General features: G+C 47.4%; 2 protein-coding genes and 1 long non-coding RNA gene across 3 annotated transcripts; all 3 read right to left on the bottom strand.

Moving 5' to 3' along the window:
• Positions 1-17,832: 17,832 nt before the first annotated feature.
• LOC135395705 (protein NYNRIN-like) lies at positions 17,833-18,966 on the bottom strand. The gene has a single exon (XM_064626800.1). It carries the CDS (start codon positions 18,964-18,966, stop codon positions 17,833-17,835), a length of 1,134 nt encoding a protein of 377 aa, XP_064482870.1.
• Positions 18,967-42,307: 23,341 nt separating this feature from the next.
• LOC135395507 (sulfotransferase 1B1-like) lies at positions 42,308-43,947 on the bottom strand. The gene is made up of 2 exons (XM_064626679.1): positions 43,085-43,947; positions 42,308-42,950 (listed from the first exon to the last, which is right to left on the bottom strand). Exons 1-2 carry the CDS (start codon positions 43,862-43,864, stop codon positions 42,333-42,335), a joined length of 1,398 nt encoding a protein of 465 aa, XP_064482749.1. The 5' UTR covers positions 43,865-43,947; the 3' UTR covers positions 42,308-42,332.
• Positions 43,948-59,777: 15,830 nt separating this feature from the next.
• Positions 59,778-60,799, bottom strand: LOC135395506 (uncharacterized). The gene is made up of 2 exons (XR_010423130.1): positions 60,461-60,799; positions 59,778-60,407 (listed from the first exon to the last, which is right to left on the bottom strand). It is a non-coding gene; the product is annotated as an uncharacterized LOC135395506 (long non-coding RNA).
• Between the last annotated feature and the right edge of the window lie 11,290 nt (positions 60,800-72,089).

The raw sequence follows: 72,089 nt of genomic DNA, 5'->3' as shown, positions 1-72,089 counted from the left end.
GACACAAATCAATGAAAGAACGTTCTTCACTGCCAGAGGCTGAGGTGGATCTCCAATTAATTGAGGGGTAGTTGAAATCACCAAGAAGAATAACCTTTGAATTTGGGAATTTGTGAAATATATGATGTAGTGATTTGTGTAATTCTGGGATGAATGCATCACAGCGATAGAAGGTAAAGCCAGGACACTCTGGTAACAGCTCACTGTCTCTTATATCTATCGATAACCAAGTTTCAGTAAGTGCAACAGGGTCACATTCACAGGATTGCAACAAACTACACAAATCCTTACGCTTTGGAATCAAACTGCGGACGTTACAAAAAAAACAACAGATAAAGCATGTGCGGTAGTACAGTGGTGAGAAACAGAACAGATCAGCTATGGTGTACGTTCAACAACCTGTTTTAAACATTGTTTTAAAGCAACCTGTTTTAATGCATTAAAAGTGAAGATTTAGTACACATGGACGACACAGTTGCTCTGCACCTCCGTTCTCATCAAACAAGTAGCTCAAGGTAAAAGTCGGACGCACAAAATTGCCGTAAAGGTTGCGGCAAAATCGGAAGTAGTTGGCGCCTTCAGTAACCTAACTACTGTAGTTAACTACTTAAAATAGTAGTTTAACTAGTAGTTGCCACTACATTTCTGCAAGTAGTTGATAACTACTTTTTAACTACAATCAGGTAGTTTAACTAGTAGTTTAACTACATGTAGTTAACTACTGGCCATCACTGCTGGAATGCTTAGTGAGTTGGAGCGGTTGGAGAGTGAAGAACAAGCGCGGGCCCAGTCGGATTTCGAGAGCTGTGTTCGTTTCGCTTCAAGTTCGAACTTAGTTACAGTGCGTCAGCAACGCAGTGGACTTTGTATTCACAGTGCACCCATGTATCAGATCGTTGAATCAGTGCTTTGTGTCAAATAAATATTTCTTTTAGCCAAAAGAAGCTTCAGTTATTTTGAATACCTGGTAACGACCGGTAGGCGTGAAATCCGGTAGAGGTCGATGGTAGCCAGAACCGGTCGAAAGGTCAGCCAAAGGTAAGGCTCCTGATTGGCCGACTGGCATTGTATAATTTCTACAACGCTGCACTCTCATTGGTCGTGTGCCCATGTGTTGTGTGAATTATCTCAAACTGTGGACTCTATGGGGAGCTGTTGGAGCCTGCCGGAGCTTCGAAAACACGTTCCTGCAAGTGCGTTTCTCAACTTGCGCATACGTAGTCACCGCTCGATAAACAACACAGTCGGATTGTCTCTGACTTTGGCACGGTCAACAAACTTGCTTTGTGCTTCCTGGCAGCTTTGCGGCTTGGCTGTGGGTCCTCCAGTGTCAATGTTGCCCTGGTCCATATACGACACGAAACGAAATTTGGGTGTCTGGAAGGCCACGTCAGAAACGGCTTGAAAAGTAACTTTCCTTTAAATCCAAGCTACAACAAAAAGTAATTAAGTTACAGTTGCAGTTACTCTTTTTAGAAAGTACTTAGGTACAGCAGTTAATTACTCCAAAAGTAATTAATTACAGTGACTTAATTACTCGTAATTAGTTACTTTACAGCTCTGTCACCTTTTTTTGTTCATGCTCTACATACGGAAACTAGAGGAAGCACTCGAGAAGGCAGGGTGTGGGCTTCGACTTCTCTGTGAAGAAGGATGGGCTAGAACACAAGCAACTAATTCCAGGCCTGATATACGCGGACGATATAGTGATCACAGTGGGAAGTAAGATGGAGTTACAGATGCTATTGGATATGTGCGGCACAATAGGCGAATCCCTAAAGCTGGACTTCAGCAGTGAGAAGTCAGGTTATATGATATTTCGTGGTGCCCAGGAAGGACCTTTGACCACACAGGAGAAAACAATTCACTATGTCACCAAGTACAAATATTTAGGAGTCTGGGTAAATACGGGCAGTAACTATTTAAAAGAACAGGAAGACATTTGGATGAAAATGCAAAGCGAAATTCGGCAATAATTAAAAACACCGGTCTACGGGCAAATTTGCAAAGCGCCTGGTACCAGGGTTGACATTTGGAAATCCATGCTTTGCCCAAATCTGGGAATACAGTCCTTCATGGAAACACGCCAGAGGGGAGTTGGGAGATGGGCACTAGGTGCACATGGAAATACACAGAACGAGGGGGTCATGGGAGATATGGGATGGTCCTCCTTTGAGGGCCGGAAGGCAAAAAGTAAGATCAGGTACGAGGCGCGTCTCAGGAAATTAGACGAAAATATGTGGGCCAGGAAGGTATCATACATTTACCTAAACAACGTAGACACGAAATGGCGGAAAAGAACTAGGCGCGTTCCCTCTATTTTATTTTGCTGAGTATAGACAACGCGGCAAGATTAGGAAGCGATTTTCCAACAACAAATAACTCTTGACTATGACAAGGGGTGATTCATCACGGGTGATTTTCCAAGGTCCTGCTACCTTCTACATATTCCTGGCAGATATGTTGGCAAAATGGTAGCCGCGTTTTTTTTATCAAAGGAAGTTCAGCAGAATAGTGAGAAAAAGGGTGCATTACCTTCTGTATTGGTACCAATGAAATAGAGCGCATATGCTCACTGGGTGGTGCTCTTATATCGTATATGGTATTTTCCTGTTGTTGGACAGATATTATTGCACTTTCTATGACGATGAACCGTATGTTCAGCAGAAGCGGAGTTGTAAGGGCAATGAAACAATGAATAAGTGGGTGTACAGCTTTTATTGTCTCCATAAACATCGACACAGAAAAGATTCAGGGGACAACTGTAAAACCCGTGTCTGACCAACAGTAGAAAAATACTAGCATGCCGCCAGCTAGGAGCGGGAAAGACCGCTCGTCTACCCAACGTTACCCCCCCCCCCCCCCCCCCGCGAACGATATCACGAGCGAGGTAGTGCAGCGAATTATATCGATTTCATGTTGCTCATTGAATGGAATGTAGATTTAATTGTCCATTAACACAAGAAAAAAAAAAAAAAAAGAGAAAACACCTTCGTCTCCCAATTTCAACAAATCGGGAGGGCGAATGATAACACTCGGTCGGCTGTGATGTGCTTCATCGGCTATCTGCAACTACGATTTTTAACCCGAATTCACCCGACCTCCACACGGCTATCATCACCGCATGCGATTCCGTTTGCGCCTCTGGCCATGGCGTGCGGCTACAGTGGGTTCCCAGCCACATAGGCCTCAGTGGGAACGTCCGAGCAGACGCCGCCGCGAGGCGTGCCCATCAAGACGTCGGCCCCCCAGCTAGTATACCGCTCACATCGTCCGCCTGCCTTATAAAGATCCGCCAGTGGTGTGCCTCCGAAATGCGCCACTCTGCCGAAGACGCTGTACGCGCCAATGCGTATATCCAGTCCATTGACCCGGCAATGCAATTCACCCCACCCCAGCAGCTCGTCCGCGCAGAAGAAGCGCTGCTCCATCGGCTCCGACTCAACAACAACAACTTTATTTTTGACCTTGGAGAGTGGGGAGTTAATCCGACTCAACGTCGCATAAACACCGCAATACTTGTGCAGGGTCGGGAAGCGTCGCTCAGCTAGCTGCGCTACCTGTGGCGTAGTAGCAGACGTAGAGCACCTCCTACTAACCTGCTCGGAGTACTCTGCAGCCTCGCTGTCCTCGCCGCTCGCCTCCAACGCCTGGGACACGGCTCGCTCTCACTGGCCGTGCTTCTCGGCCCCGTCGCACGCCAACAGCAGGGAGCCGTTACAAGGGCTCTCCTGCAATACCTACAGAACACCCAGCTGAGGGTCACGCTGTAACCTGAGAACCGCAGCCCTGGGCGCTCGCCTCCACTGCGACGAAGCCGGCCGTTTCTTTTTTTTTTCTTGGCTCCACCAGGGCGTAGCAAGGCGACATAGGTCTGGCTGACCTCTCCCTGCATGAGCGCCGCCTCCTGTTTCATAGGTTCATTAAACTTATATACCCCTTCCTGAATTCGCCATAAAACTGGCTGCTCCTCTCTAATCCGAAATGGAGTCGTTGTCCTTCATATGTTTTAAGGGTCAGCTCTCCCTTGGCGACGCCCGACACGACGTCGTGAGCAAGCGGCGGAAATAGACGCGCATTTCCGGCGTTGGCAGAGGAGAGACGTCGAGCCAAAAAAATTGCCATGTTGAACTTCTTTCGCGACGTTGGCGAGAGCTGCCAAGAACGATACACTGGCGACCAATAAGGTGACACAGAAAGGCCACGTCTCCTGATTTTTCGTCTGCTTTGGACGACGGAATGCCACTGTGGTGGGAACATGAAAATCGTGCGCGCTGACGGGAAATATGCCTCTACTTCCGCCGCCCGCTCACGACGCCGCGTCGGGCGTCGCCAAGTGAGAACTGGTCCTAATGCTATCGCATTTCATACGCCTTTGGCAGTGCGGCAAAGAGTACAGTCATTTTTTCATATTCTTATTTTTAAATATAAAAACGGAAAGTGGTTGACATATAAATTTGGTGTCTATCTATTCCTGAAAAAATTCAACAATATAAGACAGAAATATTTTCGCAATCGCTATAGAAATTTAATACAAACCTGTTCAAAAAGGGACCAGAAAAAATATGTATTCACTTTCGTGGACGTCGCCGTAAAATACATACGAAATGTTTCAGGATTATTTCTGCATTGTTGAATTCAACTTTGCTTCTGAAAGCGTCGCCATGATTGCGCTATGGAGGACACTGTTGCAGGGGCGGATTTAAGGGGGGTAGGCGGGGGAGGGGGCGACCGCCCCTCATACGGCTGTGTTTCCTATGTAAAAACCCTATCTCCTGGATGATGCTGTGCCGCAAAGCACGAAATTACCTTAAGACCGCCCCCCCACCCATGACCTTAAATCTGCCCCTGCACTGTCGTACGCTTTCTTGACGTCAAGGAAAACAGCGGCTGTCAATAAACCTTCGGCCCTTGCCTGTTGTGTCTTACTGATTAGAGTTATGCCGCTGTCCATCGCTGACCGGCCTGGGCGAAATCCCTCCATCACCTCGGGGAAAAAAAAAACCGTGCTCAGGCGATTGAATATCATGCGTTCCAAGGTCTTCCTCACACAGCTTGTAAGAGCTATTGGGCGGAAAGAATCGGTGTGATGCGGCGATTGACCTGGTTTAAGTAAAGGGATCCCCATCGCGGTCTCCCACTTCTTAGGGACTTCCCCTTGGCTCCAGCGCTCGTTGAAGATCCGTAGGAGGGATGCGCGCCCCGACAGGGGGAGATTCCGAAGGGCCTTATACGTGATCTGCTCCAGGGGAGGTATGCTGAGGTGAATCCCGTAGTGCAGAGTCGAGCTCGAAAAGGGTAAAAGATGGCTTCTTCGGAATCCTCTCGTGAGACAGGTCGCAAGGCTCAGCGCCAGAAGACTGCCACTGCCGTGACCAACACCGTTCTCCAGACCCTTGTTTCCGAGCTCCCGGGCTTTGACGTTCTCCTGCCGTGTGTAGCCCTCCTCCACGAACGCTTCTGCCCCAGTCCCTGGATCCAGGTCAGCCATCTTCGTCGCCAGTACGTTTCACACAAAGGCAACGCACTTGAAGGCGGTGAGCTCCCACTAGCTGTGTGTTGGAATTCCGTGGCTTGACGCGTGTAGATTGTAGCTCATTCCCCTGTTCTATATAGTGTGCGATATTAAACCCATATTTATTTGCACTGTTCCTTTTCTGAGTTTTCCCTTATTTTGTGCTGGTACCGTCAGCCCCGTAACCGGGGCTAGTCGCACCGTTCTCTCCTGGCTTTATACCGACCGGAGTACGTCGGCAAACGCTAAAACGGCAAGTAAACAAAGTCACATGACCTCAAAATGACGTTTCCTATGACGTGTGACCAGGACTAGGTGGCGGTTCTACAAAAAACACCCGCTTGAGGGTAGTTACAAAACTGGCGGATTTATCTCGCCTGACCATGACACCAAAATTTCTCCAGAATGGAGGATGGTGCTTGGAGCGCCGAAGCGGAGATTTCGTGACAAATTTTTTTCACGAACTACTCTAATTTGACGCTGTGAGTATACGTCCTCTTAGTAGCTGCAAAATCGGCTTCACCTTTCCCTCCGCCATCATTATTTACGCGAAATTGACACGTTTCGTCACCACCGTTAGGCGGCAACCGCATCGAGCAACTTTTGCCAACTGAATCGGGCCAACGGAGAGCCAACTCAGCGTGAACGGAACGGTATCGAAGCTATGCAACCGCATGGAGCAGAATGTCCACGTTGAGGTTGTCATGGTGAGGCGTCGGCCTAGCGTTTACCACCGCTTGTTGCACGCGATGCGGCAATGCTTATTGTAGTAAACTGCTGTACGCATTGTTTAGTAACATAAGTGATATTTTAGCGGTTCTTGAAAAAGTACGGTGCTAATAACATCTAGAAATCAGGTGTTTACAAGAAATTTTGAGATACGAAGAATTTTGTGAAGTGGGGTAAGGTCCTGTGGCTACCACGGGGAAACATCCCATGTCATCGTCACTTCTTCATTTATTGTTGTTGTTGTTGTTGAGATACGAAGAGAATGTTGGCTTATGAGTGTTTCTAGCAATGCTCACTAAAGAAATATCAGACAGCATTTTTGTTACCGTTATCTCCTCACACAGTTCCAACTTGCCATGTGCCACAAATAATATTTGGATGTTTCATTTAGTCACCTTCGCCTTGCACACACCTTGCCACCTCCTGCCAAAGGATATATTTTAAGTTGATATCCTTATACTGAACAAGTTTGACGTTCCAAAGGGGTGGCGCGACGGGCCATCTGCGTGTCCTTCTAGGAGGCAGGGCGAAAAGGGCAAAGCCCGAAAGGAAAAAAAAAAAAAATGCGGTCACAGGCATGGTCACAGGTGACTTTGTCACGTGCTTGTGGCATTTCCGGTGAACCGTGTTTTCATTGGCGCACACGGTTCTGTCGGGTGGTGTCATTTCCTCTCCTCAGACTAAATATCTATCCTTGGCAGAAATCGGCTCATCGGTCCGTCGTCTATTGTTCGCTTAGTAGGTCACCGTTCCTTTCAAGTTCTGCTGCCATTCAGTTGGCAAAAGTGCTCCATGCGGTTGCCGCCTTAGGCCTATGAAGACCTCGATGTGAAGAAAATAGCATGAAACACGCCACTGATGCATAAGATTGTGTATTATATCATTGAATTTTATTTATACGTACATCTTTGTGTATTTTTAATTCCATCTACTTACGTTACGGGATTAAAAGTTCATACCGGTAGCCGTCTGTTACGAAGAAGAGACGGTTTTGCCGCTCTCCTGGCCAATCAGTTCTGTCAGCAACAATTTCTGCAGTTCTGGGTCTTCACAACATGCCTATCTCGCCTTGTAGATGATGTTGATAAAAGTGGGCGCAAAATCCGTCATTTTGGTCTGTCACCAGTGATATCCGTTTCAATCAGAGAGTCGACCAAACCGAACCGATAAACGTTTCGGTTCGGGTTTAGGTTCGACGATAAGGGTCCAGTTCTGGTTCAGCTCCGGAAGGCTACTTGGTTCGAACCGGTTTTTTCCAAACTGTTCGGTTCGCGAACCGGTTCAGAGGCCACTTGCGGGAATGAAGCACAACAGGCAGGTTAAAGCACACTTCCATTTGTGTGGCACACTGCTGGTACAGTGCTGTGACACAGTGGACCGGAAGACGTCACCGGTCGTTCAAGATTTTGAACGATTTTGCGCGATATGAAAGACAAGATTAGTAGTGGTTACGACAGCAGCACAATCATGAATTCCCGGTTTGGGTTGACTGCCCTTGCAAGCTCATGCCACGATGGTTAACTTACCCACTAGATTGTTTGCAGAACCCTGGCAGGAATATAACAGTCAACCAAGCCTGCTACCGTGGCCTAAGTCATTTAGTCATTGATATTGGTACATTGATTACCAGTCAGGAGACGCGAATACACGTTAATCAGCAAACGGCGCTTCATGGCAGTTGGATTGGAATGGTGCGGTTATGAGACCGCGGTCTTTATGTAAAAGGCCCGTTATCGTTCATCACTGACCGCCGCCATGCTACCATGTCGCCGTTACAGTGAAGTGTCTGTGAAACAAAGAGAGAACACGGGCAAGAGCAAGTGCAAACGGAGAGTTCGACTCATTTTCGACCTATTCACGATTTTTAAATACGGTCAGTGTGGTTGTTTTTACTTTTTTTTTATTTCAAATGCACAAAGAAAACCAGGTTGTAAGTTCACACACACGCATGTTGGCAGTTTATCCTGCAGCGTCGTACACACGGACACATGCTGCATTTGAGCTCAGATAATTTGCTTTCGCGATGCACTGCGCAAAAAAGAACAGAAGAAAAGACATAAAAAAGAAAAAAAGGAGAAGAAGAGAATATCTGAAAGACCGAAAGTCGCACAGCCGACCATGCAGCCGACGACGTATCCATCGGTTTGTCCGCCTACTAGCATTTATATACAGCAGGGATGGGCAGTATTTAAATACATTGTAATTAAAATAGCATTTAAAATATAAATACATGTTTTGTATTTAAAATATAAATACATATTTTGTATTTAAATACAGGCTTGAAAAAATGCACTTATAATTATATGTAAGTACCATTTTTTCAGTATTTCGTAAATACTTATAAACACTCCTAAATACGCAAGATACTGACTCATATCTTAAAGTTACCCTGTGCGACAAACAATTCTAGATGGCCAGTTTTTCACTGTTGTTGCGGACAACGATCAGGACTACCAGACTACCCTGTTGCATTATCGTCAAATTTAATACAAGCCATTCTTCATCGGCATCTGTGGGGAGGTGTTCTCCTTTGCGAAACTGATTCTACGGCCGAACAGAAGATACCTAGAAGATGCAGTCTTCGAGAAAATTCTAATATTATAATCGCCAAAATAACAAATAATTCGACTTGTTCTTTGCTTATTAGTTGTTAATCATTAGTATTTTATAATTCCAGATGACTTCCTCACAGTATTGATGGTATAGTAGCTATGGTATTTAAATACTGTATTTATATTTTGTATTGAAATAATCATATTGAAAAGTATTTATGCAGAGCATTTCGATATTTCTTTCAACAAAGTATTTTGTATTTATATTTAAATACTCAAAAAAATGCATTTATACTCACCACTGATCGTACAGGATGTCCACGATAACGGTAGAAATGATTTCTAACACATAGCGATGTTAAAGAAGAATTGGCAGCTCTCCTATGACGTTTGTGTGACAGCCCAATCTTAAAATGCAGAACCTGTTTGTAACACAAACGTCATAAGAGAGTAGTCAGTCTTTCTTGGACAGCGCTATGTGTCAGCGATCATTTCTGCAGTTAGGGTGGACACCCTGTATAGCTCAGGTTGATCAGTATATTATTGGTTGGTTGGTTGGTGGTTGGTAAAATAAGACTATTATAATATTATTATATATATATATATATATACGTATATAATATATATTAATATAATAATATTATTATAATAACATATTATTATTATTATAATATAGGTCACTTCTTGAATGCTACCCAAAACTGTCGTTCATCCCTAATTCTTACATATATTCATGTGGACGTCAGTAGACATTAGTAGTCATAACAGTTTTCAGTCATAGCTCCCCATTCATCATCTTAAAATAAAGTTATTTCGCCACTCCAGAAAATCCAGAGCATTCCAGGGCACGCCTTTTTCGGCAAGCAGAGGAAAGCTGCGAAGCTAATAAAAGAAGAAAAAAAAGACGAAAAAACCTTGTATGTTCATGCACAACATGCAAAGTTCCGCCCTTTGCCCTGTTCTCAGCAACTTTGCAGTGCCGTGCGCGATCTCTAGCGTTCGCGATAGACCGCCATATCGTCCCCGATGAGATACAGATGGTATGTGGCTTCATGACTCCGACTCCTGAACATGCGAGACGCATGGCCAAGATCTTAAGAGGTGAGTGCTGGCGCCACGCAAGATTTTATGAAGACTGCCTTTACACCTATTGCTACGAAGATAGCGAGCCGTTACACGCTTCGTCGGCTAAGTATGCGCATTATCGACAAATGGGTCGACATCTCCTGGAGGCCATGTGGAAGGACCAGCTGAAGATCCTCAAGACAAGGACGAAGAAAAAAGAAAACCCGCCCTGTGCCAAAGAGGTCACCGTCCTGGGAGATGAAGCTGTCCCCGTTGGAGTGATGAACACCTTGAAGTTAGGCCCAAAGTTCAGTGCACAGCCAAACTTGCAGAAGGCTGATGTCTTGGGATTGATCAGGAAGGTCGCCAGAGCCGCTCCAGGGGAAGTACAGCCAGCGTTAGTCAACCAGGCTGTGGATGCCGTCAAGGACGTGAAGCTTCCGAAGTCCCGCTGCCGCGAAATGAAACAGGTTATTGAGTTCTGCCACTCAGCAGAAGCCAAATTACTAACCGCAGACAAGGAAGGGGGTTTCGTCATCATTCCAGCCCAACTGTATGAGCAGAAAAGTGAGGACGCCCTGCAGAAGAATTTTCGCCCAGTCCCTACGCAAGTAGAAAAGACGGCGCGTTCAAAAGTCCTGCAAATATGCGAGCAATCCAACCTAGAAAGGATCACTAAACGCATCAAGGACGGCAACAACAAACAGCACTTGGAACTTTTCTACACGGCCAAGACACATAAAGAGGGCATCCCCTTCAGGGCCATTGTTTCGGAGAAGGGCACGTGGCAGAAGTGCTTTTCGGGCTTTTTACAGAAACATCTGTTCCAGACTAGAGATAGAGGATCCCTTCCTCGTAAGAAACTCGGACCCGGTGATACAATATCTACAGAAGGGCTCCTCGAAGGACATGAACGTCTTCTCTATCGACGTGGAAGACCTATTTTATTCCATTCCTCAAGAGGTCCTTCTCCCCGAGGTGCAAGAAGTGATCGACAGGTCTGGAATCATAGCATTCGAAAACAACACAGGCATGGCAACGTCGGCTTTCATGGAGCTTCTTACAGCATATCTGTCTTCAACCATCATCAGGCAAGCAGATCAGCTCTTCATACAAAAGAGTGGGACACCCATCGGCTCAGGACTTTCGCCCGTGCTGTGTGATATATATCTCGGCGCCTGTGACGTTAACGTCAACCGGGCTCTCGAAGAGACGTGTGACTTTCAAATCTTCCGGTACGTGGATGACTTTCTGGTCTTTTTTCTGGGAGTGACAAGTAGTAACCCCATCTCAAAAGAGGACGTCCTAAATACATTCAGGACGTGCGCAAAGGGCCTCAATTTCACATACGAGATCCCCGTGGATGGGACCATTCACTTTCTTGACCTTCGCCTACATGACGCGGGTCTCCATATGTGCTGGGCATATGATCCCAGGTCAAGGAAGGAAGTGCTCCCGTACAAGTCAGCCCACTCCAAGATCGTCAAAAGGGGAATTGTCATGAACGCCCTGGACTCAGCCCTTGCCAGGTCATGCGAGCACTGTGTTACGGACAGTTTTCACGCACAGGTAGCAAAGATACGAAAGGGTGGCTACCCAGAGGTGATGATAATAAAAGTGGCCGAGACATTGCTGAAGAAGATCAAAGGGAGCGCGAAGCCAGCGAGACCGCGACCCCCGGGTCGACCCGTGTGTATCCTCTACGTTCACGCCATAGCCCACAATATAAAAAACGTCGCCAGTAGGCATGGCGTTCCCGTCGTCATGTCAGCACCCGTCAAGTTTAGTTCCCTGTGCGCCAAGGTCAACCGACCGAAGAAAAAACAAGGGTGTACCATCCAACATAGGAACCCACATGTAGAATGCCAACAACGAGTGGTCTACCGGATCCCACTGCAGTGCGGACGCGTTTATATAGGGCAAACCGGAAGATGTCTTAATGTCAGACTTCAAGAACATGGGGCATCCATTAAGAAAACACCATCCGGGCACCTCGCTTTGCACTGTCGTGACTGTGGGTGCAAACCAGACCTCGCGCGAACAGATGTACTATCAGTACACAATGAGCAGCTAACAAGGGAAATAGTAGAGGCATTTTTCATTACAAAACACAACGATGATCAATGCATAAGCGCTCCGTCACTGAGCCTCTCCCCCGCGGAGATAAGTTATCTCGGGAACACGTTGCAGTGTAACCCGATGGTGTCATGTGACTAGGAGCAGGCTCCCCCCTGTATATAAACATGTTTTGTTTAGCTGCTAGTTGAGAGTTAGCAGTCGTCCTGTCTTCCTTCTTTGTCCGCGTCTTTGTGCTGCTTTATCACGATGAATGTACACCAACTACCCCGCCTTCACACACTCGTTCCGCCCTTAGTTCCGTATGAACCTTTATTTGAACCGGTTACTGGTATTTTTTAACGGTTCAGTTCCGGTTCAGCTCCAAGATGGCGTCGACTGTTTCGGTTCGGTTCAGTTCCGGTTTGGCCAAAAATAACGATTAATAACAGTTTTCGGTTCAGATTCGGGTTCGGTTCGACTCTCTGGTTTCAATCCAAATCAATCGAGCTTCTCCAAAATGGTTGCACCCAGTACATGGTGCACCCAGTAAATGGTGGCACTGCTCGGCGCTATGCGATCTGATCGCCTCTTGCGGCTGCTTTCAGTGCTACTCGTCACGTGATTGCTCACCCGCTGTTAACCCATGAGAGTCCATTTTCTTTGCTGTGCGTGCAAGACGCACCTTGAGTATCACCTACAGCAGCAAACGAATGGTACACCTAGACATCAGTTCTAATCATTCATCGGCGCATCCCGATCAGCACTCGGATCTTGGGACATGTGCATTGTGATGACGGCTGCGTTCCAAAACGAACTCCAGAGTAGAGTGGAGTCACGTGACTGAGTTGTACCACGGGACCATGGGAGTGGGGGGAACCGTCGGGTATATCCTGGAACGGGCGCGAGTACGATTCTCAGCATGGCCACAGCAGACGACAGTGACATTTGGGCCCCGGGACATCAGAACCGCTGGCCGCTGCTTCTCTTTAGCGTGACGGTGTTGACTTCGGTATGAGGTCATCTGCGTGTATTCGTAAAGCATTTACGCCATGAATTAGGAGTATTTACCGCGCATTCCGAAAAACGGTAGCGCTGTTCTGGCCCGCAGTTAGATCATAAACGAGTAGAATTAGCTTTCGATCTTCACATGCAGCGAGCTGATGTGTGTGTACATATTTTTCCGTGCATTGTGCTCCGAAGAAAACATCAGGTCGGAAAATCCGCACTGGAATTTCCGGGCGTCCTCCATGATGCAGCCGAGACAAGCTGCAGCAAAAGCAGACAACCATAGATTTCGATGCAGACGACAGCTTCGACGTCACTACTCCTAGCTACCCCCCGTCTGAGAGGGAGTAGAGCGGGTCGACTCCGAGTGGCTACTCTCGAGAAGGCTGCCGACTTTTGGAATGGGGGTCGTGACGTCATCGAGTAGGCTCTGGAACGGGGATAGTAGCTACTCCTTACCACTCCCTACTCTCGGGTGGACCCGAGGCTAAGTTCCATCTCAAATCGAACAAGCCGGTACATTTGATGTCTCAAATGAGCGGGGAAAAATACATGTTGAAGGCATCGGTGAGTTAGGAGAAATAAACGCTTTCCGAATTCTCTGCGCTGCGCTGTTCGGGAAATAGGAGAGGAGAAAAAAATTGCCTCTAAGTTTTGTCCACAGTTTCACAGCTGAACTTCACCAAGACTGACCCCGTCCCCCGGAAGTTATGGACCGCGACTTCACACTAATCGAGCTAAAGGCAGCGTTGCAGCTTGTGAACACCGGCTCGTCCCCTGGACCCGATAAAATCACAGTGCCGCATATGATACCGTCTCGCACATTTGTGTGCTGCACGCCTTGCGCTCGTTTGGGGTATCCGGTCGGCTCTTCATCTGGCTCCAAGACTTCCTTATGGACCGAACTGTCGCTGTCCACTACGTCCCAAGGCCAAAGCCCTCAGCATCCTGTTCCACAAGGAGTCCCCCAAGGAAGCATTCTCAGCCCGATACTCTTTAACGTGGTGATGGCCGGCCTACAATCAGTAATTCCTCGTAAAGTGTCGTTTTCCGTGTATGCAAATGACGTCGCCCTTTGGAGTGTAGGAAAACCACGCCCAGCCATAGAGCGCCGCCTGCAGCTCGCTTTAAATAATATCCATACGTACCTCTCGCACCTTGGGATGGACCTTTCACCCGAAAAGTGTGTCGAGCTTCCTTTCACGCGCAAAACTATGGCCAATTTCCCTCTTTGGCTTGGTACAAAGACACTTGAGCCGGTACGCTTCCACCGCTTCCTTGGCGTGGTAATCGACTCGGACTTGCGCTGGGCTCGGCACATTAAACACCTTGAAACTAAAGTGCAGCGATGGCTCCCCGCAATTCAACATCTTTCTGGCTCAGGATGGGGCTGTGATCAGCGTTCCTTGCTCGCGGTTCACGCAGCATTGGTGAGGGCGACTGTGCTTTACAGCCTTCCTATTCTGCACAAGATATCAACAACTTCATTAAATACACTTCGGTCCCTGTTTGCTCGAAGCCTTCGTCGATGCCTCGGAGTTCCAAGAATGGCTGAAACACGGCAAGTACTGCCTGAAGCTGGTGAGCTCCCGATTCAGGTTCTCCGTGAACGTGAAACGGCTCGGCACTTCCTCCGTTTGCGTGCTCACATTCCCCGCTACCCGTTCCTCAGGAAAATTCGATACCGCCCTGAAAGCGACTTCTATCGACTAGCGCAGAGGACACGCCAGACTCTCACTGGCTTCATAACTAAGGACACTATACCGCCGGAAGCCCCCTGGTCTCTACCGGTACCGCCTACTTTTGTACGCCTTCCTAACCTTCTGGGATGAAGAGACCAGATCCCCCCTCAAGTCCTCCGAGGCCATTTTCATGCTCTGGTAGACGAGAAGTTTTCTACGTTTACGGCAGCATATACCGATGACGCATCCCCAAACAACAAGTCCGCCTCAGCATTCGTCATACCATCCGAAGGCGTAGTGCACGGAAAACGCCTTTCACATCCAACCTCCTCCACAGCTGCGGAACTCTATGCCATCCTTTTCTTTCTACAACACTTCGCTGATTTTTACACCGCAGGAATGGGCAGTCTTCAGAGAGTCCAAATCTGCACTTCAAGCAATTGAAAATTCCGGCATACGAGGCCCATCCGCACCCCTAGTCACAGATGTGTTAATGGCTTACCACACTATCTACGCAGCAGGCCACAGGCTAGTTCTCCAGTGGGTTCCAGCCCATTGTGGTGTCGTGGGGAACGAACAGGCCGACAGCGCCGCAGAAGCAGCACTCTCGTATCGGAAAGGGACCAGTATTGTTCTGCTGAGAGGAGACCGCTGTTCAATTCTCCGACGCCTAGTGACACCCCTGGCTTCCCGCCAATGGACAACCGACATTCTTCCCCCCTCTATATTGAGCAGAGTTGATCCAACGCTCGCTTTCCGCATGCCACGAAACACCTCTCGTCAAGATGCTGCATTAATCCACCGAATGCTTCTCGATGTGGCCTTTACAGCTCAGTGGCGTTACCCCTTGAGACAAGTTGACTCTCCCACCTGCTGCCACTGTGGTGTGCTTGAGGATCTGGAGCATATTCTTCTTCATTGCTCCCACTACCAACCTTCCCGAACCACACTCTCCGACTCTCTTCGTCAGCTGGACTCTCGCCCCTTCTCCCTATCGAAATTGCTTGGTCCCAGCCCAGCAACGCTCTGCGCTCAAAGCTCTTCTGACATTTCTGGACACCATCGGACTTCGATCGTTATTGTGACGGGGCTCGTTATTTTATTCCCCACATTCCCACCAGCAATGGCGTAGAGTATCGCCTGTGGCGATGAACCTCCCCACTCTTCAAAGCCAAAATAAAGTTGTTGTTGCCTCTAAGAAGACGATATCGTCGCGCGCAGGTTTGAGCATCCCCCTCAATGCAATTTCTTGTCGCATTGTAGTGATCTCTTGCTCTGGATTTAGACTACCTAGGGCACAAGAGGCTCCTGCATTGACAGCACTGTATTGTTTTTTGTTTGTCTGAAAAAAATTATCAAAGTTGACACAAAGCGCCAAAACGCACCATATTCACTGCAACTTCCCGGACGATGTACGGTCGCAGGCCAATAAATAGCTGTTCAGAAAACAGAGTCTCTCGCTTGTACGGACACAACATAAATGGCGACGAAGATGGGATTGTGCTGCCCTACCCGACCTGCTGCTGAGTGACTATTGTTTTGGATACGGTGGAACTACTACGTATGTCCGACACGGATCCTTCTACGCCACAGCAGGACATGGCGACAGGTAGTACCGCTATTGGCAGTATTGAACAGTTTGACGAGTCAGAGTCGGAATGACTAATGTACGAACAGCGACATTCATCGTATTTAAAAGTCAATGCGATACCCGAGAATTTGCAAGCGCACGCATTTATCACGCTCATAGGGCCGAAGACGCATCGTTTGTTAAAGGACCTCGTGTCACCGTCAGAACCTACGTCGAAGTCTATAGAAGTGTTAAAAGAAGTTCTTCGTGCTCATCTTTCACCAAAGCCTTCTGTCATATCTGAGAGGGCCAAATTTCATGCGAGAAAGCAGAAGGATACCGAGACAATAGCAGACTTCGTAGCAGCTCTTAAGCATCTCGCCCAGACGTGCAAGTTGGACACAAACTTAGGCGAAACCATGAGAGACCGGTTCGTAACGGGATTACAGCGCATGGATATACAAAAGTGCCTTTTTGCAGAAGGTGAGAAGCTGACCTATAAGAAGGCAGTGGAAAAAGCATTGTCATTGGAGCAGGCCAGCAAAAACGCTCAGACTGTCACAGCGAGTATGCTATAAAGCCCGAAGTACAAAAGCTTCAAGTAGCTAACCGAAAATCTGGGCACCCTCAGCAGAATTTGCAACATTCCGTTGCCGAGCGAACACGCACAACAGTAAAGACTGTCTGTTTATGAACTCGCAATGTTTTAAATATGGGAAGAAAGGCCGCTCAAAGCGTACCGTAAAAGGAGTGCAAGCCAAAGGCAATGCAAAACCTGTTTGTAATCTTAGCTCGGAGGAAAACCGTAGCAGCCGCACTATGCAGTTGAACAGCTTTGGAGGAACTGTTGCTCCCATATGTTTTGATTTCAACATCGAAGGTCATTATGTTAACATGGAACTAGACACTGGCCAGTGGCGTAGCCAGACCTCCAACGTAGGGGGGGCTTGATACGAAAACTGCCCCCCCCCCCCACTGATCCTGGGTGCGACAACACACATATACTTGTCCACACCGCAAAATGCGGTTGAAAACAAACAAACAAAGAACGAAAATAATTTATTTGGACGTTCACAAGACTATTACATATACAGTCAACCCACGATTTATGAACACCCTCGGTTCCCCGAAAAATCGTTCATAAATCGAGGGATTCATAAATCGAAAATTCAGTTAACTGAGTACTATCGAGCAAATGCAACAGTATTTCCGAGTTGGGATTGTGTTTATAATGCCATATATTGTGTAATTTTGCTTTTCACCATACCTTCTGCTGTATCATTCTCACAAAGAACAGACGTTAGCGCATTCACATTCTGTTTATTATGCAATACTAAATTGTTTAATTTTGCTTTGGACCATGCCTTCCGCTGTGTCAATCTTGGAAAAACGTTATGCGTGATCACGGGCCATCGCTGATCGGACGCGACTGGTTACAGCACATTAGGTTGGACTGAAGTAATGTGAACAAGCAAGGAACAAGCAAAACTGACAGTAATAACGGCAGTAGTAGAATTGTGTTCAAAATATTGCAAATTGTTCAAGAACGACCTAGGAGACTTTAAAGGTGAAGTTGTAGTTACTGAAGCCCTACAGAGAAAGAGACTCAAAGACCAGGAGCCAGGTTAGCCATTGCAGATTCGTCGTCGTCGAATGCTACCGGCATGCAATGAGTGGCGCTACAGTTGCCCCCCTCCCAGAAGACCGGAGGGGGCTAGCCCAGGTCACATGACGGGTCGAGGGGGGTGGCTGAGGCGCTGCGGGGTTGTAGCTGGAAGCGGTAGTAGTTGCATCTGGCGGTGGATCGTCTTGGAGGTAAGCGGGCTTGAGCCTATCGATCCCGACTGTTTGCTCTTTACCGTTGACGAGGATACGGAAAGTCTTATCACCGTGGGCGATGACGCGGCAGGCGCCGGCGTAGGGGGCTTCCAAAGATCGGTGCACGGGGGGCGAACGTAGAAAAACGTGGGTGGCGGAGGCGAGGTCTCGGGGTACATAGAATGGGCGTCCGACGGATTTTCGTACCGGGAGAGGCCGAAGTTGGAAGAGGGTGGACTGGAGTCGGGCGAGGAAGTCCAGGGGCGAGTCCAAGTGGTCTCGAGGGAGAAGAAGCAGCTGTCCCGGAATTCGGAGGCTCGATCCGTAGACCATGTCCGCGGGGGAGCAGTGTGAGTCCGCCTTGACGGCACAGCGAACACCGAGGAGTATCAAGGGGAGGTGATTATGCCAGTGGGTGCGATGCTCATATGCCATGATGGCGGATTTCAGATGACGATGGAATCTCTCGACGAGCCCGTTGGCGGCGGGATGATAGGCGGTTGTGCGATACCTGGTTGTTCCCAACATCTTGAGCATGCAGCGAAATAGGGAGTATTCAAATTGTGCTCCTCTGTCAGTTATGAGTTCGGCTGGGGTGCCGAAACGTGCGACCCAGGTGTGCAGAAAGGTGGAGCATACAGTTTCGGCGGTGACGTCCACCATAGGAGCGGCCTCGGGCCACCGAGTGTACCTGTCTGTGCAGGTGAGTAGGTAGCGGTAGCGGTAACAAGGGATGAGGCAAGTGGGACGATGATGTCCACGTGAATGTTGTGAAACCTGTGATCCGGGGGCAGGAAGGCTGCAAGGGGGGTGGCCGTAGCGCTGCACTTTCGCACGCTGGCATGGGACGCAAGACTGGGTCCATTTGCGGATATGATTCCGCATGCCAGGCCAGACGTATCGTGAGGAGATGAGGTGGTGGGTCGCACGGACGCCACCATGGGCAAGGGAGTGAAGAGTGTCGAAGACCATGCGCTGAAGTGTGGCCGGTACGAAGGGGCGCGGCGTACCGGTGGAAACGTCACAGGCGACAGGGAGATCGGAACCGGGAAGGACAACGTCTTGGAGATGCAGGCTGGTGGAGTGCGCGGCGCGTATCTTGGTAAGCTCGGCGTCCGTTTGCTGGTGTCTAGCCAGAGTGTTGGCGTCGAGAGGAAGCTCATGGGAGGTGGCGCAAATGCGACTCAGGGCATCGGCGGGTTGGTTGGAGCGGCTGACATCCGTAGTAAATTCGGCCAAGTAAGAGAGATGGCGAATCTCGCGAGGGAGAGTACTTCGCACTGGCCGACGTAAAGGCAGTCAAAAGGGGCTTGTGATCAGTCAGGAGCGTGAAGCGACGCCCTTCGAGGAAGTATCGGAAATGCCGCACGGCTCTGAATGCGGTCAGCAGTTCCTTGCCGGAGGTACTGCACGCTGATTCTGTAGGCGAGAGCTTCTGCGAGAAGAACGCGAGTGGGACGACGACTCCATCTTGGATCTGGTGCAAGGCGGCTCCAACAGCACCATCCGAAGCATCAACCATGAGAGAAGTGGGTGCGTCAGCACGGGGATGGGCCAGGAGAGTCGCCGAAGCCAGGACATGCTTGATGTCATGGAATGCGGACGTTGAGGCAGCGGACCACGAAAGAGGAGAGTTCTTCGCAGGTTGACCCCGAAGGAGTTCATCCAGAGGGCGAAGGATGCGGGCGGAGTTCGGTATGAAACGGCGATAGAAGTTAATTAAACCAAGGAATCTTCGGAGCTGGTGGATTGTGGAGGGAATGGGGAAGTTTGTGATGGCTTCTACTTTGGACGGGAGCGGTGATATGCCAGCGCTCCAGACCTGGTGTCCTAGAAACTCGAGGGACGGTACGCCGAATTGACATTTCTCGAGATTGATGATGATGCCGCACTGCCGAAGACGCGAGAATACTTGACGAAGATGGTGCTCATGCTCATCAGAGGAAGAACTCGCAATGAGCAGGTCGTCGATGTATGCCATGACGAAGGCTAGGCCTCGCAGCACAGTATCTATAAGCCTCTGAAACGTTTGTGCCGCGTTGCGGAGGCCGAAAGGCATCCTCACGAATTCAAAAAGGCCAAACGGCGTGGTGATAGAGGTCTTGGGAACATCATCTGGCGCGACTGGTATGTAATGGTAGGCTTTCTTGAGATCCAGCTTAGGGAAGAGTGTTGCGCCAGCTAAACTGGTAGTAAAATCTTGGATGTGAGGTAAGGGATATCTGTCGGGTTTAGTAACAAGGTTGAGAGCCCTGTAATCTCCGCAGGGGCGCCAGCCGCCAGTTTTCTTGGGCGTCATGTGGAGAGCAGAGGACCAGGCGCTCGTCGCGGGGCGTATGATACCAAGTTCCAACATATGCTGAAATTCTTGGCGAGCGATTGCCAGCTTTTCAGGTGCGAGGCGCCGAGGGCGGCAGTGGATAGGCGGTCCGGAAGTGCGCCAAACGCATGCACGAAAGATGCCACTACTCTCTCCGCTGCGTACGGAGTTCTGGACAGACTCCACCGTCGCACTCCACTGGATCACAAGCGCGCAGTCCCGGACACCTGTCTTCGTTCAGAACCGTGTGACCGAAATTCGCCGGTTGACAACAGACTCCGCATGGCAGCATTGTAAGAGCCGGGACAACACAGCAGATTACAACACAACTAACTCGCGGGATTTCTGCTCATCGCCTACAGAACGAGTCTCTCTGGTGGCATGGACCTCCATGGTTATCTCAGCCCCGCGATAACTGGCATTCCGAGTGGTCCGATCGTCCTCCATCACCACCACCGAGCACTGAGGACGCTCCTCTACCATCGATGTGCAACGCTGCGTCAGCAGTACGTCCTCCGCCTGTGTTCAGCTTAGATCGTTACGGCACTCTCAGCCAAATGCTTCGAGTCACTGCATGGGTTGCCAGGTTCATCAAGAACGCCCATCCCAGAAAATCACATACCCGCGGCCCGTTAACTGCATCCGAGATCGCCGAAGCGGAGCTATACTGGATTCGGCAAGTCCAAGAGGAAGTCTTTCAAGAAACCCTCGCACTTCTTCGTCGTGCCGATCCACTGCCCCGCTCCTCACGACTCGCGGCACTGCGGCCTTTCATGGATAGCGACCAGATCCTGCGTGTCGGGGGTCGACTAGCTGAGCTTCTTGATTCAGACAGCTTGAAACATCGTATCATCTTACCAATGTGGTGAAAAACGTCGTGTGTAATAGGTTTCTTCCAGTTGCAGGCTTGCGTGAGTTCTGGGAAGTCGTCCAAAACGCGAGCAAATCTTGACTCCAGCGGTTGCAGCGCTGTTTCGTATAGCCGCGTGGAGTGCCCGGCGCGGACGGCCTGTACGGAGAGCGAAGTGGAGGTGTCGACGAGACGGCCACGAGCGAGGTCGACGGTGAGGTTATAGTTGGAGAAAAAGTCGGCGCCGAGGATGGGATGAGCGACGTGAGCCACCAGGAAAACCCACGGAAACGATCGTCGAAGATTGAGGGTGAGGGATCTTTCGGAGTAGACAGGAATGCCGGAGTTAACAGCGCGAAGGTAGTATAACGCTGGACGAAGTCGATCAGTCTTGGGGGCCGGGAAAACGCTAACCTCTGCTCCCGTATCAACGAGGAATTGCTTCCGTGAATTGCGGTCCAGGAGGTAAAAAAGGCAGCTTTGATGGGAACGGGGGCCGGTCGCCGCAGTTAAGGGCCTCCCGAGGAGTTTCCCGACCAGGAGCAGGGAATTGTGCACTTCTGGGCGCTCGTCACCGGATCACGTCCGGGTCACCAGTTTGTAGTTACTGAAGCCCTACAGAGAAAGAGACTCAAAGACCAGGAGCCAGGTTATAGGTCAGTTTAATCTGCGCGGCACAGAACTGAACTGCCGATATGCATGCGAGCTGTGCACGAGAAACAGACGGGCCGATTCGTCGTCGTCGAAGGCTACCGGCATGCAATGAGTGGCGCTACAAAGTCGTGAAGCTTCATTTCAAAGAAGGCGCTCAACCTTGTTTCTTGAGGCACGTCCAGTAGCATTTGCGCTGAAGCCAAGTGAACTGGATGTGAACTGAAACAGATGGAAGCGATGGGAATCATCACCCTTCAAGAGACATCGGATTTTGTGACACCGGTGGTGCCCGTCGTAAAACGCTAAGATAAAATTGTGTGGAGACTACAAGGTCACCATCAATCCTCTTCTAGAGAAAGTCCAGTACCCCTTACCGCGAATCGACGATTTGTTAGCCGAGTTGGCAGGAGGAAAAAACTTCTCGCGCATAGACCTTAGCCGCTCATACCAGCAAAAAGTCGACGAAGATTCAAAGAAATATCTAACCACCAACACCCATCTCGGCTTGTATAAAGTAAACCGCCTCCGTTACGCCCGCTCCAGCAATTTTACAGAAGGTCATGGACTCTGTGTTGAAAGGTCTACCTGGTGTGACATGCTACCTTGATGATATTCTCGTTACTGGCAAGACAAATGAAGATCATCTACGTAATCTAGAAACTGTCCCGAAGATTCTCTTGGAACGGGGTTTTCGAGTTCAGCGAGATAAATGTGAATTCTTCAAGCCGCGTCTCGAGTATTTGGGACACTTGATACACAGACACTTTGGGACACCAACGCGAGTAAAAGTAAAAGCCGTATTGTGTGCCCCGGCCCCAAAAGATAAAAAACAGCTGAAATCCTTCCTCGGAATAATAAACTACTATGGCAAGTTCCTGCCGCAACTGTCGACAATACTGCACCCGTCAAATAACCTTCTACGTGAAGGTACACGGTTGATTTGGAATTCGCAGGGTCAGCACGCATGTCAAGAAGTCAAAGACCTGCTAGCATCAAGCGCAGTGCTAGCGCATTATGATCACGACAAACCTTTACGGCTTGGATGCAAAGCCTCTCCGTATGAAATTGGAGCTGTTCTTTCACATGTTGACGAAACCGGCACTACAAGACCGGTTGCTTATGCATCGAGGACACTGTCAAGTGCCGAAAAGAACTACAGTCAACTAGAAAAAGAAGGTTTAGCGTCGGTGTCTGGTGTCAAGAAATTCCATGCTTATTTGTACGGGCGACATTTTCGACTTTTGACTGACCACAAGCGATTGCAATACATTTTCGGATCGAAACGGGGGTGCCGCACGTTTACAGAGATGGGCAGTCATTCTGTCTGCATACGATTTTTCTTGACAGCATCCATCATATGCAGATAACATCGAACCTGATTGTCTGTCAAGGTTACCTCTGCCTGGCTCCGAATGTGAATTCCCGGATGGCGTTAATTATTTTTTCCTGTTCCTTCCTTATCCATCTCCTGCAAACATATTGCGAAAGACACAGCACGAAATCCAGTTCTGTCAAAAACGCGATCGTGTACGTTACAAGGATGGCCGGGACACGTGACAAAGGAAGCTTCGAAGCCTTTCTTTCAAAGGCGCCATCAACTATCTGTGCAGCAAAATTGTCTTCTTTGGGGAATGCGAGTCGTCGTCCTGCCTACGCTAAGGAAGAGGATATTGGATGAGTTGCATAACTCGCACCCGGGTTGGCACGTAGTTACGTTTGGTTGCCATCAGTTGATCTCGACATAGAAGAAACCGTCAGGAATTGCAACGAATGCCAACAGCAACGTAACAATCCATGTTCAGCTCCCGTACATCCATGCGAATGGCCTACGGTACCTTGGCAAAGAGTGCACGTAGACTTCGCCGGACCGTTCATGAACAAAATATTTCTTGTGTTAGTGGATGCACACTCGAAATGGTCGGAAGTATGGGAAATGCATTCAACAACATCGAGAGCTACGATTGAAAAGCTAAGAGACGCTTTCAGCAGGTACGGACTCCCAGAAACGCTCGTTTCGGATAATGGCGCACAGTTTACATCTGAAGAGTTGAAAATTTTTCTAAGCAGCAATGGAATCCGCCACGTATTATCTGCATCTTATCATCCTTCCAGGAATGGCATCGCCGACAGGTTCGTGCAGTCACTCAAGCAAGGACTAAAAAAAAAAGCAATGGCATCGATTCCATCGACACTTGTACAATTTCTTATTGACGTACCGCAACACTTCGCACGCAACAACAAGGAAGCTCCTGCAACACTTAATATGGGAAGAAGGCTACGCTCACGTCTGGACCTAGTGAAGTCATTCTTATCTTCTGAAATTCGACACAAACCGTTCGGGGCAACTGTTTACAAATGTTCCTGTTCTAGAACATTTTGTGTGGGAGACGCGGTCCTCGTCCGAAATTATCCAACACCGCCAAAGTGGCTTTCGGGAATCATCGTGAAACAATCTGGCCCAGTTTGTTTCCAGGTGAAGGGTTCGTCAAGTACTGGTACCTATGTCTGGAGAAGACACCAAGACCAGATGTTGCCTGCAAATCATGGCGAGCCCAATCGACACCCTGAACTATGGCTGAACCAAGCGAGGACCTGTGGTGGGACGCTACGAAGCGCGCGACAGACAGCACCGATGACAACCACGTCAACGGATCAGAACAAGTGTCACGCGAAGATATCCCCTGCGTGAAAGACGACAACCGGATTTCTACCGGCAAACTTGAATATTTTCCATGTATTAAGTTCTGAATGTGACATAATTAGTGTTGTGTTACTGCAATTGTACTGTTGTATTAATGCACGTATTTAACGTTATGCAAAGGGGGGAGAAGTGATAGATATCGTTGTTCTTATACCAGAATGACCTGTGTTGCGCTTTCGAATGAGGCGAAAGGGACCGAGGATTGTTTCCCCATCAAGTCGGAAGAAGGGAAACCGTCAACAGTGGCGCGTTTTCGGCGCATGGCAGAATATTCTCAGACAGGCTCGAAATACGAGTAAAATGTGACTTACAGGTGGCCGTAGATCTACTAGCTCTGAGCGAAACCTGACTGAAGAATGAAGCCTGAATGCATACAGTTGGATGTCTCTGGTTTCAAATGTTTTACTCAGGTTTACAAACAGGGTGTGAGATCCGGTGGAGTAATGATTTATGAAATGAATGGAGCGACCACTATGTATGTTTGTCAGCAGCCAGTAGTTGGCTCTTTTTATGAGCATTAATTTGTTTTCTTTTGCCTCTTTGCTTACTCCAAACCAAGATATAACACTTGTCACATATCCGTGACTGTTTCGGAAGAGAGCAATATGGGAGTCAGATCAGAACAGTCATCAGAACAAGAATTTAGATGTCTTTGTGGCTGAGATTATTGACTTTGAGACATTTGACTGTGAATGAGAACTAACTTAATGAGTGGTGGTGCTGGTGAAAGGGCTCGCAAAGTTGTCGACCTCACAGAGACTGACGCCCTGAGGGAATGTGCGTCCTGGGCCGACTTCTAAGGGAACTTAATGAGTGACATGTCTCGAGTACAATACAACTTTCATAATCTAAGGACCAATTGCAATGACTCCCGGTGGATCATGCGTAGGTATGATCATTTTGGGATTTACATGAACTCGCGACATCTCATACTTATCCTATGCTTGCCAAGCACTCGCTATCTAGGAATTTGTTCCACCTATATATGTAGAATATGTAACTAAGAATTAAAAAAATAAATGCACAATCCACATTACTCATGATTTTCACATAGTAGTACGCAGCCCCAGACATAGGTCTACGTCTATGACAGAATGGGGAGCTGGTGGACAAAATTCATTATGAAAAAAAGCCTGAGCGTGGGGTACGAAGCAGATACAACGGCCGAACAGGTCAAGTTTATAAGCTTGCAGAATGACACAGCTATCAGTTTGAGTTTGAATGTAAAAAGAAAAGAAAAACAGATATGATACAGGTACGCTCCCGTGTTCTTTGTGCAGTTCCTGCGCTTTAGAACAGTAACGTGGTCCAGGCTTTTATTTTTCCCGTTCCCCGGGCTGTACATTCTCAGATATTGCACGGAAACAGGTGGAAGATCGTGCACAGCGCATGTAATTACATTCTTAGACTGACGAGTCTAATCTGACACTTTTCCTCCCTTTACTACCAGGGGAGAAAGGCGGCGCTAGTGTCGCGCTGCCAAACTCCAGGCGAACGTCCCTATTGCAGTACCTTTTTGAGGTTCGAAAACATGCTCGCTTTTGGTGCCCATATGTACTCTGCGCATGGAATCATGTACAAGAAAATTGTATTTTCATACGCTTCGTTTTATTCGTTTCTAGCATAGCCATGCTCAGCCGAACTTCTAAGTTACGAGTTATAACTTAGAACATAGAACTTCTAAGAACGTGTTATAACTTAGTTATTACGATGTCTTATGTGTAATAAAACAATGAGTGATATTAAACGGTACGAGCAACTTATTTATTTACACGTGGTAAACAAGACATTCGTGAACGAGACTGCACTTCTTCAGGTTATAGCCTGAAGAAGTGCAGTCTCGTGCACGAAAGCCTTGTTTACCATGTGTAAATGAATAAGTTGCTCTTAATGTTTAATATCACTCTTTGATTTACTCACCACCCACCGGCAACATGACATCGCCCATTTTCTTTGCCTTCGTATCTTAATAAACCACTATAAGTAACGTATGCTTGCTGGAGTGTGACGGTCGCAAACAAATCTCGTTTTCGCTCGAACCAGTAACCAGAACTATTTCATTTCTGCTGTGATTCTTCTGCCTTTCTTTTTTTGTGTTCTTCGGAGCTAGCGATACCAAAACCCGAATCTGTTTTCTCTAAAACGGCATTCCCTAAAACGTGCCTCGGAGTCTCTAAAACGGTATTTGCTAAAACGTAACTCGCTAGAACGTGACCTGTTCTCTAAAGCGCAATTCTCTAAAACAAGGGTCTCTGAACCGTGGGGGAACCTTTTCGCGTTCATTGGAGACATCAAATGTACCGGCTTGTTCGATTTGGGATGGGACTAGCCCTGAGTAAGTTCTGGAACACAGCCAACGACAAAGGCTTATTCGAGCAATCGGTTTCGCCTTTATGCATTATATATGCTCATCCTTCCCTTCACTTGAGCGCCCGTTACCTTTTAGGTTGCGTGGTCCTGTAACGCGGAATTGTGATAGAAATATTTAAATCGGTGTTGGACCATGAGCGTACTTGATGTATAGGTTAATTGCAGCTAACCAACGGAAGCGATAGAATTGCTGAATGCAGTCTGGATATGAGCAGTCTGTAGAACATCATTTGCAATTTGTAACACCACTAGTTGATGCCGTCTAAACTGCCTTGTCCTTATTATGCCAATCAGCAAAGCTGATCGGCATAGTGAGCCATAAGCAGAGCATACCGAAAAAGCCGATATCCCGTTTAGATATCCTAACGTTTTTTAAATATATCGCGCGATATGGCAGTCGTTAGCGAATAAACATGCTTTACAATTAAATTTATTTATTATAACGTTTATATAAACAAGAAACAGCAAAGGTCTCAAGACTGACTCCTGTGGTTTACCCCAGATGATACCCGGTCTTTGCAGGATGACTTAAGTTAATTATAGTCCACGAACTGGGTTCGACGACACAGGTACCCAAGCAGCACCCCGATGTCGGGCCGACATCGGCCCGATGTGCTCCTGCCGACATCCCCGATATCGGCCCAACATACACTTTGCAACACCGCCCAGAGTTGGGCCGATGTCGGGTCAGGATATTGGTCCGATATCGTTTGGACATGCTGCCGATGTCATTTCGACATGCTACCGATTTGTGACCGATGTTGTGCCAACATAATTTTGTATTTGTATTCGTGTGTTGGCGATCGTAACTAAACGTTAGACCGGTTATTTGCGACGAAACAACGTTTTATTTCTGCCATTGTTTCTTACTCGTTTCATTTTCTGATGGTTTCCTTTGTTCCTCGTATTTCCCGTGGCGGGCAATGAGCGCGGCGTTACAAAAAGCAAGACGAAAAAAAGTTTAAAAGCTCCTAGGACCACGAAGTCCAAGAAGCTTTCAAAAGGAACCGGCATTCCTTTTCCAAGCGAAAACAGATACTATATATTTCATGTCTTACGAGCTTCCGCAACTTCGAGAGCCCTGCTCGTCTCGGAATCAAAATGGTGGAGGTGACGTGTCTCAGTTTAATTCGCTCAAGCATGCAAACGAGGCTCAAGTGAGGAATTCCTTCGAATAGTAACTCGACATTAACGTAACGAATGTGTTTCCTACTTGCTTTTGGCGCGGGACACCAAGGAAGTCGATGGAAAGCCAGTGTCAGCGTCATGTCGTTGGCTTCGGTCAACATCGAGCCGATATTGCCAACTTCAGTGGGATGTTGGTCGCAAGTTGGCAATGTCGGCGTCATGCCTCTGGTTTCTATAATCATCAAGCCGACATTGTCAATCTCTGTGGGATCTCAATCGCAAGTTGACATTGTCAGCGTCATCTCGCTGGTGTCGGTCAACACCAAGCCGACATTGCCAACTTCAAAGTGATATCGGTCGCAAGTTGGCATTGTCGGCTACATGTCGCTTATTTCGGTCAACACTGCGCCGACATTGCCAACTTCAGAGTGATATCGGTCGCAAGTTGGCAGTGTCTGCTAGATGTCGCGTTTTTCCATCAACATCGAGCCGACATTGCCAACTTCAAAGTGATATCGGTCGCAGGTTGGCATTGTCGGCTACATGTCGCTTGTTTCGGTCAACATCGAGCCGACATTGCCAACTTCTGTCGTACATCGGTCACAAGTTGGCAGTGTCGGGGATATGTTGGGCCGACATGCCCAACTTGCTGCCGATATCGGCCCGATGTCGTGTGCTGCCTGGGTAGTCCACGAGCCAAGCCATGATCTTGGTATTATGCGTCAGTTTTCTATAGGGTACGTACACGGCGAAATACCTTGGAGAAGTGCAAAAACAAAATGTCAACTTTTAGGATCTAAAGCTAATGCGAAGTCGTGGATGAAATCAGAGATCCCTACAGAATCTATGCTGCAAGGAGTAAGTAACCCATTTCCTTCAAGGAATGATTTTACCTGGTCATCATTTTACTTGTTTGGAAAAGATGTGCTCTAACAATTTACAACAGCTGGAGAGAAGAGATAATTCGAAACCAAAGACGAGTCTCCTGTCTTACGTATTGGTATTACAGGAACGCATTTCCATTCGTTCGGGACAGTCCCTTCGTCCAGCGACATTTGAAAAATAATTTTGAGGCATTGGGCAACCCACTCGGTGTACCTTGTAACAAAATCACTCTTCGGAATATTGTCTGGTCCAGAAGACCTCAATAACGCGTCCTGGAATAGCCATTCCCGAGTCTTTTGCTCTAACATGTCCACTTTTTCATTTACCAACCAACCCGCAGAAGACTCCCTGATGTTTAGCTTCCTGAGTGGCATAATGACAAATACAGATACAAGTACTGATTTAAAGTAGCGTAATACTAATAATAATTCGAGGCTTTAAAGGTCAGCTACGCCGATTTCCCGATGTGTTAAAACGGTTGTGACATTCAGAACGAGCACGTCCAACTGCCCCGGAAGCGCACCTTCGTTTCTCAATTTTGGCTTCCTATTACGAAAATTAATTAATCAAAGAAATCAAAACAAGCCATGGGCGCAGCCATTTTTGTGACGTAGATGGGAAAAACCTGCTCCATCTACGTAGATAGAGAATCGTGCTTCTGATTGGATGAAAGCTGAGGCTTTCTCCGACTTCCCTGGCGGCTTCTCCCGTTTGCAAGGAAATCCAGTAATGGCGGCCGACTACGATTAGTGATTATCATCCAAACACTATCGATAGTACTATGGATAGTTGAGACGACTACTCATTTAGCTATCGATAGTTTTGCTCAAAGCTATCGATAGTAAGTTGGACACAGCCCAAACCCGCTTGCTGCAAAAATGTAGAAGTGACTGCTCCAAGTTGTATTATCATCTAATCAAATACCTTTATAGTTGCACATTATTGATATTTTTAGATAGTTTCGGACCGTTAGCATGAAAAAGCCGATTACATGAAACAGAGGAACTGTTCCGAAAAACGGGAGCCTCTGTTCTGCTTAAACAGAAAAAGAGATGTCGTGGATTGTTGTGCGCTATGCGTTTGGCTAACATTAATCAGAGCAGTAGCGTACGCTGTCAGACTATCATTACTTTATGTTACTCTCATGGTAATACGGGTTTGTGACAATTAACGACCACTAATTCCTCCTCAGAAGGGCCCACATTATAGCATTGCACATGTATAATACTCCGATATTTCATATTTCATGAACTTGATAATTTATTCCCCGTGATCATTTTTCTTTCTTTCTTTTTCTTCATTTTTCTTTTTCCTTCTTCCCCCCGAGGGGTAACCACCAATCAAGAGAGAAACTCGATAGTCGAACTACATGCGAAAACGAGAATTTAGAAGGTTTTGTTTCCGATGAAAATATGTTCATCTTTTAAACTGCGTGTGACTAAACTGTCGATAGTTTGCATGAGCGAAATGCGAATTGAGACGGTTTCGTTTTTAAAAGAAAGATGATAAATTTTTGAATTCGTAGTGAACAAAGTATTGAGAGTTTGCAGGAGCGAAAAGCGAATTCAGAAGGTTTCGTTTTGAAAGAAACATGCTAACATTTTAAATTCGCAGTGAGCGAACTATTGATAGTTTGCATGGGCGAAACGCGAATTCAGAAAGTTTCTTTTTCAAAAGGAACATGCTGAAATTATAAACCTGGAGTGAATAAACTATAGATACTTTGCAGGAGCGAAACCCGAATTCAGAAAGTTTAGTTTCCAAAAGGAACCTGCTCAAATTTTTAATTTGGAGTGAAGAAACTGTTGACTTTTCGCAGGAGCAACACTTAAATTTAAGTTCGGATTGGGTAAACAATTGATAGTTATCAGGAGCGAAACGCGAATTCAGATGATATCGTCTTCAAAACAAACATGCTAAAATTAAAATTTTTAGTGAACAAACTATTGGTAGTTTACAGCAGCGAAACGTACATTTCGCAGAAGGTTTAGTTTTCAAAGAAACAAGCTAAAATGTTAAATTCGGAGTGAATATTTTGGAGTGAATTGGTAAATACATAAAACTCAAACTCAATAAAGTATTGATAGTGTGCAGGAGCGAAACGCGAATAAACCTCTACCCGAGAAACGTCATCATGACGTTGGTAGACAGACCGAAACCAAAACAGATCGGAAGGGGAGAGCTGGGTTCCACGAATGGTCAATTGTTCGCTGCTTCCTATTGAAAGAAAAGTAGGACCGAACGTTGCGTCCCTTTCAGAGACCATCGTAATCCCCTCAAGACCGTGACTTTCGGGCGCGACCTATAGCTTTGAACGTAGTTCAACTCTAAAGGGTGAACCGCATGGCACGAAAAACTGTTTGAAAACTGGCCGAACCGAAATCGGGACCGAACTTTTTTCTGTGCATCACCGCATGCTACCGAAATGCACCCCGAATTTCGGCCGAAGACTTTTGGCCTTGGGGAACATCGCGTTTCAACCATCCAGGTCAATGAGATAATCCCTGTATTCATAGGGGTAGAAGTCGCACACACAGCAACAGTATACCCCATTGTACGTCATCGTTGCTATGGTTCTCCTTCTGGCTGGATAGCTATTGGATGCTTCTACTTTTTCGGTTGGCGTCACTTCCCATTTCGGAGGAGAAATCTGGCTTGGCCAGATCGGGCCGAATTCGGCACGGAATTCTGTTCTCCGAAAAAAGTTCGGTCACGAATTCGGACGCTTTTCGGGCCATGCGGTTCACGCTTAACAAACTTGTGGTGGTGTCGAACATTATGACGTCATTTGTTTACAAACAGGTAGAGGTCTATTCAGAAGGTGTGCTGGATTGGCTTGGCTCAAGCTACGTGAAGCTCTGTGTAGTCCTGTCACGACACTATCGATAGTCCGGAAAACTATCGCGATACTATCGAAATTCCAGTTCACTCGAAGGTTGGACAATCGATAGTTCAAAACTATCGATAGTACCGAATGTTTCGATAGTATCGCCCATCACTACTACGATGAGCGTTTCGTCCGAGGTAATCCCGAGAACTATTGAACGATGGAAACTACAACTGCGAACTCACCTCAACAACATTTTCGACGTGAAATTGCGATTATGTGCTCGAGAACTTCGCAGTTCAACCGTTCAGCTGCCATTCACATCGACCCGTTTGCTGCTTTTACTGCAAGTGCTGGAATGGGAGCGATTGAGCAACAGCGTGAGACTTGGTGGCCGTTTGAGCATATACCTGCAGATGACTGGTCTTCAAAGAAAGAAGACCGTATTTCTGCCCGTGTGCACATCGTGCGATTGCCAGGCTTGTTACACGAGATACATATATTGTGCAGAATCATAGAGTGACCGCAGTGAACGACGTAGGAATGTATCGTGACCATTCGAACTGCATTCGTTCAACCATTCGTCGGTTATATGAAAGCATTGGTGATTAGAGTTGTCCTGCACAAAAAGTGTTGGATGTAGTTTTGTAGTGTGTTGTTTATCTCGTAGCGCGCATCGCGGCATGTAGATCGAGAGCCCTTATACGTATTTTTTGCATGTTTACTTGAGTGTGCGCATTGCTCTATACCACACATGCCATATTTCATTCATAATAGTTTCGCAAATATACACGTACGGGTCGATCTCATACTGCTTTTGAGTTAGGCATAGTGTCTTCAAATCAGGGTATATGTATCCTGTTTGCTGGGCTCAACGGATGTTATTAAGGGTAGTGCAACATTTCCCACTTCTTGAACCATGCTAGCATTGCCAAAATAAGGAACATTACACTGTGCTGTGTATTCCACACTCAGTTGTCTCGCGACGTAGACCCCCAATTATGTGTACTCCACATGTTCAACCAGGCAGCACTTCCCATACCCTAATTTTTTAAAACATGTGCTTAAAATTGCACAACTGCCACTCAAGTAACTTTGCCACGAAGTTAGTCAGTGACAAAAGGTATATGTACTTTATCACAAATTTAATAACCTTGGTGGAAATGGTTGATGCTGTCCACTGCCTTGTACGGTGCACTTCGTAGCAAAATACACAGACTCCAAATGTTTTCCTTGTCCACAAATGCCCTGTCAAAGCTGAAAGACCCTTATCAAAATGGGGAAGCCCGGGCTTGCTTGTCCAGAGGAACATGAATATGAAACCGCAGCGGTCAACGTAAATAAGTGAATGCTCAGCAACTAAGGCTGGTGATGCCGAAGACTTGATATTCCTAGGTTAAAAGGGGAAAAAAAAAAGAGCACTGCGGCATATTAATGTTGCTTCAAAAGTATAACACCACAAGATTTGTGTGAGTCAGTTGGTGTATTTAGTTATGTTGGTCGCCTCCTGCACCAATTTTTAATAAGGATCAATTGCGTTGCTGCCAACCATGACCTAAGCCTGACCTATGATGTAATAATAATAATAATAGTATCTATCTATGACCTATATGGACCTTCAACATTATAGTTTCGTCTAGGTTTCACACGTGGCTTTTAGTGAAATTCGACGCTGCTCTGTAGAGCTGATATGAGACTTGCAGAGTAGAGAATTTGTTTATTTATATTTTCCAAAGAACATGTAAGAAACAATGTGCTGTACCAACTGTATTCAAACAAATACAAATATACTTTGTTTTAGCTATGTGCATGTTAGCAGATTACAGGTGACCGATGACACACAATGGGGTCAAGGTTGAGAACACAAGAGAACACACTACCACTGCAGGCACTGTCCTGAAATTCTAAGTCACCATTTGTCAGAAAGCAATGACCACGCACAGCCTAAGGATCATATTGAGCTCCTTCCATTATTTTTTTATTGACAGCACGTTGGCTGCCATCTAGTTCATGAAAGTGACCTTTATTGTTGAGAGAACGGTTCAATAGTAAGCGAGCTGGTGATAGTGTCCATGATGGCGAAACCCAAAGAGGAGATACAAGAAGGGACATAAACACACAATGTTCAGACATTGTGTATGCCCCTTCCTATCCCTCGTCTCATGGTTTTTGCTATGGACCTTCATCATGTTCGCTTCCGGAAACTTTACATATTTTTATGTAGAATTGTGAAGGTACAGCCAGGCGCTGTTCGCAAATCACACGGTACTTTTCTTGAAACAGGAATCAATAGAAGGTACACAGTCATCTTCAGCACTGCACATATCTACGGGACATGTTAATCACTTTGGAATGTCACAGACATGTCATGGAGGCCGGTTCATGATTAGTGGTGTTGAACAGGCAACTATTTGTCATATGCATGAAAAAGCCGATTACATGAAACAGAGGAACTGTTCCGAAAAACGGGAGCCTCTGTTCTGCTTAAACAGAAAAAGAGATGTCGTGGATTGTTGTGCGCTATGCGTTTGGCTAACATTAATCAGAGCAGTAGCGTACGCTGTCAGACTATCATTACTTTATGTTACTCTCATGGTAATACGGGTTTGTGACAATTAACGACCACTAATTCCTCCTCAGAAGGGCCCACATTATAGCATTGCGCATGTATAATACTCCGATATTTCATATTTCATGAACTTGATAATTTATTCTTCAAATATATGAAGCAACAAATGTACTTTACTTTATTATGGTTATTATAGCCAACACTGCCAAGAATGTGGGAACACAGTCTTGTGCCACCTACACTCTTCAAAATGACCTCCACACACAACACATTGTAGGTCAACGAGAGTCCCGAATGATGTCCTCTCCCTCCCCATTGGCTGAGAACATTCTTCTACGACTTTGCATAAGGGGAAGTTAGTACAAGAACCGCACACATTCCTTTTTTGAGCAAATCAGTATTCAGAGAGTTACCATACTGTGGTGGGCCTGCAGTACATTATGTGGTACAGACACAGAATTCGCCGTACAACATATCCCCCGTTCTAATGACAGTCTTCTCCAATTTTTCAAACTGCCATTTCCCATAGTCGTTTATGATATGACACAGTATTTCTAAATCTTTACTGTAGTTTACAGGTTGTAGAAGAAAAAATACCATTGTTTCCGATCACAGGACGCAAGCCATAAATGCTATACGGCAACAGTACATGCTGCTGTCTAGCAGATGTTCGTGTGTGGACATGGTATGGTGCATGCAGCGTAAATTCCATGGTTAAAATATCCAAACGTGAACAACTGTTAGATTACACGATGTAGAATGCAGTATAGTATTTATGTCCCGTGTCATGTGACCAAAAACAATATGTGCTTGTGCTCATGCTGCACAACACAGGCGAAATGAACTACTTGTGAGGATAACAACACGAAACCCGAGGCGCCCAGGAAAAGGCATGACTTTACAATCTCTGTGTCAATTGTTTCATGTTGTAATTGCGTACCAGCTCGCCTGTACCCGAGAATATGTTTAATGCATTGTACACCTTAGACATGCAGTGTGTGGTGTGTTGTGATAGTAATGCCACTGCCAATTGAAAAATAATGCTCCAGGTGGATTGTTTCGGTACAATCTTGAACTAAGCATACCAAGGGGTACAGCATCTGCGTGACAGGTTTACCTGGAAGTAAGAATGTAAATGTTAGTTGAAGTCATTGAATAATTAACATATCAATATACTGCTGCACATCATACCAACAATAGAACAAAAGATGATCCGATATGTTCTGCAGGAATATCTCTGTACTCACAATATTAGTACAACAGCTACAGAAAGGCATAAACCAAGTTTTTGTATACATGATACCACTTGAATGCAACACAAGCTTCTGTTGCATTGCCAGAACACAACAGCGGACATATTTACCTTACTTAAACCTGAGAAAAAGAATGTACTGTTGCACACATGATGCTGTTTGAATGTAATCCTGAAACGTCTCGAAAAACACAATTTATGACCGAAACACATCAACTGGAAGATTTCGATTTACCTTACTCAAAACTGAGAAAAGGTATGTGCGGTTGCACACATGAAACTGCTTGAATGTAACCCTTGAGGGCTCTGGAACAACACCTTATTTGTGACCAAAATACAACAGCTGAGTCAACATTTAAATGTATACCTTACTCAAAATACACAAGTTGTGCTGCCGTGCATATGATACGATGATACTGCTTAAATGTACTCTGAAAGCGCTGGAGTAAGAACACAAACACCTCAGGCATGGTTGCTCTAAGCTAGCGAGCAACAGCAAGGGCATACGCATAAAAGAAGCCGAGCACAAGTGATGCAATGCACTTGATTCATCAGAAAATGAAATGTCTCAGTACCAGGTGTCACTGTTCCGTCAACAAAAACAGATGAACTTTGAAGGGGCGTCCGGTTGACACTGGTGACAGCCTTCAGCTTGAAGCCCAGAAGGGGATAGTTGATAGGAGTGCAAGCTTTTCGGTGGTGCCAGAATGCCTGCGAAATCATTTAACAAATAAGGCAATTCCAAATCTGTTCTGAGAATACACCCGCTGGGGCCTAATCTCTAAAAGATGAAGCAGTAACTGACAGATAGCGTATTTCTCTTTTCTATGTGATGGCATTTGCACCGCATGACTGACTTGTCTAGCATTACACGCCTTACCTTTATCTGCTGCCTAGTCCTGCCTGCAATCTCCTGCTGCAGACAAGGTCGGCACAGCATCCCGGACGAGATATCTTCGGCTTCGTGTGAAACAAGTTGCGCATTGCTTCTTCGTATGAGCGAAATGAACAGATCAAATTGCTGCTTTCCAAGGTGGCGCCCAGTCGGAGTTGTAACCAATTGTTGCAGTCAATAACTTTTTCTTTCGCCTTTCGGAAAGTTGTGGTTTGAAACATTGGAACTGCATGCTGAAGTTCTTGCAGACGGGAGCAAAACGCTCACGCATTCTCGGCACGCAGCACAGAACACGAAACACACCAGGAAGTCTGTACTGGCCTAGCAAATGCTTTGCAGTCGAAGGAAGGAAAACTCACGTTCCTCGAGAGTTCAGTGAAGTCCAGAAATATACTGGGCTCTCTAATAGCGAACTGTTTATCACTTCCCCAATGTCAATCTGCGCAGTAGACGGCTCGGCAGAAGGAACCGGCTGGTTTGGCGGAAGAAATCAAGCCAAATATCATGCCAAGCCGGAGCACGGGCAGACCACGAATGTGTCGTCGGCACAGGGTTTGCGGGCCACAAGACGGAATGTCAGTGAAACTAAAAATCCACTTTTTCGAAAAACCGCGAGGAATTTGGGACAACTATTTTGCACACATAATCAGTGTTCCCTTATGAACACATCGTGTGAGTACAATTCCATTCTGTAACATTCGAAAATCGGCGTAACGATGATAGATTTAAATCAATGATTCAAGGAGTTGCCACATTTTGTATACTGTCTGTTCTGATGTTGTGCGTCATTAGGTCCCTCTTTTGCTCGATACGACACAGCAAACGTCAAGGCACACGTGACCTTCAAGATGGCTACGCCCGTGATTGGCTGCCAGACCGATAAATATAACATACTCAGTGCTTATAGCTCACTGGTTAGCGTGCTGGTCATGTCACGTTGAGACTGGGAGGTACCCGGGTTCGAATCCCGGTGCCGGCTATGTTGACTGGGGTTTTTCGTGGGTTTTCAGTCTCTTTCAGACATATGTCGGCACAGTTCCCTTAGAAGTCGTCCCAGAACGCTCCTTCCTTCCAGAGTGTCAGTCGTGACGTTGCCCACCTTTGTGAGGCCGACAATGGCGAGCCCTTTCACCGCCACACACACACAAAAAAAAAGAAGAAGAAGGAATCGATAAAATCGGTTAAAGTATCAATATTTATATCGATAAATTATCGATATTTGAAATGCCGTCACGCCATTACTTGAACAAGTGAAAAAAGTTTTATCATATTCCATGCGTATTACCGCTGAGGCACGTGATGAAGACGCCGACGAACAACATGCATTACGAGGACCGACACAACAACGAAGTACAACGAAGACAACACGTTGGAGGCTACCCGACCGGGTAGAAGGGGTGTAAGAAGGTCAAAATTGACACAGTCATTCGAAAGTGACTGAAGGTATTATACACGTGAAAAAAGAGCACACGTCTGCCAGAGCTTGGCGTTTGCTGCCTTCGACTCGAGCCTCTTCACGAATTCTGCAACATCAAGACTGATATGCCCCTAACGTGCAGCACATCTTTACGGGAAATATCCGCATTGCGTTGCCTCTACATCTCCACCCCTTCCTCATCGCTAAAGTAAAACCAAATCGACAGGGAGACGGGAAAAAATCTGACAAGTATGGTTAACAAACTCGTTGACTCGTTGATTTTCTCACGTCCGCGCGCAGAAGCCGCCGAATTACTGATATTTCTATCAGCGTGCGTATCGATATTCGATACCTATATCGATGTAATGTTGATATTTACATCGATGTGAGTATCGATATTTTAAAAGCATCGATAACATCGCATAGATAAAATATCGATAATATTGATAAAAATATCGACATCGTTTCAACCCTATGTCGATTACTCCTAGTTTTCCGGACGACATTGGCTACCACCACCCACTTGACTATGCCCTTGTCACTCAGTGTCTGCACAGTGCGACTCACGTGATGTCGTCCACATCCTCTTGCAACACTGACGCCGCTGAGTTAAAGCGTAGGCAGTTTGTTCAGAAGAGTTCGCACATGTGCCGCCATTGCTGTGGGAGATGCACATGTGGTGGCCGAAAATGAGGAGGGACAAAGCGCGCCGCCATTGCAATTGGCCACTGCACCAAAGAGTACAGTGACTTTAACAAGAAGTGAACGCGTTTGCAGGCGGAATCCGCGCTCCTGCCCATGGCAACCTATGGTCGGGTTTGCTGTTGCACTGCACACAAATCATGTACGGTCACAGCGCAGGGACTGCCCTTCGTCTGCTGCAATGCTATCGCAGTTCGTACGCGTTTGGAGGTGCGCCAAACAGTAGTGTTTGAATTGGTAGCCTACCGAAACGGTTTGCACGTGCTGCCGCGTGGAGATGGTGGAGAGCGCAAACTTTAAAAACGGCCATAACGCTTGCCACGAGCGAATTCAACATTGGGACCCTGTGCTTGGAAGCTGAGACCTGAAAACAGCTTTTGAGCAATACATTGCTCTCTCAGTGACATCTCTTTCTGTTGTCTGCTCATGTACTGCGCAGGCTGGGGACACGTTGGCTTTGTTTAGACGACACCTGTGTTGAGAACATTATTCCTCGACGTAAATGGTGGGAATTTGTAATAGACGACTTTCAATGAAGTCGACTGCTTGACGTGGGCATGACCCACAAATAACCGCCCATATCCACATGGAAATTGCCCAGTGACAGGAAAGTATAATGGCAGTTGTTTTAAAATGGGAGAATTCGGTAACATGGTACGTCTGTATTTTGATTCCAAGCGTGCCATTCGAACTAATCAGAAGTACTTTTTTGCCAGCGCCAGCCCCTTGCTCCCCGGGTATCCCGCTCAACAGGAAACACGTCCAATGGAAATCCGGAGGTTCCGTGTCAACTTTCCTAGAATTAGTCCCCCTTTAGCTCTCCTCAAAGGTTCTAGGCTTCAATGGTAGTCAGTTGACCCAATCTAAGGGCATATGTATCGGGTCGGCCGTCGCGTCCAAGCTTAGCGAAATGTGATAGATAATGCCTTAACAACTTCCTCTAGCTGTACGCTCAACCACCATTATCCGACGCTATGTGGATGATATCATCATGGTGACTCGAGACAACACTGCCATAAATAAACTAATCTCCGGAGCTCGTGAGTGCTGCCCAGAATTGCAATACTTCCCAGAATAACCCTCTAATGGTTCTTTAAGATTTCTAGACATCACCTTGCTTACTGCCCCCACTCGCTGCTTGGAATATGTCAGAGTGGGGCCAAAACCATTCCTCCCACGTCAGAGCTGCCATCCAAAGGCAGTAAAGTCCAGCCTTATCAAAGATGTGTTGTCCTCTGCTATGAGAAAATCCTGCATACGTAGGGTTCCTTCAACTGTATCGCACCAAATTTCTCGGCTGGTTCCATCAGGATACCAAACAGAAAACATTCACAGGCACTTGTACAACCGTCTTTGCCCTTCACAAGCTAGACACACTCAAAATAACAGTCGTCCTTTAGTCCTTGCCTTCTTCCGTGGAATCTCCCACGCGCTAGCTAAAATTTGCAACCTCTCATAACATGCAGCGTTGTTATTTTTCAGTGCATAACAAGCTTTCGAGCCTAACAGCTTTCACATGTTGCATTCAAAGAAATATATGCACTACTCGCCACTGCACGAAATTCGTCGACTGCAAAAAGTACTGCGTCTGTAAGATTCTCCTCACGTGTGGACGTATACTTACATAGGTCACAGGCAAGCCGGTGCCTTAATGATAGAATAAGAAAACATGAGAACGTCAAAAACAGCTCAAACACCTCCGAACTCTCTAAGCACGTAATCTATTGGCTTACTTGTCTCCCGGCTTTTGAAAATACAAAACCTCTTTTCTCAAGCAAGAACCGCCAGACACGCGACTTGCTCGAAGCTTCCCAAATAGCGACCACGAAGGACTGTGTTAGTCAGCCATCTCTCAACGTCCTCAAGTCTCCTTGTCCTTATTCGTCATGGGAGACCCTGGTAACCTCAATTTACCCTCTTCCCTAACCTCGCTCCCCACCATGTCCATATGTCAATAAAGCTGTCATTGCTGGTTCTTGAGTCTGTCGGCGTGCATTTCTCTTGTTTTGTCCTCCGTCCTTGTGTTGTAAGTTGTTACCAAAGCTCAAGGATGTGTTGCCATGTGATCGTACACACCAGCTTGCTTGCCTCCTGTGCACTACGAAAAACTCGTTGGTGTCTGACACTCAGTGGTGCGCTCATAGGGCGTGTTAAGTAGCGGCTCCAGAGCTCCGGGAGCGCTCACCTTTTTTCTAAATGGTGTCACTCGTTTTCCGTAGCGTTGCGCTCTGGATGAACTCTCACGCTCCAACTTGCAGGTGGAATCGCGGAAGTACGGCTCTGCTTTGTGGCATACGGAGGAAGGTGGAGGCCGGAAACCCAATGAGCGGTCTTGGAAACTTCTCCTGGGCGCGTATCGCGCTCGTGTCTCGGACAGACCGTTTAGTAGACGCACCGGAGTACGAGAAACAGAATACACCGAGCGCGTTTGGTAGAGCTGCTACTTGAAGGGACTAGAAGGGACTATCGCATCGGTCGCGGTCGATTCCGAAACTACAGTGTCATTTTACTCCTCGTACAACACCGACAATAACGCCAAAAATTCGACGCGAATTAGTAGAGTTGTTTCTGTGCAATTTGAAGTAATACATGGCAAGAGCAGACGACGGATGTTGAGAGCATTCCGGAATTCCATCTCTGTAAACGTCACTTGGACAAGGCCAATAAGTGAGCGCCCTTTTGCGCGGTTCGGGGAGCCAGGGAGCGGCAGGAGACCTTGGCATCTGACCGCCGGGCGGGAGTGATGGCGTCTGTAGGTCGCGGAGAAGTATGAGATCGGCTCGTGGAATGCTGTTTCTGGTTAGCGTCGTACTTGTTTGTACAGCCAGGAGCGTAACACCGTGTTCCACGGAACGTGGTCACGTCAGCACTCACACTGGTAAACGAAAGTCGGCGTATTTACGGAGGCTTTTCACTGAGTATATTGCGGTGCGAACGTGAAGCGGAGACAATCACCTGCTCTGCAATCCCATTTCATGTGCCCGGCTTACGTCATTCTGATTAGCTGAAGAGGGAGTGCGAATCTTTACTCGGCTATGTAATAGGTACGCTGTTTTCGGCAGATAAACTTGGCCAAGTAGACTGTGAAACCGTGCCGAACATTACCGTATCGGTCTCATAAACACCTTTCCGAATGTGATAGTCCCTTTCACGCCCCCATAGATGACACGATAAAGCTCGGCCGCACATATGCACATGCTGTGCTACCGCCGCGGCTCTTGTGAAGTTGAAATTCGAACCTATCCCGCACCCTTCATACTCGAATTTGGTGCGCTCCGACTTTCACCTCTTCGCGAATTTAAAGATTGACATTAAGAACATTCATTTCACCACGGTTTATGAAATAAGGTTGTAGATAAAGGAAGCACGGCCGGAATTCTTCATTCACGGAGTGAGAAAACTGGTTCACCGTTGCGATAAATGTGTAGCTGTAAATTAAAAAGCAAACGTACGATTTCTTACCCAATAAAATGTACTTCCACCTATTTTTGTTCCATTCGAATATCTATTTGTTTGCGTGCTACGCGAGACTGCATTACTTTTCAGCCGACCCCTATAATAAAATCGTGTGAAGAAATTTCGCCCCCCACTGAAGCCGGCGACTTTCATTTGAGATTCAGGGCCCTCATCGTTCCTCGGTCACGTGACGAGTTACGTATTTATTTTGGCAGGTTATAACAATATTCTGCGCGCCCGGAAAAAAACAATTGTACGGAGCTATACTTCAAGAACTACAACGATGATGTATTGTTGCCAATTCCCAGAGCTTTATGTTTTGGATACTCTCGCCAAGAAGAGCAGCTCCAGTGTCGTTCCCTTGGTGCGCTCCGAGAACTTCTCGTCCAAACGTCTGGACTGTTCTTCCGTCAGATGCTTTCTCCAATAGCCGTCGACGCAATTCAAGCAGTTGAGGAAGCAGTCCACGTCTCGGAGGTACGACACCGCGTAGCTCTGGTCCTTCTTAAAACAGTTGAACGTTCCCCGGGACACAAGCCGATCCAGCTTTACCCGGTCCTGAACAAGCAGAGCCGCAGGACCTTCCAGGAACTCTGCAAGCTGTATGATGACCCTCTCGAAATTTTGTTTCAGGTTCTCCACGTGCAGGAAGAAGTAGTTGCTTTCATTTCGGTGGCGCCACCAGCTGTTGATGTGGTCGAAGTAGTCGTTGTCTTCAACGGTGCCTGCCAGGAAACTCTCAAAGTAGTCCTCGAACGTTCCATCATTGAAGCGGTAATCGGATGCCCGCCTTACCATGTGCCCGTACAGGGACACACAGCAGTCCTTGTAGTTTCGAATGGCGTAGACATACTTGGCCGCAGGACTGAGTCTCATCCTTGAAGCGGGAAGGTGAGTCTTCAGCTTCCGAGGTGGTGCAGTCTTCTCGGCCTTCAGCGAAAAAGGTGCGTTCTTTACTAACATAAAATATCGTTTAATATTGCTACTTTGAAAGCTGCTTCACATATTGTACAATGATGTGCAGTGCATAAACAAATCTAACAAAAGGTCGAACAATGGCATACCTTGCGGCCGACATATTCAAGGAGCGGTATCTCCTGAACCAACTGGTTTTGACTGGAGGGTTCCTCACCGTCGTTGGTGAGCATATAGAGCAGGTACGCGATCCACCTCCCGCCGCAGCAAGGATAAGATGCCACGAACACGTCTCCGGGGTATGGCCGGTACATAATGGCGTACATGACATGGTCCACATCGCAGGCCCATGGCTCCAAAACGCCTTCAACTTCAACGTATGAGGGTCTCCTAGATGGAGGAGGGGTCACGGAGCCTGGTGTGTCTGGTGTACGGGGTGATTGACTGCCTTTTCGCGGAGTTCCAGGCGCCGTGCTGGCTGGCGATACAGACGAGGAGAAGTCCCGAAGTACTGAGGCCGGTAAATTGGGAAATAACGAGGTAGGCAAGTCCGAGAACGAGGACGGCATTCCCGATAACTTTGAGGTTGGCATACCAGAAGGTACTGAGGTAGGCATAGCCAGGAACAGCGCTGGTGGCGTTCCCGACTTGGGCTTTGTGGAAGGACGTCCACATGACAAACAGGGTGTAATCGAGGTCATTGGAGCCCCCGACAGAGCTGAAGGGGTCTGAAGGTCAAGCTCATTCGGTGTAACAGGTGGTCTTTCAGTCGGTGATTCAGTCCCACTTACGGGTACACTGTACGCTGGTGTACTTTGATTGGGTACATTCGACGTTTCTGTTTTCATTGAAGGTATTTCGTTTGGCGTGGCTGGTGGACGTTCGGTTGAAGAATCGCGTCGCTCCTGTGATGGCGGCTCAGAAGTCATGATGCTAGATACAGTTTTGTTCAAGGGACGTAAGCCCGACCTCGGTGATGCGCCGATGATTAAATGAAATTCCGAACTGGGAAGTCTCGTGCTAGCAGTCTTCTTCTTCATGGATATTGACAGCACTATTGTTTATCCATTCCTCTTGATTTCCTGCATTGCTGCTACTTCTAGACAAATATTTGTTTAGCGGTGGCAGTAGCTGCTTTAACTACGTCTGGCTATAAAACGCCTTACATTTTTCCTTTTTTCCGTATAATGACGTCACACTACACCCGTACGCTCAGCTAGCGTTGGTGGCGTGCTGTACCGAGCTCTCTGCCTGCTCAGCGGGTGGCACTGAGTATGAGTTAGTGAGATCTAAGTGAGGCTTGACATGCTGGCTGTGTATTTGTCTACAGGGTGTCCCAGAAAACGTGTCATTGAATTATAAAAAAAAAAGCTCCACCACCTGCAGCCATGCGGTCAACGGCATTTGTTCTTACTGGGTTTTTGCCACCTCCTGATGTGAATGTCGTGTAACGTAAGTTAAATTATGTACATTCTTGCGAGCCTAAGTCGGATATTTGTGAAGTAAAGGTCACTTTTTTACCCCACCAATATGCAGAGCGGGTCTAATTTATTCGAATTGATAATTGACAGGAATACTCAGGAGCTATTCCATAGAAAAAAATAGCCGAACATCATGCTCTACGGAGCTCCCACAGGATAGCGCACGATGAATTTTTCAGCGCGGTCTTTGTCAGCCCGACGAAAGGAGGTTGGAAACCCAGCCCACCCCGGCATCGCAGAAAGAGATAACACAGGCATGGCTTATCGCGTCCGACGTTCGCTGGTATAATGCTTTCCCTCTCCCAATCTTAAGAACTGTTACTTTTTCTACTATCACTCTGTTTGGAACCTCCTTTCGTCGGACTCAGAGCGATAGCGCTCAAAAAGTCATCGCGCGTTATGGTCCGGTGCTCCGAAAAGCATGCTTTTCGGCTATTTTTTCCGATGGGATAGCTCGTTAATATCACTGTCAATTACATGAATTTGAGCGAATTCGGCACGCTCTTCATGTTGGTAGGGTAAAAAAGTGAGCTTTACTTGGCAAATTTCCGAGTTCACTTCGCAAAAATTTACATAATTAAACTGAGGTTACATGACATGCACATCAGGAGGTGGCAAAAACCTAGCAAGAAGAAATGCCGTTGACCGCATGATTCTAGGTGGCGTAGTTTTTTTATATAATTCAATGACACGTTTTCTGGGACACCCTGTATAAGAATCAAGGTTACGGGGCCTATACCTTTATATAATGAGATACCTATGTGTCCCTCCGAAACTTTCCTGACTCCGAAAGCGCATTTAACACATCCTTACCCGGAAGGAAGTACGCACATATTCTTGCACATCGCTTCGATGTTCAATAGGAGAACAGCAAACAGTACAGAAGAAATGAACTCAAATGGCGAACACGAGAGACTGTCAACGCCATATTTTAAAAGATGGTAATTTGCATCTATATGTCTCTCACGCGTTAGAACAAATTACGGTTTATGTAGTATGACCTACTTTGACGCCAAGGTATGGAACCCTATGTCATTTGAAGCAAGAGCTGTTGTATAGTACTGCCCTATTTAAAAATACAGTAAGAAAATAATTTTGAATGGATTTGTGGAGCTAAATAACGAGTGACCACAACGTTTGCAACGGACGGCAAGAGAGTGCTTTTAATGTGAGACCCGTGCAAGGTGAATGAAGTGGCTTCTTCACTCTGTGGCTAATGGCTATGGTCGTCTCAGGGGTAGCATCTCATTACAGCCGAAGTCTGAATACAGCCGAAAGTCTCATTACGGCCGAGAATCCTTCAATCCCCAAGTGTCTCATTACGGCCGAGAATCCTTTAATCCCCTAGTGTCTCATTACGGCCGAAGGTAGTCTCATTTCGGCCGAAGATGTTTCATCACGGCAAAAAAGAAAAAAAGAAGCATCCACCATATTAGCAACCGCTGTGTTTTATCCTTCCCCAAGTGTGTCCGAGGCGGTCTGCCCCCACGGCTTGTGTCACACACAATACTGCGACACAGTTTCATGCATCACTCGTGAAAAATGTTTTTATTCCCATATGTATCTGTTACGCCATTTTCTCTCACCATTCGAAAAACATCCTACTTGTTGGTTCTGCGAGCAAACTGTTTGAGTGTGTTCTGAAAAGGTTACTCCACAAGTGCATGTACGAGGAGTCACATGACCTATGACCATGATCCTTTCCCCACTAGCTGCCTTCTACAGTGTACGTCCACCCGAAATATATTTAAAAAAAAAGAACATAAGGTGCTGAACAAAACGACATATGCTCTTGTTTGACGATGACCATAAGACGTGTTGTCAACCAGACATTTTTTTCCGATATATTCAAAACATATTCAAGAAACTACGGTAAACAATGACAATTACGTCATCATGATACAGTTGCATAGTCCGAAAAATATTTCAGAAGGTATTTTATGAGGCTTTACATGGGATGGAAGAGTCCCCTCATTCATCTTTGAGGGGCACTACATTAGTGCTTATGCCACTGCACTGATGTCACAATGTTGTAAGCATGTGTCACCTTGTGCATTCGGAATTACTGTAAGCTAGAATATGTAAATTCAGAATCAGTATATCAGAAGTGTAAGTAGCAAATGTTACCTGAAGGTTTCATGCTGAAACGCGTGTGAGCAAAACACTGCCGCCGTGGTGGGCGACGTCGTTAGTTTAATCATATACACGCAGGACAATTGCGGGCACATGGAGCAGTGGCAGCAACCTGAAAACGATACATTTTCTCGTTATATATGAGTAATCAAAATATACCTTCCCACATGTTTGGTTTTGTCGTTTATAGGAAGCGCTAGTAGGGGAACAGCTCTTGGTTGGTCACATGCAAGCCACAACACGAGGGGTGCCGATATTCCCATTACGCTGTCAAAAATAAAAGGTCTAGAACCATGCACACTTCCCCATGCAAATACTTCTCCAGCATCGCGAGACACCGTACCCATGTGTCCACGTAAATGATGCGCAGGAGTGAAAAAGATGCCAACATACCTGTAATCCAGTGTCTCATAAGTTTGCTTCGATTTTCTGGCAGCTACCATGAAGAGCAATGCACGATTCACAAGTTTCGTTTCGCCATTCTCATTGCTGTACATTTCGCAAGCGTCACGCAATCCCACGTGACCTCCTTTGGGTCAGTGAAAATTACTCGCGTCATGGACATATACAGGGTGTTTCATTTAACTCGAACCCCACCTTTAAAAAATAACGGCTCATTGCGTCACAACGAAACCATCTGCATAGTATTACTAGTAGCCTAAAGTGTTTCAGAGTATTTTTTGTGCCGCAATTAACTAATTAATTAGTGGAAATTAATTTTCTAATTACGAGGATTACAAGGAAGATATCAATTGTGAAGTTGTAGGCGCGCTGCCATGAGAAAACGAATCCAGCTGGTTTTCATCTCTCTAGCTCTAACGACTTGTTTTTTACTGGGTCTCCAGAAATGCGCCCGGACTTCCGAAGCTTGGACGGAGCATGCTTCCGTCACGCAAAAAGAGCGCTCTATCGCAGCGCCCTCCCACGTCCACTTGACGAACAAGGAGATATGCGACCATTCCAGCCTACACTATTATCTATCACCCTTGCATGTGCCGTATCTGCTAGACGATCAGAGGTCACAGTGACGATGACAGCGCGGCGCTTTGTCTTTTTACTGTTTGTTTGATTTCCTCTTCTTTCTTTCTGATTTCGCCGTGAAGCAAATGAAAGTACGCGACAGGGAAGGGTGGCTATCTTTCAACCGAAGCACCTTGATCCTTTGTTCACTTTCGTCTCCGTACGCACACTCTTTGTTGAATGCTCTGCGGATCAAATAATGCCCTATTCCAAAGAAGAAAGAGCTGACATGGTGCTTGCCCTAGGTGCTGCACAGCGCAATATGAAAAAGGCAGTGAAGATTTTTCAGATGTGGCATCCCGGCAGGAGACCAAGCCCTGCGATGATTGTTCGTCAACACGAGACGCTAAAAGAATTCGGCAAGTTTTCCCAAAAGCGTCGTAGGTCATCGACACCTTCAGACGACGTCGAACCAACATTATGGCGTTCTTTGAGGCACACCCTCTAGCCAGCCTCCGCGAGGCCAGCAGTCAGAGTGGTATTCCGTTGTCGACGGTGTGGAGGGTAGCAAAAGAGGCCTGTCTCCATCCTTACCACGTTCAACTGCATCAACAGTTGCAGCGCAGAGACTTCGAAACCCGATTGCACTATGCCAACTGGCTGTGCATTGTCGATCAGAACCCGCAATTTTTGAGAAACATTATCTGGACGGACAAGGCAAACTTCTCCCGGGACGCGCAGGTGAACGTGCGCAACTCTCATTATTGGAGTACCACCAATCCCCATTGGCTTCGCAAGTCGCATCATCAGTATAACTGGTCCCTCAACGTCTGATGCGGCATTTCCGACGGGACCCTCATTGGGCCCGTCTTCCTTGATGGGACACTGACCGCGGACACATACCTAAACGAGGTTCTTCAGGGCGCCGTGGAAGAGTACTGCGCCAACCTCCCACTAGCGCGATATGGTCAGCTGTGGTTTCAGCACGATGGCGCTCCCGCACACAGCTCCAGCCCAGCTCGCGCCTATCTCGACCACGCATTTCCTAACCAGTGGGTGGGAAGGTTCGGACCAGTGCCATGGCTTGCCGGTCCTCGGACCTTACGCCTTTGGATTTCTTTTTGTGGGGATATGTGAAGGACCGCGTGTACGTCGAGGACACGACAACGCCTGATGCCCTCAACGCGAAGATCACTCAAGTTTGCCGTGAAATTCCCGAGGACATGTTGCGGAGGGCGATCGAGAACACAGCCAGGAGATGCCGATTTTGTGTGACGACGCAAGGCGACCTCTTCGAGCACCTGCTCTTAATGTCCATAATATTGTTTGTTATGTTCGAACACATGTGCGAAATGCAGTCACACGTTGCTCTTTCTTAAAATAAGTTGTCATTAAAATATGTTACATCAAAAAGAGGCGATTACTTTTATCCTGCTCTTTTCTTTTTTCCCTGTGCAGCACTTAGGGGACGCATCATACCCGCTGGCTCTTCGCTGGAATAACGCATTGTTTGTGTCACGAACCATTCTTCAAAGAGTGGCAGTAAATGAGTAAATGCGTAAACGTTAAAAGAGGGTCTGAACAAATGCCACCCGCGGAAGCTCTTCCTTGTGTTCTCTGGTTTGCTTGCTTTTTATTTTTATTTTGTAAACCCATGCTCGAGGTTCAATGTGCTTACGTTGAAAGATAACCTTCCCTGTCGCATAATTTCAGTTGCTTCACGGCGAAAGAAGAAAAAAAGAGGAGGAAATAAAAAAAAACAATAAAAAGACAAAGTGCCGCGTTGTCATCGTCACTGTGGCCCCTGATCGTCTAGCAGATACGGCACCATGCAAGGGTGACAGATAAGAGTGTAGGTGGAATGGATTGCGTATCTCCTTGTTCGTCAAGTGGACCTGGGAAGGCGCTGCGATCGAGCGCTCTTTTTGCGCGACGGAAACATGCTCCGTCCAAGCTTCGGAAGTGCGGGCGCATTTCTGGAGACCCGGGAAAAAACAAGTCGTTAGAGCTAGAGAGATGAAAACCAACTGGATTCGTTTTCTCATGGCAGCGCCTACAACTTCACAATTGACATCTTCGTTGTAATCCTCGTAATTAGAAAGTTAGAAAATTAATTCCCACTAATTAATTAGTTAATTGTGGTGCAAACAATACTCTGAAACACTTTAGGCTACTAGTAATACTATGCAGTCGGTTTCGTTGTGATGCAATGAGCCGTTATTTTTTTAAAGGGACTATGAAACGATTTTTTTCTTCGTTTCGTTCGAAAGAGGACATTTTTCTGAGTCTAGAACCGAAATTTTACCTTCGTCGCGCGAGCGGATTTCTCGGGAGCGAATTTAAACGGATTCGGCGAAGGGAGGACAGCTGGCGCCGCGCTGTGGCGAGCTGCCGAGCGGAGACACAGCGGGCAACTTGACGCGTTTTTTTGAACATTTTCTGCTTCTCGATAATTTTAGCATTAGCAGATGGCGAAGCGGGCGAAGCGCTCGGAACAGGGGGGAGGGAGAAAGAATTCGAGTGAGAGGGTGTGGAAAGGGCACACGGCGCACATGCGCAGTTCGATCAGCCAGCGCGCGCTTTTTGGCGCCGTTTTCCGGCTACTTTGTCGTGATTCGTTACGGATGATCACGTGGTCAAGGGGGGGGGCGGTGGTTTTCGTGGCGAAACTGTGGAAGCTACAGCTGCACTCCACTGGTGTTGCCGAGCCGAGGAATCCCGCCAGGAGCATGCGCCGTACGATCCTGCGTATGCGTTCATCGGGAGTGGAAATCTCCATGACGGCAGCAGAGGAGGCACAGTAAGCGGGTTTCGCCGCCGCGAAAATAGTGTCGCCGCTGGCGTTTCCCGCCAAATTCCGGCTATTTACTTTTCATTGGCTCCGGCCCCCCACGTGACCTTTCTCGATCGTGATTGGCTGAGGCTCATTTAACCGGTGGATTCGCCCGCGTTCGTTTCTCCGAGGCGCCGACCCGTCTGACCGTTGTGTAGCTGGCGTCTATGTAGGCAGACGGTGATTTCGTTTCGTGGATTTCGACGATGTTCGAGCCATGGAACGAACGCCTGAATGAAAGGTAAGCAGACAAACGTATGATGCATGTCAGTGATCAGACGTTTAATACTGTCGCCTAACTGTGTACATGGAGGTACGCCTTGTCCCGTATTACATCACTTTCTGCCGGTTAACAATCATGATATGGTTGATGATTCTGCGTGGCGTTACTTGTTGCGTTTTGTTCCGCTATTTGAATGTGTCTGATGTTTAATACACTGGTGTGCATGAAAGGAAAACAGCGTGCATTGCGTACGCAGGGCTCCTCGAATTTTGTCATTAGGCGCGTAACGATAGCATGTCTTACGTAGCGTATTCAGAATATTAACGTTGCCAATGCTCGGGTTTACCATATCATTAACAGGTTCTTTTTCTTTCTTCATTCGGACACCGACAGTTGTTCGTGACCCTGCGATCCGCGAACATGTGGCCCCTGTCACCTGAAAATTCTACAGTTGTGCTGAGATGAAGCGGGTGGCTTCTGCGACTCATCACGTGCTATATATGTGTATAATAATATCTACTTTCTGCAAATCGAATAGGAGTCCTTAATGATTGTATAATATGATAGTCACGCTTTCTGTTGCTCGTCGCTATTTATTCTTTATTTATTCTGTAATAATCGTGTAGATTTACTTGCATTCAAATGTTGCTTCTTGTTTATATGTTTACCGTGTCAATAAATTTGTACATGTGAACTCCTTCGTCTTCTGGACTTTCATTTTCATAATATTAGCAGATGGCCTAGCGAAGCGCTCGGAACAGGGGGGGGGGAGAATTCGAGTGAGAGGGTATGGAGAGGGCACGCAGCGCACATGCGCAGTTCGATCAGCCAGCGCGCGCTTTTTGGCGCCGTTTTCCGGCTATTTTGTCGTGATTCGTTACGGATGATCACGTGGTCAAGGGGGGGGGCGGTGGTTTTCGTGGCGAAACTGTGGAAGCTACAGCTGCACTCCACTGACAGCAGCTTTCGCGCGATCGTCGCATCCTGTGGTTTTCGTCGACATGCCGAGACGATGTTGGATAGTTGGTTGCCCCAATTTACGTCAATATTCGCCTGGTATCCAATGTTTCATGCTTATCAGTGACGAGACGGACAGCTTTTGACGCCACAAAGCAATCGGACCGCCGGAATGGAAAGACGATGCGGTGCCATCGACTAGCTGCTCGTGTTTGTAGCGGACATTTGCATGATCGAATTTACGAAGCGTACGCTGAACCTCTTGAACGTACTGAATAACGAGCTTAGTGTCGTCTGAATCAAGGTGTAGCACCATCACAATACCTGTCCACACCTGGGAAAGAACATCCACCTAAACGGCGCAAAGGTGTTTGTATTTTTCGTTATTGGAGCTGACAAAGGTCTCTCAGTCCGTGTGGTTCAAATACTGTCATAGATTTCAGGATTGTGTGAATGGGTTAATTCTCATCTGCGTGACTCTGAACCTTGCCGCCGCTTACGGCACAGAGAGAGTAAAAAATAAAGTAGAAGTTACCGAATCTAGTCCCTAAACTCAGGTGGTGCACTGTTGATAAAGTACACTTCGTTTAGCATGATCTTAGAAACCATATTTCAACAGAATATTTATGTGATATGTTGAACATACGTATCCCTTCTTTTCGCTTCACTGACCTGTCTTCATGTTCACAGGTGACTTCCTCAGCGGAGCCTGAAACCACTTAGATGAGACAGCATGATCATTGTAACCCACTATTCAGAGCAGACAAATGCTGTGCACCCTCTTTCCAGATTCCTCTTTAATGCAGTGTCTTGTCTACCATTCGGGCTCTGTATATTGTTCACACCTTCGGAGGAGCCTGCATAGCGAGGACTCTGTCCCGGTGGCAAATGGAACAGTTCTTTCACAAAGAAAGCAGATTTCCGCCAGAAGACCAACAAGCAGTTAACTTGAAATAGTACCAATTACTTGTCGTTTTTCTAATTGCAAAATACTGGGCACGCTACGTCAGTACTGTTTTTTTTTTATTTTTTCCAGTTACACAACTGGTGACTTCAAGCTTACGTAACACAATAATAAAAGAGAGCAACAAAGCAGGCGAACTGGTGTCGTGAGATTGTGTCCCCGAGTCTTAGGGTTATGTATGTATTACACAGTATTGGAAACCTGGTTGAACAATAAATTTGTTAAACGACAAACACTTATCAGAAGTCAATACGATGTCAGAATACTCTTACAGAATACGCTATAGCTGAGTTTTTGTAGGTATGGTGGTTGGCAACGCTAAATGTTCAGATTTTCGACGTGTTCAACATTGAATACAGAATACGTGACGTGCTCATAAATAAATTCTTGCATTAAACATAATCTGCCACCTGTAGAACAATAAATGCGGAGTAAGTCAAAATCGCCTAAAGGCGCGAAGCTCCTTTGAATAATAACAGTAATGATGTAAATGTAATGAGTTGAAACAAAGTAAAACAAAACATTAGACCATTAGGTCACCCAGTCTTTTACGATGATTCGTACAAACAAATCGAGCAACAAAGGGGGCATCTTCCAAATATCACAGTCTCACTTCACAACGCACTTACTTTGTTGTCAGATTGCTAACATGTAAACATAACTACAACTGACGTATATATAACTGCAACGCCAAGCAACCACCAGACACTTTCCATTGGTGACGGCGGTACAACCAATACATGTTGCGGTGAATCGCTAGAGGCCCACGTAACTCGTCAGCGAAACTCTCAAAGCCACGGAGGTGCGTGAGTTCCTTGTTGTGAACGGCCGCAGATCAGACGACGAATACATTCGATGAACAAAGTACAGCTCACATGCCATACTTGCCAGTTCAACTGTAGCAAACGATTCACATGCAAAAAGTTGTTCATTATAGCGTGTTATCCGAACGCCTCCAACCAAGAAAACGTAATGCTTCAACTTCAACCCTCAGACGCGACCAGAGACCTTGTGACCTTGTATGTGCGATTGGACGGCGGCAGCGGCGGCAGCCACAGCGCGAGCTCGCGGCATTACTTGCCATTGTGCAACACCGGTGACGTAACGGGGAACCGAAGTGCGGTCCATACAGTTACACCATCGACAGGGAAATATGCGCGGAAGAGACATTTCCAGCGCGCGCTCCTCGCAGAGTGGAGCGATTTCGTCCGGAAAAATTTGTGGCATATTAGTTTCTCTGCGGGAAGAACAGTTTCCAGCGAAAAAAAGTATGGGGGTTCGGGAAATTTCATAGTCCCTTTAAAGGACATCGGAATGATCAGATCAAAAGCGGACCCTTGTGTCTACGTGAACATTACAAGAGACGTCATCATCGGAGTGTACGTGGACGATATACTAATCTTGGCGAAGGATGAGCAAACGGTAATTGACTTCAAACGAAGCCTGGCAACCGAGTTCCAAGTAAAGGACCTCGGTGAGGCGAACTACATCCTATCCATGAGGATACAGCGACGCACAGACGGAATGCTAACCCTAGATCAGAAGGCATACGCTGAAGAGATGGTGGACAACTGTGGATTGAAAGATGCTAAAGGTGCTTCGTCGCCCTTGGATGCTGGAATGCGATTCCAGAAACCCACGAAGGAAGGGCAAGATAGCAACACAGTTACTCATAAGTACCGCCAAGCAGTGGGAGGATTGCTCTACCTGGCTGGAGGTACAAGAACTGACCTCGCATTCGCTGCCGCGTACATGAGCCAGTTCAACGAAAATCCCACAGAGGAACACTGGAATGGCTTGAAGCACGTTATGCGCTATGTTAAGCAAACCAAGGGATATGCCTTAACCTGCACGAAAACCGGCAGTCGCGTGAAATCTTTTTGCGATGCTGACTGGGCCGCTGACAGAGTTGACCGGCGATCCTTCAGCGGATATGTGTTCACGCTCGCTGGAGCAGCAATAACGTGGAGCAGCAAAAAGCAGAGATCAACTGCTTTATCGACGGTCGAAGGTGAATATATCGCCATGTGTCATGCAGCCAAAGAACTCCTGTGGCTCCAGCACTTCACGGAAGAACTGGGCGCCCGCGAGTGCGTCGAAGAGCCGCAGCCATTGTTCGTCGACAACCAGGGAGCCATTTCCGTTGCGACAAACCAAATAACATCAGAGCGGAACAAACATATTGAGCTCCGGCACTTTTTCCTGCGAGAAAAGATTGATGAAGGGAAGATACGCCTAGAGTATGTCAGCTCATCTGAGAATTGCGCGGACATCATGACAAAGGCTCTAACGGGCAAGAAAACTCATCATCATTGTGAACGTCTTGGCCTACATGAACTCTTGCGTGTGGGCTGAAGGTAGCGACGACTCATTGAGGGGGAGTGTTGGTCATATTTTATTGCAATGTGTCGTTGCCAGGGGACAGCACTTGCAGTTTTAGTTTTTGTGCTCGCGGATCTCGAGACATGCCATCTGGTTTTTCTATTTCGGCTCACTTTCGTTCGTGGCCTGTCTCATTAAACGAGCCTGATCCCCTCGACTCCGAGTCTGCGTCCCTGTTTGCTTCTACCGTCTTACGGCTCCTGCACAACATCTTCTCCATCCCTCTCGTGTTATCTGAGAAGAGGAATTCTCAACAAATTCTTTCCTCAAGTCTTTGTAGATTTCCACAACCTTACAATCGCCATAGTCCTTATTATTGTTCAACTTTTTAAGCTGTACAAGAGCCTGTTTCGCTACTTTGTAAAGTCTTGGCTGGTTTTCAGACATTGGCACTCTATGATAAATGTTTTCTTGCCTAAAAAGTTTTATGTTAGTGCCCAGCCAAAATCTGGATAACAGTTTCCCGGAACCTTCCTGAGTTAGCATACTGTAAGTTCCATGTACCGCGTATGCCTGTGCCAAATGTCGAAAGTCCGGAATTTGCAGGCCACAATCCTCTACTGGAAGCTTTAATCTTTCTTGCGCCACCCTCTGAGTCTTTCCACTCCAAATGAAGCTAAAACAACATTTCTCTATTCCTCGGCATACATCCCGAGATGGGTGAATGACCGAGAACAAGTAGGTGTACTTTGGCACCACGATCGCTTTAATGACCTGTGCTCTAGCCATAAGTGACATTGCAGGCTCGTCGTGAGCGTTCATAATCTTTTCGACTGCTGCCTTCAAGTAGGACCAATTCTTGCAAGACGCTCCATGCTTATCAAATAGGTACCTAAAATTTTTACTTCATCGACAACCCTAAGCCCTAGACCTCTCCTTGGGTACTCGCCCCCCATGTACAACATTTTCGATTTCTCTTTGTTAATTTTCGCTCCACTTCTTGTCCCATAATCTTCTAAAACCCGCAATGTGTTCTCCACGTCCTTTTCACTCTGAACAATCATGGACAAGTCGTCTGCATAGGCGACTATTGTCTTTGTCTGTGCTGAGCCAGGTATTCGCACTCCCTTGATTGATGAACACTGATAGAGCTCTCGCAAAATGCGATCAAGTGCCAGTACGTACAAAAGAGGAGAAAGAGGGCAACCCTGCCTTACACCTCTTCTAATAGTAAATTCCTTCCCTAGACAATCGTTGATGAGCAACCTGCTCTTGCATCCTCTATACATCGCTCCTATAGTGCTTACTATTTCATTTTCTGCTTCGACTTGTTCTAGCGTTTCCCTCAAATACGCGTGTTTCAACCTATCAAAAGCCTTTTCTTGATCAAAGGCCATTAAAATACGTCCCTCTCCACTAACCACTGTATCACATCCCTGATTTCCCAAAGTTTGTCCTGTATTTTTCGACCACTGACTGCTGCGCCCTGAAATGGCGATATCCAGTTTTCCATGTTTTTTTGTAGCCTCTTTACTAGAACCTTTGCTAGAATTTTGTAGTCTACGTTTAAAAGTGTTATCGACCTCCAGGCTCCCAACTGCTCCTGTCGCTGGGGTCCATGCATAACAAAGTAACGGTTCCCTCCATAAACTCATCTGGTAGTGATCCCTGTTTTAGAGAGTTATTAAGCACCTTAACCAGAGAGGGACCCAGGAGGTTCCAATACTGCTTGTAGAACTCAGTCGGCAACCCATCGGGTCCTGGTGCTTTTCTGTTTTTCAGGCTATGGACAACCTGAACAACCCCCTCACAGTTCAGTTCAACACCCCTGTTGCGGGTGTAATCGGAACTGAAACGGTCCGACTCTGTGAGGTCTCCCCCGTGCAAGTCTGAGAAGAACTCTCTGGCCATTTCAGCTATTTGTCTCTGACCAGTGATTCTGCTGCAGTTTTTCATTAGAGCCTCCATTGGTGGCTGAATCGAAGAAAGATGTTTGGAGAGGAGCCTTCGGGAGCACCAGGCTTCCTTCTCAATTTTATTTTTCGCCGCCAAGTACCTTACTGCCTCCCACCGCTCCTCCCTCAGGAGTGCCAGGTGATCGTTGGCAGAAGAAAATGTCACACCGGAAAGAAAGCCAGTGCCGGTTTGTTGAAGTTGGCGCAGATGTGCCTGAAGTTTGCATGTCAAAGCACGCTTCTCATGGTCATTTTTCCGGCCCCAGGCTCCCAGACAGTTCCTGATGTCATCTTTGAGTTTTACCCACCAAGCAAATGTACGGTCACTCTCCCGGACCGCTCTCTCAATTAAGGTCTGTATGTCCGCATGAATTTCTGGACACTGCAGTAATTTGGTGTTCATGCGCCAGGGGTGTCGGGAGCCTGGAAAACCCACTTTTGTCAACTCAACTAAAACTCCCTTATGATCAGAGATGTCAAGGGTCCCAATCGTCTGAATATTTTCTACATTACACAACAAGTGACTTGACACATAAATTCTGTCTAGACGACTTCCCCCCAATTTGTTTAGTCGTGTGAAGCCATTTCCTCCTCCTCTAGCCAATGACCAAGCGTCTGCCAACTTAAAAGCATCTATAGCCTGCCGCAACTCTGCAGCTCCAGAAACGTTGTTATGTACACCCGATGATGTATCTTTTGCATCGATTACACAGTTGAAATCACCTCCCACAATGAAACTGTAAGCTCAAATGAAATAGTAAGGAAGCTCATCTCTATAAAACTCCCCCGACTCATTTGCTTTATTTGGCCCATATATATTGATAAGTCTAAGCAACGTGCCATCGTTATCTATGTCTACGGCTGCTATTCTCCCGTGCAGGTATTTCTCAAACTTGATAACTTTGACCTCTCTTGGTTTTAAGAAGATAATGCTGACCCCTCGTGAGTTATGGGTTCCGTAGCTCCAATAAGACAATGTGTTGAAACATCTGTCAACTTCTTTTGCCTCCAGCTGTTTGTGCCAATGCGATTCTAGAATGAATATACAATTCACGCCTAAAAACCTTGCTAGGTCTATGACTTCGTTTTGTTTCACTCTACTTCTAAATCCCCTTACATTAAACGTTAATAATTTTAAAGTCATTGACGAAGTCGGGGAAGGGTTCAAGAAAAACACGCCGGAGAACAGCAATCTCATCTAGACACGCACCTTAGACGCATTTACCCGCCCTCTTCCTCCTCTTCGATATCCTCCTCCTTTTGAGAGTCATGCCCCTATCATTCCTTTCACTACTGTCACTGACACGCCCTTCACTTTCAGATACCAGAGTAGCTACGCTCTCTCCACTATCCGACGACTCGCCATTTGAGCCTGGAGACGCACAAAGCGTTGCGGTGGTTGATGCGTCAGACACATTCCCTGGGTCATCACTAGAGCGATTTTCGAGCACCTGAACTTCCTTTATGTCCACCCTACTGCACCCTTCTACATCCTCCGACTCCTCCGTACCCTGGCTTTCGTCATCCTCAGCATCTTGCTTGTTCTGGTGCTGAAGCTGATGAACCACTGCACTTTCCTCCTGAAGTGCGCGCTGATTTTCTTTATCTTCTTTTCCCGCGATATTCTCGTGCATTTCTACCGAATTTTCACCACCATCATCCACATCCTGAGCGACACCTTTGTTCCCCTCCATGTCCTTGTCCGTGTTTCCCAAACAAGGAAAATTCTCGTCGGAAATCCACGGAGTGTGAACAGGATCGGGAACTCCTCCCCACACCGAAACTCTAACGTCGGCTGGGACGTTCCGTTTCCTCTCCTTACCTGCCTTACACTTCCCACATTCTCCTTCATAGAAGGAGCCACACCACCGGCATCTAAGGGCCTTACAGTCACGAGCTAAATGGTCTGTCGCGTCACACTTAGCACATCTTCGTGTAACCCCGTGGTACAGACATTCAACACGGGTCCCTCTCACCGTCAAAAAGTTGGGAAGTTCCCCTCTAAGCTCCATGAGAACGAAACGCGTACCCGTCTCGCAGTCCTCGTGGTCACCACCGTACTTCTCCCTCTGTGTCTTAATTACAACACCGTAGTTCCCCAGTTCCTTCTCTAAGTCTGTGTCAGGATAATCAATCGGGTACCTGAACACCGTGACCCTCCTCATCTTTGCTCCTAAATAAAACGCATCAACTTTTTTTCCCCCAATCACAACCGATCCCTCCTCCCTAAGCAACCTCACTCCTTCCAAATCATTCATTACCACCTCATAATAACCATACCCTTGATTCTGCGCACCACGAACTTTACCAGGCGCGACACGTTTACAAGCATCCAACACACCTTTTCCGAAATAACCCTGTGGTGCTCGCACTTTGAACACCAAGATGCGATCATCTTGGTTGACGTACATTCTAGCTTAGCAGGTGTCTCAACGGGAGACACGGCTTCGCACCCAATTATTCAACAGCAAAGTGCCAGTTACAGGCAACGAAAAGTGAAAAGTTCTAAAGGAAAGAATTTGGCTAGGCCTAACAACAACAGAGCAGCAACAGTGCACGTCTTACCCCCTCGTTGTCTTTTGGCCCCATCCGTCACATACGCGGACTTAAACGGACACCAGAGGGCAAATTGATAGAGATGTTGATAGCACGTTCGTTAAGTTTATTGGGGCGTAAAACATTTGTAACGGTGAGGGGGTGCGACTTTGCAAATAACCCGTCTGTCTGTAGTGTCAAAGTATACCCAATAGCGTTTCTGACATTCGTTATTGTCAAATACCATGTTTTTAATTCAAGCTATTGTCTATAATGCGATTACCTGCTGAGTGGAGCTGTAAAAGTGATCGAATTCCTGTATTGTGTGACGAGTAGTTGTGCACACACAAATGTTTTGCAAGGGCAGCAGCAAGCGGACGATAGAAATACATAACCATTTTACTTGTTCCCCATGTCTAGTTTTTTCTTGAGTTTTTAGCTCTAGTTTTTAGCTTTTTCAACACAAGAAAAAAAGTTGCTGTCAGAGCAAGATGTCACAAATTTATTCGTATATCTCTAAACGACGTCCTGGGGACGTTCCTGTGACGTTCCATCCATGGATATCTCTGGGATCTTCAGGCTACTTCTTCCTTCCAAACATCCAAAGCACGATATCTTGCGGATGTACCTGGGACATCAGGTATTTACTGAGTAAAACCGAAACGCGAATGTCGTTCTGGAACGTCCCATGAGTATCGCATGGATATCCGGATATTCAGGACGTTAGCGACCTTGTAGGTATGTCCTGGGGATATTAATTGTATACTGGGTCATGACAGCGAAGGCACTGCCGTCCAGGCACAGGTCGAACTTCCTGAAAGCGAAGATGATCGCAAATCACTCCTTTTCCGTGACTGAGTAGTTCCGTTCTGCCGGATTCAGCGTGCGACTTGCAAAAGCCACTGGACCAAGAATAGGGTCATGCTCCTGCAAGAGAACTGCGCAAACTCCATATTGCTTGCATCTGTTTGCGCAACGAATGGTTTGTTGAGGTCTGGCAGATAAAGTCTAGCCGTATCAGCGATTGCTTGTGATAGAGCACGAAATGATCGTCCCTGCTCTTCTCCCCAATTCCGGCTCCTGTCCTTGCGCAACAACTGGTTAAGCGGCTGCGCTAGCTCGGCACAATTAGGAATGAATTGTCTGTAAAAACCAACCATACCTAGGAAGCGCTGCAAGACTTTGATGTTACCGGGAACCGGAAACTCCATGATCGCCTTTAGCTTGTCGTTGGGACGGATGGTACCTCCGTCCACCACAAAGCCGAGAAGGCTGATCTTAGACGATGCCAGCTGCACCTTGCGGGGGTTGATCGTTATGCCCGCTTCGTTCATCCTTGCAAGGACGGTTGGCAGGTGTTCCAAGTGTTCCTGAAAGTTTCTAGAAAACACTACGACATCATCCATGTATGCCATTGCGAAATTGTACTTCGCATTTCCCAACACTGTATCCATCAACCGCTGAAAACTGGCGGGTGAATTAGACAGATCGAAAGGCATTCGTAGAATTCGAACAACCTCTATGACACGTAAAGGCTGTTTTTGGGGCATCCTCCGGTGCAACTTGGATTTGCAAAAATCCTCTACTACAGTCAAGTGTTGAAAACACAGTTGCATTGCCCAGGGAATACATAATAGACTCGATGGACAAGAAGGGGTAAGAGTCCCTTACAGTTACTGCGTTAAGTCGACAGTAGTCGACGCATAACCTACAGTGGCGTGCAGACTTGCCTCGAACAGCGGAGCGCGCTTCATCGGGAGCTGATAGACAGCTGGAAACGAGATTGGGATGATCCACTATCTCCTTGAAGGGCGGGTCGGTACGCACAACGGATGCGTTCGCCGCACCGCACCGTTTATCTGACGCATCCGTTGTGCGTACCTACCGACCATCCCTTCAGCGGGATAGTGGATCATCTCAATCTGGTTTCCAGCTGTCTATCAGCGCCCGATGACACGCGCTCCGATGTTCGAGGCAAGTCTGCGCGCCACTGTAGCCGTACCATCACGTTCGGAGCCAGGATAACAGGAAAGGCCCAAGGGCTTTGAGACCATTGTACTGCACCGGTTTGGAGCATTTCGTCAAGAGCAGCGTCCGAATAAGGCACGCTTATGAACACTCAATGGTCGCAGATTACAACGCCAGGGCCAAGCGTTACCGGTGTCTATGCTATGCTGTAACACAGACGACTTACCCGGTTTTCCCGTAACGGTTCCGTCAAACTGCCGCAGTACTTGTTCAAGCTGACGGCGCTGCTCTTCAGGACCATGGAATGACTCAAAGACAGTCGGCAGCCCAGACGTTTCAACGGACGCTGCCCCTGCTTGTTGTGCTGTGCAGTGGTCCCGTGCTGCGGCGAAGCGGAAAAATCCCGACGAGTCGTGGTGCACATATCCTCCATTGGGCAGGTCCAGCGCAAACTTCTGCCGGATGATGAAGTCTCTGCCCAGGATAACAGGAACTGCCAGGCCAGGAAGGTGCACGAAGCGCTGCTTTCGTCGTCTCCCATCAAAACGTATCCAGAGCACAACAGCAGCCTGTGCTGGAACGGAGTCATTGTAAGCAAGACGAAGAGTGACATCTGTGGATTGCAACTCCACATGCGATGATACGCAGTGCTCGTAAACACTGTCGCCGATAAGGGAAAGCTTAACTCTCGTGTCGATAAGGGCGATGCAATCTCTATCAAAAATTGGAACGGCGATATTTGGTTCCCTATCCTCGAAGAAATCTCGGACAGAAAAAGCAAGACTAGCCAAAGCATCTCTTTGCGTTATCTTACTGCTTGCAAAGCTAGTTTTTGACTGATCCAGCCCACGGATAGTAACCGTTTGCTCGCCTTCTTCGCAACTTGCCGACGTTGTTGAGCGAGCATTCGTGGACGCCGGCTGCGACCGTTTCCCGATGGCACATTACGGGTGTTTGGTCGTTGGTGCGGGCACTCTCGACGAAAATGGTCAGAACTGCCGCAATTCCAACAGCCGTTGGGCGCTCGTGGCCGCGCCGGCGCGTAGGATGATGCCGCTTCCGCTGCCATGGGGTTTCGCTAGCTGAAAGGCCTGGTTGACCGCGACTTCAGGGCGGGACGGATCTGTCAAGGCTCGTTCCTGCAGAGATCGTCCTCTGGTCGTAGAGGAAGGGATCTAGGGCTCGGTGGGATGACTCCGCATTGTAGGAATTACCGGGGTTGTCACCCAAACCTGTTGCTTGCAGGCGTTCGACCGAGGCGACCATGCTCAGCGCGGTTCCAACGCTAGCTCCGGGAGCGGAGGGGACCGGTATTCGAGCTCTGCTAGGAGGTCGCCTTATATTGAACGAGCCTCCTGGGCCAACGCCTCAAGGGTAGTAAAGAGATGGGCTCTTAAGTAGGGCCGGAAGCGCATGTGGCACTGATAGATAGCCCGTGCGACGCGCTGCTCTTCCGTAGCAGTGGGATCCGCTCTGCTGTACAGATCTTGCAATGGTCGAACAAATTCAGAAAAAGCTTTCCTCGGGATGTTGAGTACGCTTATGCAATTCCTCTAGGACATGGTAGTCGTAATCCGGGGGAAGAAATTCGTTTTTGAACCGACGCTGGAGGTCCTGAAAGGACGAAAACTCCGATTGCAACCGAAGCCAGCGGGCGGCGTCTCCGACCAAAGCAACCTGCAGGATGCGTTGGATTAGGACTTCGTCCGAAATTCCCATACCCGTCTGATAGGCGATAAGGTCGTCCAGGAGATGGGCCACGCACTTCTTATAGGTGTAACCCGAGAAGGTAGGCACCGGTAAGTTAAGTCGCAGAGGCGCTTGTGCCTGCAGCGGCGAAACCGACCCGGCATCAAGGCGTTGAACCACAAACGAACACAACTCTGTCATGCGTGACAGGAGTTCTGCCGTTGCAATGGCGTCATACTGCGGCACTGCAGGTACCTCAGTCGACGTACCTTGGGACGAAGGCACCGCATGTGCCTACCTGCCCTCGACTGGTCCTTTCGGCTCCCAAGGCGCCGAGGCGTTGGATACCAGTCTCTCTTCCGAACGGGCCCGCTTTTGCACAGGGACCTCTGATCCGCTACAGAGGTTGTACCTGCGTAGCGGCGGCGAACGTTGCATCGGCTCCGGGGCTCGGGAACCGGGCAGGAGCTGCAAAACTAAAAAGCAACACACCCGCGACCAAGAAAAACAACAACAACATGAATAAAGAGCAATGAAATACTAACTAGCTACTACAAAGCACGCAAACCAACAGTGCCGCGTGTTCCCCGCCGCGGAACAGACGAGCTCGGACCCCAAACGTTGGGCGCCAGTTGTGGAAACCTAAGTTCCCACAACCCGGGGCGTCAACCCGTCCGTTCCGCACGAGAAGGAAAAAGCAAGACAACAGATTCAATCAAACAGCATGGGTTTATTTTACCTTCTACAAAACCTTCTACAAAAGCGTCCAGCGACAGGCGGTTCCTCCGGAACACTCTGCCTGAACGTAGACGCTTCGTGCCTATTTACAGGCTGCTGTCACGCCCCCCGGGTGGGCTGCCGCCTAGAGGACAATCTTATCAGTCCTACAGTCTAAAGAGTCACCTTGTGAGATACCTTGCCACCTTGCCTTGTGCCTCCTCGCCGTATACGAGCTGGTAGCTAACAACAAAGATGTTTCGTGCCAAGTTACCAGTTGATTTTGTGCGTGATTGGGTGGTATGTACGAAACCAGTGGTTGGGTGCTGTGAACTTATGAAGGCAACCGTCGTGTGTGCTCGAAGCATTTTGCATCAGAATGTTACGAGGTCGTTCACCTGACGGCCGATTTGAACTCGAAAACTCGCTGAAACGTGATGCAGCACCTAGCTTGTTTGACGACGACAAAGAGGATTGGACAAAGCACCAAAGTTGCAGGTAAATGTCCGCACGAACTGCATAACATGAGCATGTGGACGACAAATGTGGGGCTGCAGAGCCCTATAGTCAATACGCAATATACGAGGGTCATTGCTGTTTAATTTCGTTCCTAATTAGTTCCTCTTTTACGTAAAAGAGTTTTATTTTTGTTTTATTGTTTTTCTTTAAAAAAAGCCAGTTGTTCCGATACAGAACTACATCCGTCCGCGGTTGTATGTCAATCTACGCAGTTTCTCAGAGAAGTTGGTTGCGAAATTACATGAGTTTGAAGAAGCCTGAGAGAAGACGAAACAGTCACATCAGCTGAAATCAGCAACAACTTGACGTTTCCTGTTTTGACACACTCTGCGTCTGTCTCCACTTGTGTATAATCACGCTCAGCCTTTTCCCAACCATGGAACTGCCCCATATCCCACTCACATGGCAGCATTATTATCTTATTATATTTTATCTATTATCTTATTATTAACTATGTCTTATTATCTTATTATTATCTATGTCTTATTATATATATATATTTTATTATATATTATCATTAAAAGCCGGACTTTTGTCTGTGAGTGCTGTCTGTTCAAGTTGCAATGTAAGGCTCTCACGTGCCACAAATTCCATTGTGTTCTTGTCCACTGAAGTTGACTTCAACAACCAGCAGGCCTTCAAAGGGTGCTCGAGTACCTTGACAAGCAAGGGATGACAGTCAGCATGCTCATCACCGATAGGCACAATTAGGTGAAGTCCTTCATAAAAAACACTCATTCATCTGTGAATCATCGCTTCAACGTGCTGCACGTTGCAAGAGGTAATAAGCCATATTTCCTTCGTAGTGCACACCGTCATAGCACACATGTGCAGTCCAGCTTGTGTATGTTGTTCGACAACATATTTCCTATTAGAAGGGATACATTTGGGGGCAAGCTTTGCTATTAACATTATTGATCACATTTGTAGCTTAAATGTGCAGATGATTTTTGCACATTTTTTAGCAGTTAGTTAGCCGGTATAATTATAAGGCAGCCTGTATATCGACTCCTCATGACGCCGCTAAGTCGATGGGCCACGTCGGTCGAGCCTCATGATGACGCTACCTGTAGAATGCATCGCCAGTTATTCGCCTCGAGATCGAACAGCGTCGCCACCATGCGGCTGCTCCGTGAACTGCCTTTAGTGGGGATGCGCCGCTTGAGTGGGTGCTTTCGCTGGGGTTATCATGCTCGAAAACGTGCTTGGAAGGATCAATTTCTGGACATTTGAACTTTTAAAATCGCTTCAAAATGAGTGAAAATGACTTGGTGGAAGACTTTTTTGAACTTGTCTAGTTCTCTGCACCAGCGTGCTTAGCAGGGAAGAAAACTACGGAACATGGGCATATGTTCCAGTATGCAGATTCCACTCGTCCTTTGTTATATTATATTTGTCACTGCGGTTCTGTGTGTCAAACAAAACGTACCAAGAGCTAAGGTCAATGTTTTATCAGTTTTTTTTTTAAATCATAAGCATTGTGGGGGGCGCTGATAACCCGGCAACTTCCGCGCGATAGCGCAGATGGCGCAAGAGATAAAAGAGCGAGCGCTTGGGAAAAGAGATATTCGTGCGGCAGGCACGCTGGCAGACGGTCACAGAAGCGAGGAGCAACGAAGCGGGCAGACGGCCAGCAGCTCTGATGTGAGGCAATAAACTTTGTTTCTTTTGTTCAACTGCTGTGTCAGTGTTCTTCGGGGTTACGGCGGGGTCGAATACGGAACCACCCCGGGTTCGTGGGCCGAGGTTCCCACAAAATTGGCGCCCAACGTGGGGACTGCAGTCGAGGATTCCTGCAGATACCGATAGCACCTAATGATGTCGAAAAGACAGCCTTTACCTGTCATAGGGGACTGTTTGAGTTCGTCCTGCTTCCCTTCGGACTGTCCAATTCCCCGGCTAGTTTTCAGCGTATGATGGACGAGGTGCTCGGCGATGCGAAGTACAACTTCGCTATGGCTTATATGGATGACGTAGTAATTTTTTCACGTTCATTCCAGGAACACCTTTCACACCTGAAAGTCGTGTTGGGACGTATGCAAGCTGCTGGGTTGACTGTCAATCCTCGAAAAATGCAGTTGGCGACTAACCGCATCGACCTGCTCGGGTTTACAGTGGAGTCCGGCACGGTCAGGCCGAACGAGGACAAGCTGGAGGCTATCCTAGACTACCCTCGCCCGCAGGATGTAAAGAGCCTGCAGCGCTTCCTTGGTATGATTGGATTTTATAGACAATTCATACCGCGGTGTTCGGACATGACGCAGCCACTAACCTGGCTACTGCGGAAAGGTGCGCGCTGGTCATGGGGAGAAGCACAGGAGAATGCATTCTCCGCCCTGACGGAAGCGATAGCGCAGATCACCTGTCTGTATCTCCCAGATCTTAATCGCCCATTTGTAATGCAGACAGACGCGAGCGATTATGGACTGGGCGCAGTGTTGTTACAACAGCACGAAGGTGAACTTCGGCCAGTGGCATTTGCAAGCCGCACGCTGACATCACCTGAACGAAATTACACCGTGACAGAGAAAGAGTGCCTAGCTATCATGTTTGCACTGAATAAGTTTGACATGTATCTGGATGGTGCGAAATTTGCAATCCAGACTGACCATCAGGCACTCACCTGGCTGAGTAGATTGAAAAATCCCACCGGAAGACTTGCACGTTGGAGTCTGACGTTGCAACGGTACGACTTCTCGATCGAATATCGGAGGGGGACCTCTAACAAAGTGGCAGATGCGCTGTCTCGAGCACCTCTGCCCCTGGAGGACGTCGTTACCACGCCGGAGCTCGTAGCCGCGGTTGGACAAGCCGGAACGGACAGAGAGCTAGCGTGGGGACACATCGTGAGCCGGAAGGACATCGTGGAAGCCCAGAGGACGGACGGACTCTGTCAGCGTGTAGTAAGGTGGCTGGAGACAACGGGCCCAGCGGACGCCGGTGACGCTGAAGAGAGGTTCGACTCCTATCAGCTGAGCGAGGATGGTCTTCTGGTGAGGTACATCCCCCAGGCGGACGACGAGGAGGTCGGCGGCAACCCTTTCAGGATCGTAGTACCACGAAAGCTACGTAAGTTATTCCTCATATATTTCCATGACTCTGCTTTGGCAGGTCACGGTAGCGGCAGCAAGACTTATTCTAAGTTATGTCGTATCTCGACGTGGCCAGGCATGAGACAGGATGTTTTGCGGTTTACTCGCAGCTGTCCAGTGTGTCAGAAGTCGAAACCTAGGGGCGGACAGCCGCCAGGATTGCTGCAACCGATTGTCAGTCAAGGGCCTTGGCAGATAGTCGCATGTGACGTAATGGGGCCATACCCCAGAAGTCCCCGCGGTAACCAATACCTGTTAGTCATTACAGATCACTTCACGAAGTGGGTTGAGCTGTATCCCCTGCGGAAATTGGTATCAGCTCGGATCTGGGATCGACTGCTGGATGTCTTTTCGCGGTTTGGATTCCCGGACCAGCTTATCACGGATAACGCCTCGTACTTTACAAGTAAGGTGTTTGTCGACACATGCTCGGCATTGAGTATCCGACACAAGAAGACGTCCCCCTATCACCCACAGGCAAACATAACTGAGCGGGTCAATAGGAATATCAAAATGATGATGGTAACACTTACCAGCAGGCATAAGGATTGGGACGCGCGTCTAACGGAGATTGGCTTCGCCACTCGTACGACGGAAAATAGGTCTACTGGGTTCACCCCTGCCTATTTGAGTTTTGGACGGGAAATAGTATTCCCACTCGGAAACACGCTACGAACACTGAGGGAACAACCCCGTCGCCCGTATGCACGATATGCGGAAGACATTCGCAACCGTCTCTCAACTGCAGTTCGTTGTGCACGTGAGAATCTTGAGGTCGCACGACTGGAGCAAGCATCCCAGTACAACAAGGGTCGACGCCAGGTAACATACCGCGTAGGAGACTTAGTCCTGAGGCGGACGCATCCACTTAGCGACGCGGCGAAGGGCTTCGCAGCTTCTCTCGCGGACCGATGGGACGGGCCTTACCGGGTAAGTGCGCAACTTACACCCGTAACTTATAGACTTGAACGTTGCAGTACAAGCGAGGAGTCCGGCCCAGTTCACATCACAGACCTCAAGGAGTTCATCGATCGCATCTTGGAGCAAGATGAAGGGCAAGAAGACTCCGACACAAGTTCGTCGCAATCCCAACCCTTCCACGGCCCCATCGACACGGAGTCTCAGCCCGCTGAAGATGGGACAGTTCGGGGCGGGTTACCGGGGTCTCCTCGTTATAACCTCCGCCCTCGTAGACCTCCAAGGTGATGCTTTTTCATTTTTTTTCCCTGCAGATGCCACGACTACCTGCAGCGAGAGGCCGTTCTCGACCCCAACAACGGCACCGACCTCAGCGACCCCCTGGGAACTCTCCTGCACGGAGGCCTTCCCCGTCACCCCGATCCCCAAACAGATCAAACAGACACCCCACCGAGCCTCCAGCGTTGTACACGGAACAAGAAAGAAGCGCCCTCTGCCCCTTCTGCGGTGTTCCACTGATCCACCCTCCGACCCATAATGCGGGAGCCCTTCACCTGCATCGTATCCAACAAGCCGCACAGCAGAGGGCAGCAGCTAACAACGTGGCCTCCGCTCCTACACGTCGGGACATAGTCGCTGCAGTGAACCTACTTCGGCAGCTGGCCCCCCAAGTTCTCGCTCGGCCATCCTTCTCAGGGGACCCTGGGAATATAATCCTCGATCTCCCCGAACTTCCGGACATTTGACTCAAGGGGGGGAGAGTGTGGGGGGCGCTGATAACCCGGCAACTTCCGCGCGATAGCGCAGATAGCGCAAGAGATAAAAGAGCGAGCGCTCGCGAAAAGAGATATTCGTGCGGCAGGCACGCTGGCAGAAGGTCACAGAAGCGAGGAGCAACGAAGCGGGCAGACGGCCAGCAGCTCTGATGTGAGGCAATAAACTTTGTTTCTTTTGTTCAACTGCTGTGTCAGTGTTCTTCGGGGTTACGGCGGGGTCGAATACGGAACCACCCCGGGTTTGTGGGCCGAGGTTCCCACAGCATAAAACTATGTCAGTTATTTATTGAATGGTTTCTGTGCTAGCCGTTCGAAGTTACTTCATAATGCTGAGTTAGGATATTCTGTACGCGCTAAACACAAATTGTATCGAATGCATGAATATAAGGAATATATGAATGCATGAATATATCTATATATATTTATGACACGGGTGTCTTTAAAAATGTGTGAATTTCAAGCTTTCATCTCATTTCATCTGACCGTATGACAGGCTAGACTTTTATCTTTCACATACGTAATCATTGGAACACACGCATTCAAGGTAAAATGCTATGACCATCACTGAACCACTGAACGTTCTCTGTAAAACACGCGTATTTTTTGGGGGTATGAAGCACGTGTGAAACAGCGTGTCTCAGAATATACCTGCCGCTAGAACCAAAAACTTTTTATATACGTTATAACTACATATATACGTATAAAACTACATATACGTATATAACTACATATATACGTTTTAAAAACGTTTATATGTAGTTATTACCTGACCGGTAGCACCCCACACAAAGTCAAGTCCACCACACAGCGAGACATCTCGTAACATATTTTAGCACCATTTAATGAATGCCCACACAAGAAACGAATCATACCTCGAACCTCTCCCGGACTCGCACGACCTGAATAATCACTGCTCTTATTCGACGCAAAAAATTGTAGCGAAGGGCTTGAATACTTCATGGGCTATTCTGCCCTTATGCTGCATTCTTGCACATTTGTACATTCAGATTCATTGTTATTGTTGATTAGTACATTGTACACCTAGGTCAGTGGATCAGGAATGCTGAGTGTTTTTTTTCTTTTTAATCCTTGTTTAATCCTTTTGTTGTCTCGACGTAAGTAGTAATGTAACAACCCAAGATTTACACAGAAAATCCACGGCAAGTATTGCACTTTTTACTTTAAATTATTTTAGAGTTACTTTAAAAGTTTTAAAAATTTAAATTTTTAAAATTTTTAAATTGTGCAAAACCTGACTCAGTGCAGTACTTGTCGTGGATTTTCTATGTAAAACTCGGGTTGTAGGAAATAAAAAACTAGATAGAAAGGAAGCAGACAGTGGGAAATGATTTATTTGAAAATCAACGACGCCATCTTGAAGAAATCACGCCGGTGCGGGCGACTGGAGCACGACGGTTGCAGAGGCAATAGGCACGCTAGTTCCAAGGCATCACACCAGATGGCGCCAGCATCGTAGCTCTATACGAGAAACACAGAGAACAAGAAAGTACTAGCAACACGTAAAAATGGCAACACTGCTCGACAAGTCTAACCATTCCAGAGCGCGGGGAAAAGGCCTAACCGCTACTGCTAAACAGCACGGAGAAAACACTACACATCGGGGGAAAAGGCTTAAGGCAATCGACAAGGCCTAACCACAGCGTCACAACACTACGCGGCTAACACATGGCGGGAACCACTAGCCACACGATGGTAAACGTGCGTCAACAGGCTTGGACACCGCTAAACAAGTCTTAACATTCGCGTACGGCGAGAAAAGGCTTAACACGAGCACGGTAAAACAACGCGCAAACATTGGTAAATCACTCACCTTTTTCCCCGCTGCGACGGAGCGTCCGCTCTCGTCGACAGCCAGGGATTAAGTGACGACGGAGCGACCAGCCGCACGTCTTTTCCCTACGAGAGCCAGAGCTGGACTGACTGAGGCGACGCGCCGCGGCAGCTACGCATGCGCGCGCGCTCCTAGCGCCCTCTGCTCCACCCGACCGCGCATGCGCGCGCGCGCGCGCTCCTAGCTCCCTCTGCGCCGCCCGCGGGTGTTTTCGGTTTCGGCTCTCCGCTGCGCGCGCGCGCGCTCCTAGCGGCGACGGGCGGCTTTTGAGTTTCGGTTTCACTCTCTGTAGACAGGAAACAAACAGCGCGAAAACAACAACCACGGGAGGAAACATAAGACACACACGGGCGCTAACTCCAACTAAACTTTACTGCACTGAAGGGTGCGCAGCTACAGGAAAGACATAGGAAAGAGCTAAAAGGGAAAAAAACCCAGGTAGATAAGAACAAGCAAAACAACTTAAAAATTCTACTATCTAGTTCTTCGCCTGTTCAAGTAACCGCCTCTCACCCGAGGCAAGCGAGATAGATGTATCGCTGATACAGAGAGAACCTTTCTTTCCGATAAGGAAGGCCTCCAAAAGTTCACCACTGCAAAAAATGCAAATGTCCCCCGATTTTAAATCAATTAGGATTCTGGGCAGGAGCAGAGATAAGTTTGCCCGTGAACTTTTGGAGGCCTTCCTTATGGGAAAGAAAGGTTCTCTCTGTATCAGCCATACATCTATCTCGCTTGCCTCGGGTGAGAGGCGGTTACTTGAACAGGCGAAGAACTAGATAGTAGAATTTTTAAGTTGTTTTGCTTGTTCGTATCTACCTGGGTTTTTTTCCCTTTTAGCTCTTTCCTATGTCTTTCCTGTAGCTGCGCACCCTTCAGTGCAGTAAAGTTTAGTTGGAGTTAGCGCCCGTGTGTGTCTTATGTTTCCTCCCGTGGTTGTTGTTTTCGCGCTGTTTGTTTCCTGTCTACAATGAATTACCAACTAGCCCAACAAAGCATTTTGTGGAGGTTTCACTCTCGTTTCTTTGCGCGCGCGTTTATCTGTATAAAGGCAGCGCGCACCGCGCTCGCGTCATCATTCTGACCGATACGTGGAAAACGCCATGTGTGGTTTATTCTCCTGCGTTTCTCGTCGTCGCAAGGAAAAGACAAAAAACTAAGAACTTCGCGAATTTATACGCGGCATCGTGGAGGAAGCCTTTCAAGTCCACCGCCTGGAATGGTTGCAAACGCGTCAAGAAATGTGTCAGGACAAGATGA

Source organism: Ornithodoros turicata, chromosome 5, assembly GCF_037126465.1.
Source record: "Ornithodoros turicata isolate Travis chromosome 5, ASM3712646v1, whole genome shotgun sequence".
Taxonomy (NCBI): Eukaryota; Metazoa; Arthropoda; class Arachnida; order Ixodida; family Argasidae; genus Ornithodoros; species Ornithodoros turicata.
The sequence above is the reverse complement of the archived record's forward strand: the minus strand, read 5'-3'. Positions and strand labels throughout refer to the sequence as shown.

Bases quoted from the DNA above. Each gene is read 5' to 3' on its own strand.
- LOC135395507 (XM_064626679.1), bottom strand. From the start codon at position 43,864: ATGACTTCTGAGCCGCCATCACAGGAGCGACGCGATTCTTCAACCGAA. The intron at 42,951-43,084 runs GTATGCCATTGT...TTTTCGCTGAAG, and splicing joins TTGAATATGTCGGCCGCAAG to GCCGAGAAGACTGCACCACC.
- LOC135395705 (XM_064626800.1), bottom strand. From the start codon at position 18,966: ATGGTCTTCGACACTCTTCACTCCCTTGCCCATGGTGGCGTCCGTGCG.